Raw genomic sequence first — 72,089 nt, 5'->3', positions numbered from 1 at the left:
ATTGTAGCACATTTTGCCTATTAATTCTGCGAGCTGCAAAGTGGCCAGAACTCTTCCGAGCACCTTACAATTTGCTTGCTACTCGCATGACCGACCAGTCAGTTGTCATAATGAAATTTTGCAACATTGCAGTCGAAGGTGTGGAAACTAGAGCAATGCGTCTCTCATATGCCAGTTACCTGTTCAAGGCCCGCAGCTATAATCATCTGAACGAAAGCCATAAACTCATTTGGGTATTGGGAATCAAAATGGCACGTGATTCCGAGCACTGTTGCAACATTTTGCTGCAACTGCAAATGGAAACTTGCCTTCGAAACAGCTGATGGATGGATGGGGACTGGGTCTTCTAAAAGCTGCACACACTAAAAGTTTTCAGTTGGACTTGGCTGGATTTGAAGAATCCGTCTTTAACCTTCAAGTCCGTCAAGGATCTGTTGATTATCTAGTCAGTCTGTTTTAATTCGACTTTTCTGACTAAAATCATAGATTTGAAAGATTGATTTATTTATGCTGAAGAAGAACTTATGCTGCAAAAGAATTTATTCTGAAGAAGAATTTATTCTGATTGATAAGTCGAAAATCAATATATTGATTGTTATCAGGCATTTTGGACGATTTGCTATTAATTGATAGTTTGATGCTAGGAAAATATTTTACCTAACTGATTGATTTTTTAATTACTTAATAAACATTTTATTGATGTAGATTAATTAATAGATTGATTTAGTTTTTACTGACTCATGATTGAAGATGAATGGATTCAATCAATACTTTGTAAAACGATTGATTGTTGTATGTCAAGTACTTCTTTTTAAAAAATTGATTAATTTTAATACTGTTTGTTTTGTGTATCTACCGGTGACACATTATTTTATAAGTTGATTGGCTTATAATTTATAATTGATTGGTTGATTAGTGATTGATTTGCTGAATGATAAACTGCCTAAGGAATATCTGGCCGATTGTTTTGTTTATTGTTTTTCTGACTGAACAACTATTTTTATCTATGATTAAGAATTGTTTTTTGTTTAAAATGTAGTTTTAATTGAATGATTGATTTTTGATTTGCATGACCGATTTGAAGACTGATTTAAATATTTTCGATCTACAGTTTTTTTTGACTGATATGTTCAGTGTCATGCGATTGAATGAAATATGATTATCATTAATTATATTAAATTCATAATTATGAAAGTACGTAGAAATTATTAAGAGCAACTCACCTTCTCATCAAACAAAAATATCTGCTACATTTCTATGTAGTGCTTTTGAGCTGAATTCATGGATAAATGCTAAATCAAACTTTAGTTGATGCACTTATGAGGCACGCCGGTTCGTTTCGAACTTTCACATCTCGTTGCCTTACGACCAAACTTTCTCAAGTGCCATCTGCAACAATTTAGCCCGAAGCCTGTTTAGTGGGTTAACAGCGCGACCCAACTAAAGCTCAAATGTTTGCGAGTACAATTGCGACACATCTCACTTGTCGTTTCGGGCCAATTTTCAAATGCCTGTAGAGGCTTAACATGTGTGGCGTACAGCGCAACTCGTTGCCATGACACTGCGAATAAATTGCGAAAATTTGCCAACGCAAAATTTGCACGCAAAATAAACAAAAATACATGTTGCCAGGAGTTTTGTGGCAGGTTGGCAGTGTGCAACAAACCAAAAATGCCGCGCATACGACCTCCATTTCGTCAGTTGCCAAGTGTGTGTGTTTTTAGTTATGGACTGCAAATGTGTGTGCGTGTGTGTGTGTGTGTGCGTGTGTTTGACTACAAAGTGAATGACTGACTGACTGACAGATTGGTTGACAAAAATGTTGTCTACGGCAAGCGAAAAGTTCAAAAATATTTATGGTAATTAAAATTGATTCGAAAAGTTTAGATTGTCTCTGTGGCTTGGCTCTTGCATTTGAAGCACGGATTTTGGAGTATATGGCGGCAGTATATGAATTTTCCATGTGTGTTATCTGTCTGCTTGCCACTTCGTTCACCCACACTTGATGGTGGCTGAGCAGGCGGTTCGACGGCATTGTGAATTACTCGACATATGACAAAACTTTCTAATTAAAGTTTTTGTGGGGCAATAAACCCAAACCTGAAAAGTGCAACACACCACTTACAAACACACATACACACACGCTCACAGTAACAGAAAGTTGTCAAGTTTTCACGTGTGTGTGTGTGTATGTTGCTTGTTTGTTTTACGTGTAAAGTTTTGCAGCGGCTTTTTAGGCGCATTGCGCCACGTGGCGTATGCGTAATGTTTGCCAAAACGCCTATGCGGGCCATTCGTCTCACAAGCTCGAAGTTACATTTTAATTAGCTGGCCAATTAGCAATTTATTGTGGCATTGCGGTCAATCAAATGACAACAAGTGAAACCAAATTAAGCTCACATTTCCCATTCAATTTGCTGGGATATTTTTTTTTTTATATTTTACTTGAAAGCTGCCCTTATTTTTTATTATTTTTCGTACATCATTCAATCAATTTGGCTCGGAACACGTAATTTCATGGCTGCACGCGCACAGTTGTTACAAATTTCATTCACTTATTTATACAAACTTAATTCAATTTTTTCGTTTGCAATTTGCCAACGTGACAAGCGTGTCACCTCCCTATAAAAAACAGTCATCCCAACAACCATTTATCGATACCTGTGACGTAAACACTGCCAACGTCCTCGACTAAATGGGCCCAGGTCCTTGAGCGTTAAAGCAAAAGAGAAACAGCAACACAAGTAACAAAACAAAAACAAATGCGGCAGGCCAATTGTAAATTCTACGAATTGAAACGATATATTAAATGTGGAACAAGAGGAGGAAATATTTGAATGCATTCCACAATAATTGAATGTTAAACAAACTCAATACAGCAAAAAGTGCGTAATTATTTTCGTCAAATTTCTTTAAAAGCAGATCACATTAAAATATATTATTAAGGTGCCGTTGAGTGTAGAACGAGCTTCAAAGAATGGGACTTATGGAGAACAAAAACATTATTTAATTAGAATTATTCAGAATACTTAAATGCCTCTTGAATATTAAAGAAACACAATTCAAAAATTTTAAAGTTTAAGGCCCAACTTGTTAATTTTACTACGTAAGTTGTAAGGTGGGAGTTAAAGTGGCGTGAAACTTATTGTATATTTCATACTTTTCTAGTCGAAAATAACGTCCCATCTTAATGAGAGTGTGCCATAAGTTTTTTATAATAATTTAACTGAAGATAATTTATCTCTTCGAAAATATTTCATTTTATATGCCAAAATAAGCTTAAAGACCCTTTTCTATGCGATACTATAGTTTAAAGCTGTATTTTTAGTAGTTTAATTCCCTTTTATATTAAAAAAATAAATTAAACTCTTAATAAAACAGTAATTGTAGAAATCTTAAAAAATAAAATAAAAAGAAACGGAAAACGGCGTAAAGTTTTGCTCACAATCGTTTTATTGAAGCAGCTAGCAGTATTTCCATAAATTAAATTGCATGGAAAAAAATGAAAATTTGGCACACAAAAAAATAAATAAAATAAATTATCTAATTTTACTTTAATTGTAAGCGTCGAATAACGTTAAAAAAAACTTCAAACAATTCTGCTATCTACATTTTTGAAGCAAAATATCGTAACACAAAGCTATGCAAACTTTTAGCAGGCCAAGCTACAGTTACTCTCCACAAATTAAAGGATTGTTATGTTAAAGAAATAAAAACTCTGCAGATTACTCCCAATTAGAAACGAACTTTGAAACCTCAAGTCTAATTGAATTAAAGTGTCTTCTCGACTTGCAAATGCAAGTTCTAACTTAACTTTCGTTTTGCAAAGAAGAAAACAAGAAAAAACGAAGCGAAACGAGAACAACAAGAACGTGTACTCGTACTGCAAACAACTTTCATAATTCATTTCTGCCTGAGTGTAACAATTTTTGCACTTTATGACTTTGGAGTGCGCCGCCCGGCGAGTTTCCTTGCAAATCCTGCAACATTTCGCACGACGGGGCGTCCTTTTGTGCTTCCAGTGCCAAGCGCAAAAGCCGAAACTTAAAGTTCTGCAATTTTAGCAACCTTCCTTACTCTTCCCCAACTTTTTTGCTTTTGTTTTTTGTGTGCTAATTACAAGGCTACAATTCTGGCAGGCAACATGGGGATGCGGGCCGGGCAGGTGGCGAGCAGTAAACTTGATGGACGGCGCACCGTGCACGCCACTTGGCAGTGGCAACGCACACAAAAACAAACTTGTGGCCAAGAACAACAAACAGAGGAAGCAGCAGCAGCGGCAACTACAACTACATAAAGAAGACAAGAAGACGATGATAACCATAACGAGTGAAGTAAAAAGCCAACATCGTGCCGGCGGCAGCTAAAAGGCGAGCGACCAGCAACTGGCAACTGGCAACCGGCAACTGGCAACGTGCAACGCTCTGGCAAGGCCAAAGGCAAGACCAGGAAGTTGTAAAAGGGCGGGCAATGCCAAAACAAAACCAGCGGCAAGTTCGTGAGTAAACAGATTGGCAGGCAAAGCAACCTCGCTGCCTGGAAGTGCAACTTCAACAGCAACAATAACAAAACGCCAAGTGTTGTCAACCAAGCACGCTCTGTTATGTTTTACCTGCTAAGAGGTGAAGTGTAAGCCAAAAATATAAGAAAAGGCCAAAAAAAAAAAAAAACAAAAAAATGAAGTAGAGAGCCAACGGCAACACTATTAAATAAAATAAAATGTTGCCCAAAGGCGTCAGTTGGGCCAGCGAGGAGTGAGGAGTGCGCAAGGCAAACAGGATGAGCGGTAACTACTGATGGTTGATAACACTGGCAAACAAAACAGCAGGGTCTTAAAAATTACCACAACGTCAGCTAACATTTGTTCAACAACTTCCGGTCTACTCTAAAATATTGCATGATAGATTCTATAGGTTGCACAATTGTGGATAAAGAACTTAATGAACAGTTGCCGCCTAATAAATTGAATTGTTGAAAGATAAATTTGTAAAAAGCGAAAGTCTCGCTTTAAATTGATTAGTAGTAGAGAAATATACTTAATATATAATTAAAAATTATTTTCAAAATTGTTAAATAATTGCATTTATTACTTTGACATCCATCAAGTATACCCATCAGCTCAGTTTTAAAAATGCAGGTCAGCTTCCGTTTCCGAATTTGTTTAATCCGCAAATCGAAAGCAATTTGTTTTTTTTTTTATTTTTCGAAATAAAATCCATTAGTTTTTATGTTCGAAGACTTTTTTGATTTGAATCTGATTTAATGATTACTAATGATGTTTTGTGTTAATATCAATTACCTGATGCGGCATTTAAGATATGGGTTTTCTTGTTATTTCCTTTCAACTTCTTGATTAGCAATTAACAATCATTTGCGTACAATATACAAATATTATGTATTGCAAACTACGTCATTTATATATAATTACTTTATCAAATATTGATTTAACAATTTTTAAATTAAATGTACATACTCTTAAATAGGATAGCAACTAGGAACCTACAGCAACGTGGTTGAATCCTTTTTCAACCAATCGTACCGTTGTCAGCAGCAGCAGTGAAGTCAGTTTTTTAAACCATCTATGATCTTTTCTAAACTGTTGTACTTATATTATTCTTGCTCTATTTTTACCAAAAACCCTATAATAAATGCATCTTATAAGCATTTCCATTAATTTCTTTGATATTTCTAAATCTATTGTAAGGACTGCTGATTGTCTACTTCTTTTTTTTCCAAACTCAGCTTGAAGCATTTCCATTCACATCTGTGAAACTTATAATTCAGTTAAAGGAATTGCTGATTGTCTACTTCTTTCTTCTTTCCAAACACAGCTTGAAACTATTTTTCCATCATCACTGAAATAGAGCGTATTTACTAGAAAACCATGCAGGTTAGTGTTAATTTTTTTCCTGTTCGGGGTACTCCTTTGTTGCCTTGCCTGTGCTTGACCTTAAATCGAGGTTAAGCGCCAATCAGATGCGCATTAGCCAAACAACTTTTATCGCCGATACAAGAACAATAAAAATGACAAAATATAGTATAATGGGCGGTAACTGAAAGCAAACGTTGAACTTGCTAGACATCGAATATAATGTATATATTATAATATATTTATACACAGACATATACTAACACACACCCCACCAGAGCATACCATATGTTTGTTTGTATTTAACTGCCTGTGGTTCAGTCGTTTCATGCCAGTTTAAAATTTCAATTTCAGACTTTCGAGGTGACGCCCCAAACCGCCCCGAAACGCCCATCATTCGACTGCAGCATATAAACATTGTTTATATCACGCATTGACACGCGTTTCGATGCCGTTCTGACAAAGCCTTTTTTTTACCAACACTCAGGACGCAGGACGCACAACCGTGGCAGCAACAACAAATTTTTCGATTTATATGCCAACAACAATGGCCACAATAAAGACAATGGAACGAACAGAGCCACCAAAACGGCCAGAAGGAGGAGAGTGGGCGATGATGCTGCTGCTGTCGTTGGCATTGTTGGGAACGCACACACATACACACACGCACACACTAACACATACAAACAGAAATTTATATGTATATGAATACATATCAATAAAGTAAACAAATGGAGACGGGCATAAAGTACAATCGAGCACAATAACAACCAACAATGCCACATAGAACAGGACACAGGCAAACAGAAAACAATAAATAAAAATAAAAATCTATTTGCTTCGCCAGCGAAAGTCTTGAATTTGTTGGCCTCCTGCAGGTGTCTGGGCATAAATAATTTGCTTTCGATAAATTTCGGGCATTCGAATTTCCCATGAATGTTCAATGACCAAATAATTGTGCAAAACGACCAAATAGAAAGGAAATAGAAACTCATATAAAATCTAGAATGCTACACAACTCGTGCAAACAAAAGTGGTGGCATTTGCAACATTCTGGCAAATATCTGAGGCAGGATTTACTCGAGAAATTCATAAACATATTTGCATATCTAAGTACAGAAGTAAAATAAGAGCAGTGAATTATTTAAACAAATAAAAAGAGCCCGAAAATTGTTTACTATCATAGGTAGAGGCTTTCGAATGGTTAGAAATGTTAGCAAAATACTCAAAAGCACTTGAGCTTGAAGGGATTCATCAGAAGTAAGTGGTAATCGACCAAAATCTGGAAATCAGAATGTACTTTATTCGACTCAAATGCCTATTCAGCTTCTTCTTTTCAGCAGCCTGTCGCTCCCTGATTGTGGTTGAGTTTTGTTTAGTCAAAACTAAATTCTTTATCATACTATAGATTTTGTTCATTTATCAATTTCCTAACATAAGAAGGCACTTGGTGTCATCTTTTTTCAGCAGTTAATTATCAGTCCTAGACTACAGCAGCACGCATTTTAATCTTGTTATTTAGTAAACTTCTTGACTGGATGACAGCCTACATGCCTTTGTTAGTTTTAAGTTCAAATTTTAATGAGCTGCTTATGTCTTTTCTGTATTTTGAAAAGTATTTCACACCTCGCCATTTGCTAGAATATACGGATATTAAATATTCACTTTTTACATAACAACGTCTCCTTTATTTAGGTGTAAAATATTTATGGCAACAACTAATTCACAGTTGCCCCAATTAGGCAAGACTCAAGCACTTCCCAATGTATTCAATATTTCATCTAAAGATAATAGAAGCAGAGTATTCCTTTAAGTGATTTAAAATATGAATATATAAATCATTGTAAAAATAAATTATAATTGCCTTCTGGGACAATTTTATTTGAATAATTGAGCATTTTTCAGGCCATCAGCTATTAATAACACAGAAGACCTGTGCAAAATTTGCATAAAGTACAGACCTACTTATTATGCAACTTCTTATTCATGATCTGTGTGTTTTAAATGGTAATACAAGTATGCGTGTTGTCTTATCAAAATACCACAAGCATCTTAACAATGTGCTGCTGCCGAGCAATTAATCTCATTTCAAACTGTACAAATCCGGTTCAGCTCTATGCCAATAGCGAGCTAAATTTGTTATTTAGTTAAATTTATGGCTTTGTGCTCGACTTGATGACTGCAGACAAATTTCTGCGCCTGCGGTCGATGGTGCTAAAAATTAACGCTCGGCTAATTTACATAGAAAACAGATGCATCAAAAAGACTTGGCCAACAAAATGCCACAGATTAATTTACTGTCTATATGTACGAGTATGTGTTTGCGTCGACCCAACACAATTAGTCAATTGTCATAAGCTTTTAAGGCCCTTAAGTGCCACTAATGCCTCACTAGGCATTCCATCATAAAATGTTTAACAATCTCTATGCAAATAAAAGCGCTCTCTTATTTTTGAACAAGAACCCGTTTGTTTTGGCTCAATAAAAACTATAAATTAAATATACACATTCAAATAAATTAGGCATTTTTGTAACGCCCAATTTGTTAAAAAGGTAAATTTTCTTGCATTATAAATATTTTTTAAATATATTTATGAGTCTGTTGTAGACTATTTCCTTCTTTTCTTTATTAAAGTTCCTGGTAATTAGTAGTTGGCGAAATAAGTATGTAATAGTACGTATAAGCTACTTGGGGGCACTTTAAGTTCCGATTAAGGAGGAGTAAAAAAATTAAAATATAAGCATTGGAAATTATATTTTATAGTTGTGTTTGAAAAGAACCCGTTTGCATGGGCAATAAAAAAATTAATAAATATATACATACACATATAAAATTTAATAAACGTTGGAATCTTGAAATACCTCCCGCAACCACGGCTGCTGGGCTTGGATATCAAGTATCAGGTAGTCAGGAAGTAAACAAAACAACAACACAAGCAACAAGAATCTGGTTGTCAGATTAAAGAGCAGCTTTCGAAAACAACCGGGTGTTAAGACGAAATGACAGACGAAATCAAAATAAAATAAAATGTCAACTGCAACAAATTACATCCGCTATAAGCAGATATGGGAAAGGGAAGAACTAAAACTACATCTTGTTTATACTATAACACACATAAATCAAAAGATACACTTACAAAAATTTAATACAAATACAATATGTTGAAAATATGTTAATCAAATCAATACCCAAGAAAACAAACAAACTGTTAGCTGAAATATATTATTTCTTCTTTGTTTTTTAATTTAATAATAAAGAATCTACACAATTTTTTAAAGTAGGTGAAAGAATTCGCGTATTTTAAACTAGTTTTGATTTCTTTCTTTCTGATTTATTTTTTATAGTGTTTAGGCAGCCGCTTGTATCGCCCATGAACCGGCAAGAGTTCAGAGCGTTGATACGACCCATCAGCTGGAAACTAAAACAAGTAGTCAGGTGGACTGGACGCTGCATTTGGCAGAACATAAAAACAAGAGTTGAAACAGAGCCCAGACCTGTGTTCCAGATCTCGAAGACAACCTAAACAGCCCCAACTTAGAGCTCACCGGCAAGCAACCTGTCTGAGGCAGAGAACCCACTCGTCTTAATCCGGTTATTAAACTTTACACTGTGCCGACCGCGGGTCTCTCTGAAAACTCAGGTGCTCACTGGCCACGTTTCGCATTCTTATGCTCTTTTAATTTGGTTCATTTTAGCTTGTTTTAGCGGCGTACCATCTGCTTTTGGCTATAAAAGCAAATCGCATGCGCAACTTCGCCTTTAGTCCAATCAAAATTTTCGAACGCGTTAATACAATTTTTGACGCAACATGTCGCTTCGTAAATTCGTAAGTGTTGAGTCGTAATGCAATATTTTAAGCTATTTGAGTGCATTGAGTGCCGGCCTTCAATCAAAATTTCCATGAATGCGATGTGTTTGAATCCAAATGACTGATTATGGTGATGCCTATAAATGACATTAATTAAATATTGAGATTAAGATGGGAGAAGATAATTGAATATTGGGGCAAACGATGAAATACAAAACAAATCAAAATTCCATGAGAAATACATATTTAATAGATTTCATTTGTTGGTGGATCTTAATTGAAAACAAGCGAAAATAAATTTAAAAGTTAATTAATGTGTGTCGAAGCTGTGCTTATATAACATAGATTAAAAATGCAAATATAAAAACAATATAAATTTAAAAATACCTGCGATATGCAAATATCTAAATCGTTTGCATTTACTGAGCAGAACATTGCATAACAAATGTTAAAAACAAAAATGAAAATAGTTTTAAAACATTTAAGCGAGCATAAAGTCAAAGTGAAGATTAGATATTCCGATTTGTTGCTAAGAGATCAAAAAAGTATACAATAACGAATTCACATTCTAAAATAACTTCAATATGACGTAGATCATGTCTATATGGTTATGCATCAAATTGTTTATGGCCAGACAATAGGATCTGTCACTAAGCAAACAAAATTGAATTAAACAATAATTTATGCCACTTGTGTTGAAGCAATATGACGCAAACGGAATCTGAAAATTTATGCGCTTCATATGCAAAACAGGGCCTTCTTTTTATCTGAAGTGTGAATCTAAGAATCATAACCATAAAACAACAATCCACTGAGCAGACAAACTCGAGTTCAATTAACTGCCAAAAGAAGTTATGCTTTAATTCAAGGTGTGAATAGTTCTATTAGAACTCAAGTGCTAATAGGTTTAATGAACTAACTGGCAATCATAATGAAGGCTTGTGGCACATGTAAGGTACTTTTTATGCTTAGGCTCAAGATAGCACTGTTTGTTTCCAATTCATGTTAATTATTAAAGCTATCGAACGTAATTTATAAAGATAATATTAAAAGATATCCAAAATTAAAATGAAGGCATTTTAATTGAAATACTGACAATCTTTTTAAAGAAACTTTAACGAAATATTGGTTGCCTTTTTTATTTTACATCAATTTTGAATATAGTCTACATGCTATTGAACAGATTTGCAACTCTGAAGGGTATTTCAATTTAGAAAAGCCAGCTGCAATCTTATTGTAGTTTTGCCAAAAATATGACAGTTTCACGAAACATGTGCGCTTCATTTAAGGAAATGCCAACTGACCTTCTGCGTATAAAAAATCACCATCTATAATCTATTTAAATTTTATTCTATGAGAAAGTTGATTCTTTAGCTCATAATACAAGGTTACTACAAGCTCCAGTTTACCCTTTCACGCAGACATTCTCACTTAGTCAAGGCTAAGACGCGACTAGCGCGTTGAAAGATCGTTAAGGCGCCCACTCTATGGCAATAATTAAGACATTTTGACAGGCATAAACTATACACAAAACAAGCTACTATAGGTTGCCAAAAATTAAAACCAAACATAGACAAAGACCTAAAATTGTGTGCAAAGCGTAAAGCTTAAACATTTTGGACTAATTTTTTAATAGCATACACACACTCGAAAATTGGTGTGAGAAGGCTTCCGAAAATATCAAAGTCACGAAAATCACATTCGACGCTACATAACTCATAATGATGGTATTGCCAAACTGACCTAACTAACTATTTTACAGTTATTAATCGCAGCTGTTGCTCTGCTCAGCCACAAAATGCGCCCATGCTCGGCCGATGTGTCGGAACTAAGTGGCTTGCCAGCAGACCCAAAAGATCTATTGGTGCCGTTCAATGATTTATTGCCACCGCTATTCGAAGAGGCGAGCACTACCACAACAGCAGCTGCTGTAGCAGCAGCAGCAACAACTACAACAACGTCGACATCAACAACAACGACAACGACTACAGCTAAGCCAGAAACGACGACAGCTTCGCTTTTCACCAAGCCCACAAAAAAGTCCTACTATCATCAACAAATGCAGCACATCAAGGAGCTGCATCTAATCGATGATGACGTAAAAGTGACGCACGACCAGACGAAGCCCAACGTGAATAAACAAGAGATACAGTTGTTATCGTTGGAACTATTGCCTCCATTAGAAGAGGTGGCCAGCAATGATGTGCCAAAGACTGAGGCTGCAGACACATCCGCTCAACATGTTGCCAGCACAGTGAGCATAACACAAGATGCTGCTAAGCCGGCGCTAGCTACCACGCAGCATGTATCCAGCTTCGTCAACTTACAACAAGCCGGCAAGCCAGCTGTAACAACCACGCAGCATGTATCCAGCTTCGTCAGCTCACAACAAGCCGGCAAGCCAGCAGTAGCAGCCACGCAACATGTATCCAGCTTCGTCAGCAACCAACGCGTTGCTAAGCCACTGAAAGTAAGAGCTACGCCACTTCCGCTTGTTCGCCAGAGCAACATCCTCGCGTCATCATCATCATCATCATCAGCTTATAGTCATGCGGCAGCAACATCATCTTCACATTTCAACGCGCCCCTCTCCGCTGCCCTCATCGAGCAATACGCCACGTATTTCCAGCACAGCACGCCGAGGCCGAGACGCGGTCCACTGCCAACACTGACGCCTTTTCCCCGCCACCTCAAGTAGCTAATTAATTAAATTTAATTGTAAGACAAAACAGCAGACACAAAAACACAAACACAATGCAAATTTTCAAATAAATTAAAACAGCACAACAACAACTGCAACAATGAACAAGCTTGCGAATGTGTGAAGACATTGAGATCTTTATAACCAGCAATTTTTTGATGCAGACAATGTACTATGTAGGAAAAGCTGCTCTTTTGTTAAATATTTAACTTTGGCTAAACAATAATTTAATAAAATAATATCATTTAGATAAACACAACAAACATTTGAATGCTCTCTCTCTCTCTCTCTCTCTTTAAAAAATGTAATGGTAAATGGTAAGCAATTGTATATTCGTATTAAATGTACTGTTGGGAAATGTTGTAGGATTGGAAAACATCTAAATGTATATAAAGAGTTAACGCTACTTGTGCTTGAAGTTATAAAAATTACTTTATACATGTATATTTCTGTTTCATAGCGGATTGAACACTCTATGACTATATGTATATTAAAAAGAACAATCCATCCAAGTAATCCGCTTCTAGGTTTAAAATAACCTTCATCGATTGGTTGCGTCTCTTCTCTATAGATTATCAATTATTTATATACTTGTAGTTTGCGTGTGTTACTAAGTACCGATATTAGATAGTTGATAAAAATATCATTAAAGCCACTTGGCAATGTAATTCAAAGTAAATCTGACTTGCAATTCGATACACTACATTTTAGAATAGAAAATTGATTTCATTGCACTTTTTATAAAGGATTCGATACTGCATTAATAGAAATTCAAATGAATGCAGGATTGCATATAGGAATGGTTCCAAAACTGAAACCGACAATTCCAATCCAACAGCGCTTTCCATTACTTATATTTACGTTACCAAACTCTTACAATTGCTTATTATTTACTTGTAAAGTTTCTAACATCTTAAGCGCACAAACTTGATGTCGTAACACACAAATATAAATGTATTATACTTTTTTTTTTTATTAAATACTTCAAAAATATGCTATATATTATTTGTAATCGAATTAAAATGCATTATCTTAATACTATTTTGTGGCCAATATTAATGATTCTTATACTGATACGATTTGGTGCTTAGATCATAAAGTGTTTTAAAGAAAAATACTATACCGATTTGATATCGTACTTAGACCATAAAGTACAACAAATAGAACTTGTCGTTTTTACTGCAGTCGAAACTACTTCTATGTTATTTCTACTCCGATACCACTTCAGTTTCAACTAAAGGCTTCAATGTATGTGAGAATTAAAATCAGCATTTCCTCCTTATCAATTTATTTTACATTTTTCGAATTTTCCTCTTTCTCCCCATTTATGTAAGCATCATCAAAAATGTGTGATAACCGGTTGAGTTAGAGTAGGAGAACGAGCGGAATTTGTCATGCAGTGGTGTTTAATTAATTGCCGGCGTCGCCAACTGACACTGGAAGCCGTTGGCAGCTTCAAATATCTCGACCTCAGGCAATCTGTTTATGCGACGCCCGCCCCTCCTATTCGACCATTCTCCGCCGTTTGTTCAACCTGTTAGACGCCAATTATTGCCGGCTGTGTTTGCCGTTGATGATGTTGCTGACATTAGATCTCAGGCACTATTGGGCGCGCAATTGAATCGCGTTGCAGCCAGAATCGTCGCCTTCCTATAATCAAATCAGTGCCAGACAGATTAGCCACATTTATGGGCTGCTTACACATATACGAGTACGTGTATTTCTGTGCAATAGTTTGGGCAGCCATTTGTCATTGTGTGTGTATGTCTGTGTCTGTGTTGTCTATTTAAACGCGTTAATTATACAGCTGATTGACATTAATGCGAAGCCAAGCGACGTTGAATTCGTTGCGACTGATTTAAGCCATTTAGCCTCAGGCGCGGTCGCAGTTCATCTGCCACCACGGTCAGTAGCCAATGAATTGGGAGGTCAGTCAAAAGTTTGCCGGCAAACATTTTTCATTGATTAATGATATTAACATCAATTTAATAAGCCAGAATATGCATTTAATTAATGTTTCATTCACATCGCTTATCCCCCTTTATTGTAAACGCCAACAACAACAACAACAAATGAATGAAAGTCAAATGTATTGGGTTTTGATAAAATTAAAATTAAAAGCCTTTATGAGTTGCCTATCTTGTGATGTTAAAATAATTAATTACACGGCTTAAATGGTTCAGTTGACATTATTTGTGGCCTCTCTCCTCTCTCTCCGTATTGGGATTATAGAGTGCGATAATGCTACGCTACTGAATGTAATGAATACAGTAGAGTTTCTGAGAACCGCCTATGGCCGTATGAAACAAAATGAAATCAAAACTTTTTTGTATTTCAAGTTCTCGTGGAACCACAAGAGTTTTAAACAGAAATTATATGTTCAGTCATGTGATAAAAGGTCGAAAAATTCCTTACCGATTGAGCTCAATTTTTAAAGCATTGTAAACATTGTACAAGTATTGCTTAACTCATCGTTGTACCGAGGAGAACACTGTCCTTACTAACCCATGGCGGAACATGTGTTATAAAGTGATGCAGCTCCCCGATTAAACATATTCACTATTTCATCCAGTCCATATTTTCGATTGAAATGTATTACTGTACTGCCATAATTCATTACTCATCTCCATCTGCGTATGTTTTATGTGATTTCGTCGTGAATTAGCTGTGCCGTTCGCCATAGGTTATGTTTTGTACATTTGTTTCAAACATTATTATGAACATGTTTATGTAAAAACGATTAGAGAGCTCACTGGAAGCCAGCAAAAATGTATACAAATAGACCAACAAGAACATCACTTAAAGCAAAAATTCAAGCATATGTACATTAAATAAAATTATCATCAGTGAAAAAAGCTTGAAATATTTGGCAAAATGAACATATTTCTAATAATAACAAACACAACGTAAATTTACTCAAATCACTTTGGTAATTGCGGCTTAAAAATACTTGTAACAGCAATGAATGAAAAGCGCTGATGTATGAGGTAAATAATAATTCAATCAGCTTATTTGCTTGTTCAGTTTTTACAATTCTTTGGTTTATTTAATTTGTTGATTCCTTTGTTTAATACATAAATAAATAGTCTTGTGTACCATTCCTATTGTATAACCTAAAAAGAACAAGCAGCGGAAGCGCTAAACTTTAAGCACATTAACAAAAAATTAACTAAAGGAATGTTACATAAAAATATAATACATATACTTGTAATAATAATAATGATTCATCTAAATGTTAGTATACAATTAGTTCGATACAATTAAAAAATTAAATTAATATTAGCGTAATAATTAAAAACCAATCTAATAGTACCTTTAGGATACGATAAGGTTTATAAATAAAACAATAAAAATAAGAGAGAACGTTATAGTCGAGCAAGCCCCACCGTGAAATACCCTGTACCCAGACACATTTCCAGCACTGCATTATATGCGTTGCTAGCAAATCAAAAATAAAAATAAAAAAAAAAATACCAGCTTTTAGTTCTTAAGATCCTTGCGTTTATCCAGTCATGTCTAGATTAATTTATCTCGTCATGCTGATTAATAATATATAAACTTTATGGGGTCGGAGATGCTTCCTTCTGGCTGTTACATACTTTGCACAAACCTAATATACCCATTTTACCATACAGGTACAGGGTATAAAAAGAAAATCGTTATAGGAACTCATATATTGTTGACTAAATATTTTTGTAACTTCTTTGACGTTCACATTTTGTGTTGCTGAAACGAAATGCGTGTCTGAACTTGGCTTTAAGAGCAGCTGCGAAATAAATATTATAGTTTAATAAATAAAAATATCATTCTCAGGCATTTGCAAATGTTCAACTGAAAGCTTTATTTATTTGATAAGCATAAAATGATAAAATTCAGATGCGAATTTGAAATTCAACATTTTCAAATGCACAGAAACACATAAATCGTAAATATTTCAGCTGTTGTTACTGCAATTATAGTTGCATATTTGTTGTTGTTGTTGTTGGGCGACATGCAACTAAACAGAAAATTGAAAAATTAATATATTTACTGGAAAAAAGTATTTTATTTTATTTGCAAATGCATACACCAACACACACAAATAAGCAAAGTGTGCACGCAAAAAATAAAATCACAGCTTGATTTCATTTCAGATACAGATATGTGGAAAACTTGCTGCTGTTCAGTTATTGTAACTTTTCAATTAAAACCCTGACAGCAAGTCACAGCAATGCAAAAATAATTCATGCGCAAAATTCTCATACACATTTGAATTTGATTAGAAAATGTGTGCAAATGCTGGTTGAAAACTTTTTAAGCATGACATTTGATAGTTGATGACAGTTTTGTAACTGCCGTTGGAAACCGATGCTGGCAAAACTGCTGCAAAATCACTTAATTCCCGATTTAATGCCGCACTAATGTGCATCAGCTAATTAGAATAAGCACCGAAAAATAAGTTAATTCAAATAAATATAAAAGTAGACTGCAAAACAGCTTAAATTGCAATGCAAAAATGTCAAAAACGATGCGCTCATTAAAAAGTTTTTCGTCTGACTCCGATGCGAGGAAGGCCATTAGATGTCGATGTCAGATGCCGTGCGCTCGCCAATGGCAGTGGCAATGATATTCGGCCACGCACCACTCATCCCTTCGCGTTTATTGTGGTGCTGTGGTGCCGCGTGTGGATTTTGAGGCTGCATTAAAAATCGCTTTTAACAAATGGTGCCATAAGCTCTTAGTCAAACTTTTAATGTGCAAACACACACTCTCCTCCACATACACATAAAACACACACATACGCGTCTGTTTGTCACGCTTGTGTGCGTATGTGAGAGATTTATGTAGTAACGCGTGGCCAACGCGGCGTATGAGTGCTACAAAGTATATTCAACTTTTGCACGCAGCTTAAAGTGCTACACACACACACACAGTCACACATACTCGTACATACCTAGGCATATAAAAATGTCTAGACTTCTTCACATTACTAACAGAATTCTGTCTGGCTATTAGAACAAAATGAAAAATAGTCCAATTAAATGCGCCAAACTAAATGAAAAGAAATAACGAGTTCAAAGCACGTTCGATTACTCACCGGCAGGACTCTTGAACTGCTTTGTTTGTTTCTCATTACTACTGGATAATAACAATACTTAATACATTATCTTATTTATTGCTCAAGAGACTGGAATAATCGAAAATTAATTCATAATCGAATTCAAATATTGTCAAAGATTATATTTTAGTGCATTTATTTCTACCTGTTAACGTAAAACTATTTACTCAATTCAATCTGCTTTGTAATTAGTTTTACAAAAAATGTCAGCTGCTATAGTGACAAAAAATTAAATGTCTTGCACGGAAACTCGAAAATGCTCCTGGCATAGAGCACGATTCAATAATAATAACCAAAAAATAAATAAAAACTAACATTTATCAATGACATCAGATATTTTACCGTGAGTATCAAAAATAAGCAATGACTTCTGCCGAAACGTTTCCAACCTATTAAAACATTTCAACATTTATTTATAAATGTATGTCAAGAAAATGAAACAGTGCAGCATTGATAGAATCTCAATTATATAAAAAAACCAATTGAAATCATTAAAATTAGTGAAAATATTTAAATAATAGCCTGCGCCTGAAAGTATGCATTGGGTTCCTTATTGGGTTCAGCAAGAATGTCTCTGAAACATACAACAAATTTGAATATCCTGGAGAGCGAAAAGATGAGTATTTGACCAAATCGTTATAAGAATTTAGACCAATGTTTAAACCATTAATTTAATTATAAATTGATCCGGAGAATCCAAATGGATATCTATTATATATAGCTTATTATTCAAAACTGGAGACAGAACAGTTTGTCTTTGTTCAGTTAATTAACACTTGCAGCAGAGCTTCCAAGGAAATTGTGTTAGGCCCTGTTTAGTTTTTGTTTTTTAGCAGTGTAGTAACATCAACGTCCATGCAAACAGCAATTGAAATAATTGGAAATACAGCCATGTATCATTTTAATTCCAAGTCGAAGCACAAAAATAATACCCGTCTGATTTTACAACTGATGGATTAATTGTTTAATCAACGAACATATGTATGTACGTTTGTTGGTCGATGCTCAACCGTCATCCATAGAAGTTTCGCTGGATGTTGGAGGTGGAGATAAATGTCCGACTTCCGGCAATCATAAACTTTGATTACAAATTGCTGTCCTCCGCCCTTACCGCAGAGGTGACAGACAAATTCAACAAACGTCAAAAGAGATTGTCAACAAAAAACGGATACACAAGCACAGCATATAGAGAGACCTTTTAAGCCAAAAACTGAGCTGTGCTGTTCTGCAGAAATGAGTTAAATAAACACGAAAGCTCTGACAGAAAAACGAGTACAACGTTTCAATTGAGACCCAGAAATGTTTGACATTAAAATATATAATTTATTATGGTAGCCAGCCGTGTAAATTTTGTAAGCTCCGAGGGGATTCAGGATATCGCTGTTTGAAAACTGGAACCTGACAACGTAAACCTTCCCCCTCCATTCGGCCCTTTTGAAATTATTAATAATGTATTTTGGTACATTTCAAGGACGACCACACGTTTTGGCAATTTCCTGGCAACAAAAACTGGTAAAATACTTCAAAATGTAATAAATTTTCTAGACGCCGGTACTGTGGGAATCTGGAAAAGGTGGCAATGATTCAAATGGACAGAAATGTTCGCCGGTCTGTGTCTGTGTCAGTGTCAAAGGTCGACGGATCAAATGTGAGCATCGCCTGACAAACTTTTCCCGTCCCTCCCACTGCCCAGTCGCTAGGGAGCGATGGCAAAGGGGCGGCTCTTCAAATCAATGACAAAAATTACACACGAATGGTTTTGTCGGGGGGTATTAAGTGATTTGCCAACGCAAAGTAAGAGTAAAAGCATTGCGGGATGGCGATGCTTCACTTTCCCACACCTAATGCATAAAATTTTATGAAAACTTGGGTGCAAATTAATTTGCGTGCAAACAACTTTGTCCAACTCCCCCTTATTTCCTCTTATATATAGTAAGTATATATATATGTGTGTGTTTGCCTTGGGTAAATCTTTAAGTGCGTTTGGCCTGGACTGGCACTCTGACCGCCTGTCGGTTAGTTTGCGTTGAGTTTTGGGCTCAAAAGCAATTTATTTTATGTAAGTTGTGACCTTAGACTGCAATTTCAATTCAGTTTTCGTATAATTTTCATTAAAAACTTTCGTCTTTGCCGTTTATATTTTATAAAGCAATTAAATGGAAATTGTTTTAAGTGGCTCGCAAAGCAATGAGCAACGAGCCAAATAACTTAACTGACGGCAAATGGTCTCGAATATTCAAAGAAAAGTAACTGCAAATAGTAAACATTTGTAAACATGGCTATATTTGTATATTTTTGCACTACAAATAAATGCCACTTACATTAACTCTTTGGCTTAATGTTGTCAATTAAAGCCTTTAGGTGTAAAAGAAAAATGTACAGATCAAACAATTCTTTTTATTACTATTTTAATTATATAAAATAATTGTTACTTCTTAAAAGATTGTTATTACTTTTAAATCACATAAGCATATGAACAAACTTAAATTATTATTTAAATTAAATAAACTGGTGCTCAAATTGATATTTAAATTGTAATTGAATAGAATGCTGTTTTGTAAAAGTTAAATGCAAAAACAAATTGTCATCCTTCCCCTCGACTTCAACTTTCAACCCAAAAGTTGTCAAAGTCACCGAAACTTTGACTTTTGCCGCTTCTAAAATGTTGCGTTTTATTTGCCGTCTGAGGCAAAAGTGAAAAGTATTTAACAAAATCAACAAAGAGTAAGACGACAGTGACAACGACAGCGACTACGAAAACATTGAAGTCTAGGAATGCAAATTCTGTGCCCTGGTAATGGCGTTTAATATCCCATTGAAGTGTGCCAGCAAATGAAATCAAAGGTCTTTGTATAAATTATTTTCCGCGTCGCAGACAAAAAAAGGAAGTATAATGCGAAGCGGGTGGCGGGCTAAATTAAAGACCCCGCGTTTTTGAATGCCCTGCCTTGGTTTGGAGAACAAAAAATGAACACAAAAAATCAGTGGGGGGGGGGGGGGGGGGGGAGGTGGTGGTAGCGTTGCTTGAACGCGTGCGTCTGATGCCCGGGCCGATGTCCATGGGCTGAGCTGAAAAAGACCATTAACAAAGTAAACAGCTGCAAGAGCGTCAAGTTTACTTGGAAATTTGTGGACGGGGCTCAAAATATTCAGTCAAGTTAGCAATAAAAAACCAGCTAAAGACCCAGCAAAGGCAGAAGAAAATTTGCTTTGTTTTGACACCTTATTGTTAGGCCGGCTGTAGTTGGGGTTGGGGCTGTTTGTGGTGACGGGTAACGTTGGCAAAACGCTACATTTTTAAATGTTCAAGTCAATGCCTGTATGAAGAATTAATTTTCTGTAGCTGAATGTGAATGACGCTTAAACTGTCAAACATTGAAAATATCCACTTCACTACCTTAAATAATTTTTAGATTATTTTAAATTCATAAATATTTAAATAAAATATCGTGTTTATAAACTTAGGCTGTACTACCGATTCACCTTATCCAGCTCCTTAAATGTTTGACAATTCACCCATTTTTGAAATATTAAAATAATTAATAATAATAAATTCCTTCTTTTCATCCTCTTTCGCAGAACAAGAATGTTTGTTTTGATATTCTTCTATCTACAATAGATTTAATTATTTATTGATGTGGATTTTCTTGGCCATTTCTGGCGTTGTCACCTTAATTGAGCGACTACTGCATTGATCACCTCTCTGTCACCCAATAGTTTACTGTTGTAAGTAAAAGAACAGATTCTCTCAGAAAAGCAAGTGCTCAGAAACCCTCCAAAGCCCGAATATGTGAATGTGCAGCCTTGGGAATATGTGAATGCGTATTTTAATAAAAAGAATTCAGAAAAACCTAAAATAATATTTATTCACACTAATATTAATCATTAAAAAAATGACTTTCTATTTTCTTTTTAGAATTATAACATTATTATTGCATTTTTTACACTTCCAAGATAACACAAGTTCTATAAGATAACACAAATAGCATTAAGAATTAAATTTTTAGTATATTGCTTTTGAAAATTAAATTTGAAAAATTGTGTTGTTTTTTAATAAAATCTTAAGATAGTTACCTAAAAATGAATTTTGATCAATACATTAGGTTCAACATCGGTGCCAAAAATTAAATTTTGGCAAGTAGGGAAAAGGAAAAGAAACTAAAACTGCTGCTACAAAAGTTATGCTCCTAATGTGCCACAGACAAAAATACATAAGTAAGCATTTGGCCATTTTTATTTTCACACATTATGCGCCGTTTCTTACGCGACACAAACACACACACACACACACATACACACAAAAAAACCCTCACACTCAGGCACACACGCACACACACTCGCGTCGTATGTAAAAGAAAAGCGCATCGTGGCAATTTATCATTTTTGCCCTATTGAAGTTTCAGTGTGCGCTGCGTTGCCGTCGACGTCAGCGTCAGCGTCTCCGCCAGCGTCATCGTCGCGGCCACATAAAGCAACGACAGTCGCAAGCAGAAGGATAGGAGAAGCAGCGGGTTGCCCCTTGCCGGCGAAGACACAAAACAGCAGGGTTGCCAAACCCAAAGAAAGCGCACAAAAAACTGGAGACGTGCAAGTAGTTCAAAAACTTTGGCCTAAAAGCAATGCCAACAGCAACAACAACCACAATACCAACAACAATGCCAGTGAGGAGAAAATGCAAAATTCGCTTTCACCGAACCGCAAATACACAGCATACTCTCTGCTCTATAATATTCCTCTCCACCTAATTACTAAGCTATATAAGCTATACCTGAGATTAAGAGTTCAATGAAATTTTGCTATATTTTGAATATTTGGAATGAATGTAACATCATGAAAGGAATACAAGTGCTCGAAACACTTGATTGAAGCAACGTACGATTTATAAAATTACGTAATAATGTGGATTATAATTTGGCTGTTTAAAGAAAAAAAGCCGCTAGCTATAACTTCTTAGATTAAACATTGAGAAATATATTCAATTTATTCCCTTTCCCTTATTTCTAAGTTTATTCTTGTAAACATAAAAATCCATTAATCTTGTATGTATGTATGTATACCAATAGTGAATATTTATAATTCTAAACGATTTACAAGAAATACTATGTCTCTGAGCACAAAATCTATAAAAAAAACTTATAGCTTCATAACTAGAACAAGTATTTAACGGATTTAATTACCTAATTATTTTTTACATACCTCCTCAGCTTGCGCATAATGCTCTTTTGTGAAGTGTAAATGGAAATGGTCGATGGGTTGCGGACCGTTGAGGCCAACATTGGCTGCCATTTTGTGAGTTCTGCTGCCGAGCGTATGACATTATTTATGGTTTGTTATTTGGCAAAAAGTATGCAAGGAAATATGCTGCGACTCTTTCATAATTTTTGTTTTTTTTTTTCCAGCTAGCCGCTTTTTGCAATGTCTGCTTACGGGCACAGAGAAAAAGAGACTCCAAAAAAATAAAACTGAAACAAAAGTTTTGCGCGACGCACACAAAAAGAGCGCAAATTATGGCCAAACCTTAAATGTAAAATTAAAGCACAGGCCAAGGACGCCTCAACAAGGACAGGCGTCTTAATTAAAAATAAAATGCGCAAATCGACAGCATACCCCAAAATGTTGACAAATGGCCGCGACATGCGGCCATGTACGCATAAATTAAGGGCACTCATTAAATATTCGTATATGCGCCAAGAAAAAAAAATGGGAAAAGAGGTGGGGTGGGAATAAAAAAGGTGAGGAGAGTGGAAGACAATGTGCTGCTTAATGACCATAAATCGATATAAATTACATAAAATGACAAAGCAATGTCTATAGCTCGAGGTTCAAGCTTCACGTCCATTCCACACACCACAAAATGGACGCACTTGCTGGCTATGGGGCTGAAGTTGAGTTTCCTCTGCCACTAACGTGACGTTAATGACACCTGCGAGACAATTTCAATAACCGATATGTGCCATTTTCAGCTTGTGGTTACACCAGCCACAGACTGAAGGTGCCATACTGGTCTGCGGCAGCATTAAGCAATCGATTATGGTGGAAGTTTTTATTTATGCACTTTCAACTGCACGCTTGCGTTGCTTGCAACTCTGCTGTGCAGCAATCAATTAATATCACGTATACGCACTGTTTACAGCAATGTGAATAACAACCGATTAAGAAGGCACATAAATATTCTATGGAGAATATGCCACACATATGTTAGCTTCAGAAATCGAAGTACATTCTTAAAAACTCTCTTGAAAACTTCATCACATTCTGTAATTGTACACAAATATATGTAATTTAATTCATAAGGAAAATGACAAAAAAAAATGTTTGTAAAACAGTGTGATGCCTTTCAAAAAAATATGCAAATACTCTTGCTTGCTTATACAAATAAATAAATAAACAATATTCACAAAAATAAGTTGGTAAGCTTTCTTATCGTATAAAAACTTTTAAAACTCCACAAAATAATCAAAATAATAATCAAAAATTAACAGAATCAATTTCAACAAACAAACAACGAAAAAAACCCTTTGCATGAAAAACCTTTTTATGAACATATCTTCAAATTTGAAAACATTAACATTTCCTTTAGCTTACAACCGTCATCTCCAATAATAACCAAAATCTTTTGGAGAATCTAAGTAAAGCACTTTACCAAAATAATTCAAACATTCTAATAAGGACATATTGAATAAGTATTTAACAGATAAAAATATTAACAGCATAAATCCTCTATCTAAATAATTGTTACAAACTAATTAATTAATAATTAATGTTGTTACTTTGAGTACTTCTTGCAATGCCTTGGCATACTAGGGATAAATATTCCTATTCGAGAAACTTCAATTGCTCATTTAAAAGCAACTTTCTTCGAGTACACACATTAATTGTGATTTTTGTTGTTCCCCGGAACCAAGACAATGATTAATTGCATCCAAATTGAAAGCAGCTGTTGACTTTGCCCGAAAAGAGCAATTGAAATTCAGACACAGCCCAAAACTGAGCTCAGAAAACAGCAACACAGCAGAGACAAATGCACAAAAATGCTATCAAATGCATAAAGTGCCGCCACATGGCTTTGTTTGTCTGTGCGAATGCATAGTCGTATATTTGTGAGCGCGTGTGCGTGTGCGTGTGTGTCTCGAAATATTGCATGGCAGCTCTATGGTAATTAGCAAATGCAAATAACATTAAAAGCCTTGCTCTTTGTGGAATTTAATGTGCCAAGAATTGTGCCAAATTGCAAAAGAGAATCGACAAACATTCGCAACGCACTATGTATGCCAGAAATGAGACCACAATTCATTTTTGTGTATGCATCGTCTAATGTGCCATATGAAACGAATATGGCCAAAATAATTGCCACTAGATGAAAGCCCTCCAATGCCTATTTGGTTCTTATGTCTGAGCTGTAAGCAATTAACCTTGCTCATGAATTCCATTGCTCCGGCATTTGTTGAAGTATTTGACTTCTCATACCTCAACGAATGTCTTCTCATGGGAATTTGTGTGCAAGGGACAGTGAAGAGATTTCTGAGAGCGGTATTTTGCTTTCAAACTTAAATAGGGCCAGCGCAGGAAAAATCAATATGTCTTTAATCGATATGCAGACAGAAAGTCTAGGGAAATAAATATACTTGTATGGATTACGGCTTATTTCAAACTCCGGTCTTTTTATTTATATTCTACATATATAAAATGTACGCTTTCTTTAAGTTATCCAATCTTTTAATGAAATGGCAATTTATTAACTTCATTTAAATTCTTGATTGAAATCATTGTTCTCAGATGTTTAAATCGTTGTTACAAAAAGTGCTTGAAACCCATTTAATTCTTTAATTTTTTCGGATACCAAGGTCGTATTTAACTTATTCTTAACATAAACTTAAAAATCTCAAATATAAGCTATTTTCTTCGACCTAGTACGCGAGACACATGCGAGAATGGATTAAAATATTGGCAGTAATAAATAAATAAAACCATCTTATCATCTGCCAGCTACTAACTAAATTCTTAAGCTAACCATTTCAATCATCGCCAATGCTACGCTTGCTCTTTCCACCTTATGTTCATGCAATCCAACCGCAAAATCCTTTTGTTTGCCACATATGCTTGTCAGCTTGCGTGTCTGCACACAGTGTTGCATTGTTTCAGCCCGGTATGTCCATACAGCTATCTACACATACACTTACATGCATGCATGCATGTCTGTGTACTCACAGTCTTTGCGATAATGATGTTTATTTAATGCATTTCAGGTGCAAGGTGCTTCTTGCTATTTGACGTCTATGCGCGCTATTGTGCCTCACATTTTCTTGCTGTGCAGTCGTGTATGTTGCACCAACTTCGCCCACTCATCGCCACACCACCCACGCACTTCCATGCCACACTGACTAACGCTCCACAGTGGAAAAAATAACCCATCAATAGACCTCTGCAATTTAAATTTAAAATAATTGGCTAGAGTATTAATATCTTTGTTAGCTAAATGTTCGAAGGAGCTTATTTACTATAAATATTCCAGGTGTACATATTCACAATTAATACTCAAATTTGTTTTTGTTTTTTAGAGAGAATTAAGTGTGTGATTTTGAATCATTACAGATTTCGAACAAATTTGACATTATTTTCCATTTTTAATAAAGTAAAATACTTCCGGGAATGAAGAAAATTTTTAAGCGCACATATTAAATTGACTTACGTTTCATAAATTAAGAAGTTTCGAAAAATTGTATTAATTTCAGAATATGAAAGAGCCATGATTTATTGTTATTAAGTGTATTCATTAAAGTGCAGCATTATATATCTTTTTAAAAATGATTTAAAATAATTTCAACCAACTTCAATGAATAAAATTTAATGTTTACATAAAACACAAAGAAAACACCATCAGCAAAGTACATTGGGAGAATTGAATTGTGTTTGGTAGGATAAAATTATATAAATTATCTCAATTTACTAGTTTGAAAAATATTATAGCCTCATATAATTATGTTAAGCTGCATAATGCTTCTATGGCCTGCATATGAATAACCAGGTAACCTCATTTGTAATAGCTTCTCTTCTAATTGATTTTTGATTTATTATTTGTCAGTAAATATATTAGTTCTTATATACATAAAATGTTTTAGCTTAATAACAAAATTCCGTAATTCAGAATTTCCAAATAACATTGAAAATCATTTCACATGGGCTTATGGTCTGTTCCTTACTGAATGTTCTATGCTTTATAAATTTTAGTGCACACAAATGCCTTGAATATTAAAGGATCTGGTCAATCGTAATTTTTTTGGCACAAAAACTTCTTCTAGATGAGTTACTTCTAATGTTCAATACGTAAGAATTTGAAAAAATTCAAAAGAACATTACGTTTCAATGCCATCTAAACCAAAATCAACATTTCATTCCCTCATTATTTATAAATTGCACTCCAAGCCGTTCATCCAAATAATTTATAAAATTTCGCCCATTGTGCGCTCTAGCCATACGCTAATGCCACACACATTCAGCCATGTTTGGGTTATTGCAGCAGCGAGTGACGCTGCTCATTATGCCAAGCATAGCGTCATTTGACACAAAGTCCCTTCAACCCAGACTTCGCCCTCTTGTAGTTGCGACGTGCAAGCGATAAGGGCGCCCACACTGCGTATACGTAATATTAAATGCAATGAGTGAGAGAGAGCGAGAAAAAATGCAGCTCACGTTTTTCGTCCGCGTTTATCGCACAGCCCCATAAATAATGCGCATAATCACATTTAAATAAGTAATTTAATTTGTGATTTTCACATATCGTTAAGTTCTTAAGCTTTGTGCTCGTTGCTGGTTGCTGTTTGCTGACCCCAAAGTCGTCCTGCAGTTACTTTGATTATTTTAACTTTCCATTAATTACAACATTATCCCATGTGAATGCAGCGTTTCTTTATACGTATCGCTTCCATTTGCTGTTGTTCTTCTTCTAGTGATTACATGTGCATTTACATGCATGTGTATTGGCGTGTGTGTATGTGTGTGTGCTTGTGTGTTTGTATGTGTTTTTATTGAATGTCGGTTAACCCCAAGCAGCATTGCATTTTACTGAATTGCCAAACAGGGCAGAGGGGAAAGCATGTGGTGGCTGTGAACGGCATGCTTGTAAAGTGGTTCACTTGGCATGGCATGCATTACGTCCTGTGTGTGGTTTCTCAGAAAGCGGTCTGTGTGGGTGTGTGCGTTTGTGCTCATCGGTTTGGCGGAACAAAGCTATGTATGTTGTTCTTGCACACGTCATTAAAGTTAACTCGCAATCGCTTTACCACCATATTCCAAAGAGCCTTTGATGTTCACACTATGATTGTCATTATAATTCAATAGATGATTAAATCCGAAGCTGCTTTTAACAGTAAGTGAATATGTCAGCCAAATAAATTAAAGCAATATATAATAAATAGGTCAACCTGTGCATAAATTTTAAATAAAATACCATAGATATATTATCCCATAAGTTCGTTATTCTTATAACTAAACTTAGAATGCTAGGTGTCCAACGCAATTACTAATCTAGTAAGCTGTGTTTTCCCCATCGTTGCCAAAAGGGCCATTATAGGTTCGAAAGAACTAAAATGTATTTATAAGTCTACTTATGTTGTTTTGAGAAACTCACACTCAATCTCTCAATTATTTCTTATATAAATCATAAAAATCCAGCTTAAAGTCAAATATTGTCCATTTGTAGATCGTTTTATTTTTAAAGATTAATTTTAAAAGCATAATTTAATTTAATTTAAAATATACAACGAAAGTATTGAATTGTTGGTAAGTCTTAAAAAATTCAAATCTACTAATTAGGTGTATCCTTTTAATAAGAAAACTCATTTCATACTGATGCAGTTTTCCCAGTAAATCAAATAAATGCCATGCAGTAACAAAGTATGCAATATTGATTTATTTATTTTCTCATTCAACTGAACATTGTAGAAACAAAAGATACTTAACATTTAATTGTAGTGCTTTTCATCTCTATAAAATCCGTATCCTTTTTAAGATTCTGAAATAAGTTATGCGCCTGCAATTACTTTGCCATTTTTGGCGCAAACTTTTCACAATTGCGGAACGCAAATTCCACGAACCGCATTTGGGTAGTTAACAAACGTTTGCCAACCACAGCATGCCAGCGTCATCATCCTGACCACCCAGAAACCGACAAGCCCGCCCACCACTCCGCATAGCTCAGCCTTTTCCTCCACCGTTGCGATGATGCGCCTTTGTTTACCATATCAGTTTGCAATGGCAAGCAACTTTTGTGTATACTTTGCATTTTTATTGCACAACATCCGGTAACAAGCACTTTTGCAACACGCAGCAACCACAGTAGCAGCAGCAGCAGCAGCAACAGTCGCCGCTGTCAGACAGTCCTGAAGTCCTATCGTCCTTCGAGCCGTGGCAATTACAAATAGTTAAACTGCTTGACTTAAAATGCATCAACAACATTGTGGGGCGGCTCTCGCCGATGCCGTCCTTTGCGGTTTACAGATTAAAGCGCGTACATCCGTGGCGACAAGCCGGATGCTGATGCTCATGCTGATGCTGATGATGCCCGTCGCGCATGCGCTTCCCCGCAACAACAACAGCAGCTGCAACAACAACAATAATGGCAGCGCCTGCAACGGAGAACCGGGCCGGTCAATGGCGTCCGGTGTCATTGCGTTTCCGTTTGAGTTGGCAATTCATGAAATTTTTGTTACACTCATTTTTATGCCCTACACTCAAGAGAAAAGGAGCGCATATAAGTGTCATACAAAAGTAAATGGAAAAGATTCATTTCAAAGAAGAATTCCAATACAACATAAATGCATACGTAAATAAATAAATTGGATGCCCCCCTAAATATCATATTTTTATATCGATTTTTCTTCTAAAAACATCATTTTCATAATCATTTTTTTTATTGGCTAGCAATCACACAAGGTTTTTAGAGCACATCATTCATAGGCTTTGACAAAAATATAAAAATATTTCTCGGCCCGTTTAAGTACAAAGTTTCATTAAATTAAACGAATCATAAAACATAGCTCAATAAATCTCTTTTAATGTACAGGTTGGGCTTTATTGTATTTTTCGAAAATAGAAAACGTAACTTCCACTGTGTGGTAAAAGTTATATAAAGTTGTAAAAGTTACAAAGTTATAAAAGGAAATTTTTTTCTACTGGTGTTCTTTGAAATTTGAATGCCTTTTCCCGCCATTATTGTTAGATAAAGCCCTGTTAAGTAAGCTCCATGACAATTGCAGCTAAAGGTTGTTAAATTTATATAAAAATCGGCAGTGAACACAAAGCTCTTGCCCGGAACAGATTTTTTGAAACTTTTCCAAGTAGAGGACTTCACTCTTTAAGAATATTAATTAAGACTAAGAGAAAATCTAATAGTTTTCCACAAGCAATTTTCAATCACATGATGATAATCTTATCGGAACGCCAAATTTATGCAAGGGATCAACGAGTCAGTAGTGCTGGCAATATTTGGCAAACTTGCTTCTGCGGCTGCTGTTTCTGACTTGGGCTCCCATTTACTTATGCATCGCGGCGTGCTTTATACTTTTGTGCGGCGACTGCAACGTTAAATTGATTTATAATTTTCAGGCCTTGCATTTTAACTTTTTCCTGTTGCTTTCAGCCCAGACTGCTATCCTGTTTGTTTGCATTTGTTGTGTTTTTTTTTTTTTTTTTTGGGAGGGAGGGGCTAGAGTCATGCTGCTGTTCTTTCATCACCACTGTGCCAAATATATTCGAATTTTTAACGTTCTCACTGCCACCACTTTGGGCCGACTTTATCCAAAAATGCATGCTTTATTGCATACATGTATGCATTTCCAGCAACTTTTATATAGACTACGTGCATGAATTGGTAATGGCAACAACTTTCATGCAAATATGAGCAAACACCCTGCGAGTATGGGGCGGAGGGATAGAGGTTCGATTACGGCGCCTCGTTTTATTTTATGGGCACGCATTTTAATTAAAAGTCAAAGGTTCAGTAATTGATATTGCAATCAATTTATGTGCTCTGCGAATTATTTACGAGTACATTGCTAGTTTTTCAGCGACTTTTCAGTATTTACCAGCAGATTGCACCCAGAGATGAAATTGCATTCTTACTGAATCATCTAAAAATGAGACTTTCTTAGCATATAAATCGAATAAGTATTTATTTATATTAAACCCAATGGTCAATTATGCTAAGTCCTTTCAAGTTGGTATGATTTCCAAAAATCCATTGATTCGTTATTGCTGCCATATATAAAACCTGCCTATTTGTGTAGTTTCTCTCCTGTAAGGTATTGCCTATGCTATTAAAAGCCTCTGAAACGCAACCTTTTGATTTATAAGTACAATTTTATGATCGTAGCTAAACAAAATGTAGTTTCATAATTAGCTACAGAAGTAAATGAACACACAGAAAGTAAAGCAAAGCAAATGAAATTCGTCATTAAAATTATCTGACAACGTAAATCACTGTGGAAAATGCCAAAGTTAGTGATACAGACAGAGCTATGGTCGTTAAAGCCTCAATAGAAATGTTGCGAAGGGCCAAATGGAGCTGCAAATGAAATCTGCCATCAAGAAATCAACGAGAATGTTGGGATATCCATAGAACATAATGTGCTAAGAACAGCCATTTACGACAAGTCACAAATAATCAAAATAATGCACAGAGAGAGAAGCGATCAAAATGCTCATCGGGCAGGACTAGGGTGCCCTTAGAGCGTCAAAGCAAGTAAATGACAATAATGACATAATAAAAAGCACTGTTTAAATATACAAGGACACAGAAATACACACACACACACACACACTAACCGACATGACTGAGCTGAGCAGCACGACAATAAAATGAACGTTAATAATGATAAGATAAAAGCATTGGAGACAGCGAAGTACTGCGGAGAGTCCTGGGGAGCGGGCAAATGTTAAAACAATAACCAGCTAAATGTGCGCGAAATGCGCGTTACTTGGCGGGACAGGAGTGTGCTCCTTGGCAGGACAGGAACGCGCTCGAAAGCTTTGAATTTGTCGCGCTAAGCTGTGACCAAGACAGCCCCTTTCCCGACTTTCCCGGACTGTCCAACGATGAAGACACAAAGCGCGATGTCATTCAAATGCGCTGCACACTGGGTCACCAAGGTATATTTTTTTTGATCAAACTTTAAGTATTTTAGCACTAAAATTTAACCAGCTTCAGGGAGTTGCCAGATCACCTAATTGGTCACTCCATTTATAGTCTAATATCAATTGTTATTTTTGCTGGCTAAGCCATACTCTGATTTATATATTTATTTATTTACGAACTTACTTATTTAGTTTTATGTGAGCCGAACACTGAAAAATGTTCTACAAAAATTTTATAAGTTTATAAAAGTATAATAGTATAAAAATACATTCCTCTATCCGGCATATTGAAAGATCTATTTGGATACATGTGTGTTGGATTAGTTCGAATTAAGCAATATTGATGAAGCGATTAAAAGATCACTGAGAAAGAAGAAAAGTAAGAAGTAGAGTGATATAGAAAAGGCACTAGTCGCATAAATCGGACCAGCATGGAACTACTTTCAATTCAAATACAGGGAAAACTCTTTTAATCATTTACGATTCCAACATTAATGGTTGTTTCGATGTAATGATTTATTAAACTCTAGAATCTGTACATTAACGATTTGTTAGCGAAATATTGTTAGTTAAATTATTTCAAACATATCACTTTAGTATTTTTTTTTTAAATCCAAACAGTTCAAGATATACTTTGTAGATTTTTAACTGCTTAGTTAGCTTTTAAACATAAAGGGGTTCGAATCTTCATACTTTAAATGTAATATACGTTGCAAGAATATCCACAATATAACTAATTAATGTTTAATTTAATATATGATGTCTATAATATATGGTTTGAATTTATTTCGTGGCTAGGAACTAATTTTTTGTGTAGAGTTTAATGCCTTTTTTCCACAGTACTTTGATTTTGAAAGTGAGTTGCCAACGCGTGTGTCAAATGACATTAAAATTGTTGTTATTCCCATCGCTGTTTGTTGTTGTTGTGGCTGTTGTTCTTGTTGTTGTAGATGGTGTAACACTTATTTGCGCAGAATAGCTAAGGACATGCGTTAAGAGCGCTTGCTTCTGTCTCTCTATATAAACATACACACATTCATATAAGTATAAGTACATGTATACGATTATTTGTGTGCTATTGTGGCTGAGTTGTGGCTCTAGTGTCGAACAATGCGCCTGGCTTAAATAAATTAAGTGTAATAATGCTGTCGCTGATAATAATGACGATTGTGCTTGACGAAAACAACATAAATATGACCAGGCCGGCCATTGTGTGTGTTTGACTGCCAATAAAGCAGATAATTGTGGACGGACTTTAATGATTGATGAATATCTCAAAGGCAACGGCATATTATAATTGCAAATTAATTAAATCAATATATCTTAAATGCATTAATTAAAAAATCGTGGATGTCTTCCATTGCGGAATAATTGATACTTAATAACAACAATTCTTTTCATACAAGTATACTTGTAAATTGCGAATAGCAACCAGTGGCCTTATTTCACATTCTGAACTGCTTCTAGAGTTAATATATAATAAATAAATTTCTGTTTTTAGGCTAGCAATCACATATTTCATATGGATATACATACTGAACAGTGCTTAGCTTAACTTCATTGGGCGATTCGTTGGATTCGTTTCATTCTGTAGTTGAATGAATGAATAAAAAATCCTTTTAATCCAAATATAACAACTGATAGTTGCATTGCATTTTATTATAAAATTGTAATATGTTTTAAAGACATTACAATACAACGCATAGTGCCACAAAAAATCAATCCATCCGCCAAAACAAATAAATGAAAAATACTTTTTATTTTTATATTATTTTTCTTGAGCTTTGACCTTGAGAGAGTATGCACCAATTAATATTAAAAAACTAATAAATAATAAATTGTTCACAATCTGATATTAATTATTTATTCGATCATATGTGTCTTTATGTAGGCTATATATTTGACTTTTATTGTATATTGATTATTGCTTTACTGATGTATTATCGCAATTTTGTAAATTTATTTGTAGATGACAGTAGACAGTTGCAACTATTATAGTTGTATGTTTGGCAAGAGATTTATGGTTTTAATCTTTCTTTTTACATACAGATTTTTAATGACAAATATACATATAGGTATGCATAATTGCGGGTTTCTCCATTTTCTGTTAAACAATCAACAACAACAATAAGAAGAAACAAGAAGAAACAAGTAACAACAGAAAAGTATATTTTAAATACCCTAACAAATCGAAAAGTTTTATTTTTGGCAAATGCGCCCAGAACTCATACAAGCGCAAACACTCCCACAAATTCTCACACACGTACACATGCAAACGCACACACACACGCACATGTTATAAAAGGACTTAACTTACACTTGAATGATTTTATTTCGGTTGTTGCTCAGTTTTGTTCGCTGCCTGCTGCAAAACTTTGTGTGTAATACCTGCTCTCATTTTTTTTTGTTCCGTACTTTTCTTTCCAACGGATTTAAAGTTTATGGCCCAGGTGTTTGTTTTGGATTAGTGTGAACGAAAAGCGGTAAAATTTGCTCACATTTCGTACGGATGGGTTAAATCTATAGCAGTGTATACGTGTGCGAGCAGAGTACGAAGTGAGTTGAGGGCAGTGAGTGAACATAAACTCTGGCCAATGCCAGACACCACACGACTAAAGCCACAATTTCCATTTTCCGGCTTTTCAACATGCCAACCACAACAAACAGCCTACACTCACCCACATATACAAAACACATCTGGAGGCCCACACACATATATGTATATAAAGGCACACATGGACGGGCAAACTCAAAATGTTGACACAAATGCATCACAAACATTAAAATTGTTTTTAAATTGATGTTGAAATATCAGGCAAGGCGTCAAGGTGTCACTTCAACACAACTCAACTCAACATTAAAACCATAACATAAACAATTTGTTGCCTCTTGTTAGATAAGTGTGTCCTTCAAAAGCATAATGCAAAATCAATACACATGTACTTAATGCTATTTGAGTGTGCAAAGCAAAGCAATTATTTGAAATTTAATGAACAACTTGCATTTAAATAGGACATTGAATCAGAATATTTATTTAATAGCCAGTTTGTGATCAGTATGTTATGAAAAATGTATCTACAAGACCTAGTTGGTTATGGGTATGGGAAAGAAAAATTATGAAGTCAAATGGGATGGGAATTTATACACGAGATTTGTATATATTAGATTTATTCATACTAGTCCATTAAGAACTTTTGTGCACATACATGGACCTAGTTTTTAAAAAAACGGTTTAATGCTCGTTAAAAACTGCCTCGCTTACGATATCTTCCTCCTACCTCCGATCGCCTTTCTTCTCTTTCTCTCCCTCTTATATGTTATTTAAGACGTCATCAAGTATGTAAAAAGAGAAAATAGACATTACGAACAGTCAAGAAGTAAAAAATCCATAATTTCGAGTGCTCTTTCTTTTTTGCTCAACAATTTACACATACTTGTATAATATATTCACTTCTACTGTATCATATCATATTAAGGATTACGCAAATGTTTTGCGCATTGAATATAATCTATATGCACATATTATTACCTACCCTGCTATAAATATATTGTGCATTGCCAATTAATACAATAAATCAGCTGTATGTAATAAACGTAAAAGAAAGCGAGAACTAAAAAAAGGCAATGTGCAATTTATGAGATTATGGAGCTCTGCGATATAATTATGAAAATTGCATTAATCCTTAAACTCAAACCATTCCAGTATGGGAATCGTTCACATCACATTGACATTTTAATCATTTCATTGACAGTTTTTTGTGTGTAAATATTAAAACTGCATATACCAGCCCCTTATTAATAATATTTTATGTTCATTTAAATACATGATTAACTTTAAATCAATACCAGCAGGTCTGTTTCATTATTACCCAAGCATTAATTAACAATGACATTGTGCGAAGTGTGTGTGGGTGTAAGAATTTTAATTTTTTTAATCAACCTGTACTGTTATATAATAATAGTCATCCAAAAAACGAGGATTTAAAATGGTTATAAATATGATAAGCTCTAAATGAAAGCCAAGCTATATCAAAACAAAGTTCATTCTTGAAAAAAAAAATCATATTAAGATAACTGAATTCAATTCAATTTATTAATTATATATTTTTTCTATAACCTTTTGCTATATAGTGTGTTTACATAACAATTAAAAGACATAGCTGGCTGAATGGCGAATAGAAGTTTTCCATTGAGTAGGTGGCGTTTGTGAGAATTTATTTTAATTTAATTCGAAATTTATGATTTCCTAGGAACTGTCGAAACACCGCTGTTGAGAGTATAATTTGCAAATCATTCGATTAAGACGTCCCTTATTCATCCCACATGTCTAGCAAGCAGCTGTTTTGCAAAATTATTCGAAAAATTATTGAAAAGCAAACTACACCTACACTGGACTCCAATTTACGCGCCGCCTTTGAATATTTGTCTACAATACTACAAGGGTCTGATCCTTTTAAAGCTGCTTTTCCTAGAGATGAATATAAATTCAAAGCAACCGTAGAAAAAGAGCAGCCAACAAATTGTTTCTTACAAGTACTGTTTTTCCTGTTCCTTTGAATGGGTTTTCAATTATTTTTTGGCACATTAATAGAAAAAAATAATGCTCTGCAAATTTCCACTGCAATTAAGCTAATTACCCGGCGTCTGTCATCAGGAAAATCCTTTTGCTAATTTAATTCGCACTTTTTCGTCACTCACAGCATTTAAATATTTAATGACGTTTACTGAGCTCGAATTTGAAAAGTTGAAGCAAACGAGCACAGAAATGAGCAAGCCAATTTCTTGCCTTTTTTAATTTTATTCTATATTGACAGCAACGACAACAAGGACGACAATGAAGAAGAAAAATGCACAGAAATTAATGCATAAAAATGCTTTTATTGACAGCTTTTGTGCAACTCTGTTCCATTTGTTTGTATATATATGTGTGTGTGTGTGTGTGTTCATTCTTTATGCAACAACTTGGGGACCGACTGCATTTGGCGTTGCAAAAAAAAATCCTTTTTAATTTCATTGAGCGTTGCAAGAAGTCAGTCAGTCAGGCAGCAATTTGATGCTTGCTCTGCCCGCTTATAATCGATTTAATTATTTTTACAAGGCACCAGGCGAACTTTTTAATTACATTTCGTAGCAAAAATACTTCACAACTTGACAGCAGTGCCTAAAACAAATACACCAACTACATAATATCAAAATGCAATTTATGCATGCTGGGCTCCATGATGACGTTGTCGTAGTCGTTGCAGCTTTAGCTCGAGAGCTAAGTTTGAGCAACACTTAAACTTTAATTGTCGAAAGTTGTGGCCATCCGTGTGAGTTGCTGCCTCTCTTGATAAATTAAATGGCATTTCAAATTTTTGCGAGTGAGGTAAGTCTGCGTTTGGGGTATTCGGTGAGTAAAGGATTACTTATTCTCCTACAACAAAATTGACCAACAGGCAAACGTAAGCCCAGCTGTATTCAATTTAAAGTTCAGGCACGGACTACAAATGCATTTTTCTGAGAGCCGCAGACGTTGAAATAAATAACTTTCTAGAATATATCGAAAATATATTCAAACATTTTTACTAACACAAAAATAATCCACATAAGGAATATATAACATGTTATATTTTAAAAATAGTCAAAAATACACTTTTTAAGGGGTTATACAATTAATATATATTATTAATATATAATATTATAGACCAACGTGGGGATTTTCTTTTTTGAACTAACTCGATTTGCCGGTGCTCGTGAAAATAACTGCACAGAACCTTTGTATTCATTCGAATGCTTTAGTTCATATTTAATTTATGTAATCTAGTTTATCCGCAGAATATTTATCTTTAGCTGCAAGCCACTATGATGTAAGAGCTTCATGGTGCAAGCATTTCTAGTTTAATAAATTATATTTTAATACAAAATTATTCTTTTTCCCATGCGTCTATTAAAACTTAAGCATAAACAAAACTTGAGAGTTGTTGACAATTTAAATATGTATCAAACTAAACGTCGACATAACCGTCTATAATATTTCAGCTAAAACTTTTAAACCTAACGTTAAAAGAGCTCTTACCATGTACTTATAATTTAGTATAAGGTAGATATTTTTTAAGCCGAACTCTATAAATTGTATACCTTAAATATAAGCAAAAATATCGAACCCTGGCATAGCCCTCTCTAAGTTCACAGTTTTAATTAGTGTATAAGACATTTAAATTAACCAATCTGTAGACTCGTTTCAATTCACTTGACGAGATATATATGCTATAGTTCCAACTATGACGATATACAAGCCATTTGGTACCTAAATTTCAAACTAGCTGTCATTGTCTGGATACGAGAGAGTAGTGAAAGAAAGTTTGTTGAACTTGCCTCTCGCATTGGTCCAAGAGCTTTCAACATATTGCAGCCAAAGTGAATAATGAGACGGAAATATTTTAATGGCACACCCAAGCACACATTCCCACATACACCCTTCCCTCCTCCTCGCTCCCAATTATGCAGATGTAGCTTCATTTGTTTGGGCAGCATGCTGACGGCTATTTGGTCGCAGGCATGGCGAGCTGTCGACATGTGTGTACGAATATATGCTCGGGGATTGCCCGAAACTCGACCCCAAGAGAGAAATATTGTTTTAGTTTATCATGACAGCACTTTTGCAAGTTTAAACTGCTCATACATTAATTAAAAACTTAATAAAAACAATGCATGTAAAATGGCAGCAAACTAAAACTGAATATGTGCGTGTGTGTGTGCGCTAAAGTTTTTAGTGCACACGGGGCGTATGAGTAATGTAGCAGCATGTTGGCAAATTAGGCGCCTTTTTTTTGCTTACTTTGGATTATTTAAATACGTCGAAAGAGCGCGAAGCAAGGGAAACAGTGTAAATTGCTAATTGCGAGTTGTTGACACAATTTTCCGCGAAAAGGAGAAAAGCAACATTAATTTTTAGCTTGGCCTTCGTCAGCTGAACTAAACGTGAAATGCTGACCAAGCTGGGAAAATGAAAGCACGGAGCATACCTTTAACGTTTCAAGCCAACAGCAAAAATAAATGCACATACATATATGTATGTGTATGTTTATAAAACACCCAAATTCTGTTGAAGGTGCTTTAAGGAAATGAGTGCAACTAGCGGAAGTAAACGCAAATGGAAAAGTAAATGGAGGCTCACAGACCAAAGACAACAAGTAAATGCTTGGTAGTAAAATATTTAAATCTCTGAGGCCAACTAACGCATTTGCATATGGTGGCAGGATACAATAACAGTTTTGTGCAAAGTGTCAAATGATTATTGCGAATGTGGCTACAAATGTGGCTGTGACAGACGCATAAACAAAACCGCTGGATATTGTTTCCCCAAGATTCCCTGGCTTCCGGCAACCCTGCAAACATTTTAAGCACTAGAAATTTCAGACTTGGCATGTGTTCGAGTACTTTATGAACGAAAACAAAAGAGATTGCTTTTATTAATATATTAAATTTTTCTTAGGAATTGTTTGATTGGGTTGCAAAATTGGAACTCGAAAAGGCAATCATTTGCTACATTTCCTTTAATTTTTTTAAATAGGACATACCAACATATCAACATAATTTTAAAACTCCTGAGCTACGTCTGTAAAAAATGATCTTAGAAATGTTTGCTGGGCTTCACAAACGCATTCAATTCTTTTGCAACATTTTCATTTGTTGCCAGCACATATTAAACATATTTTGATGAATTACTTGCTACCATTTTGTGCCTTATACTTATACACACAAATCTATACATACGTACTATATATAGACTTATGCATTTGTTTGCTTGCTTGTAGCCCTTGTTATTTTTTCATTTCCTCGTACAACGAGTGCGTGTTGAGTTGAAAAGGGTTGTGTGTGTTCTTCCTTGTTGCCGCTGTTGAAAATATATATTTTCTTGATTTATTGAAAACTCAATGCGCATACGTATTATGTGTGTATGTGCGTGCATTGTTGTTCCTAAATCCATGCATAAGATGACAGACATGAGTTATGAGCTCAGCCTTACAATAGCGGTGGATGAATTTGTGTCTTAACAGTTTCCTTAGAATCCACACTTTAAAGAGTAAACATCTGGTAACTGAGGAAACTAAAAAGTATATTTACAGTTTTAAGTTATATTTATATCAGTACACCCGAAAGGGCACAGTAGAGTAGACATTCAGCTGACAATTATATCTCAGCGATTAGAAAATAAATCACACCAGCTGATAGAAATGAAGTATGACAACTTCGTTTTTTGGTTTGCCATCATAAATCAATAATTGGGGTATACTACGTTACGTAATATTTAAGTCTTTAATCCGTGAATATACATTTGTATTTTCACATAAATTTTGTTAATCGATTAGACTTTTTATTTGACTTTTAAATCGTATATAATTTACCTTTAATAGCAAAAGGCTTTGTTTCTTATTTCTTAGCCATTCAATTTTCTAGGTACCGCTGGAAAAAAGTCCATAACGTTTCTTGCTCAATTATAGCATTCATGATATTAATTTGTCCATCATGACAGTCACTTGCCATTTGCTATGAAAAATTTGTCATGTCAGCCCAAATGGGTCAAAGATACGATCTGTGGCATGCACTCTGGAGCTTCTTCTGGTTTTATATTGTGAGCGCCGCAACGTTGATTGGCCAATTCCTGCACTTGACTTTTGCATGCCCACACACACAGGAACACACACAGGAACACACACACACACATGCATACATACACACTAACAATGTCTGTCTCAGGACTGAAGTTTTCCCGTATGAAATTTGGTGCGCATCCTGTGGCAACGAGCCGAAATGCCCGTGGCTGTCATGCCGCTGGCTGCCTGTTTGAGTGCATGTACATATGTACATATGTGTGTGTATGTGTGTGCTTGTGTGTGCACGTCAAGCGTTTAACTTCCGCTCGCACAGACAGTGAGCAGCCCAGTAACAGCCATACATGTCGGTACGTGCCGTCATCCTGCCGCCCGCTGCACCTCATCTTCAAATGCATTTAACATGCGACGAGCAGACACGCCCACATCTGTTGGCGTCGGCTACATTTTTATTTCAAATTGGTCATTTCCGATCATTTTTGCAATTTTCATTTGTTGCTCCACTGCGCCCAGTCGGCCAGCATTGGCACAGTGGCACAAAAGAATCAATTAATAATTTGCATTATTATTGTTTTCTTTATTTATTGTTTGCTTAGAATAGCAAAGCATAAATAGCACAAAGCAATAAAAACTTTATAGTTCGATTAGACTACTAATCATTATATTTAGCCACAACAATGTGTAAGAAGTCCGTAAGCGAGGCTAGATGGTGAAGAATATTATGTTATAAGTTCAGGTACGGATCTCTTTAGGAATTTGATTAAAGTGTATAACCTTTTTTAATGGCAAGCAAAAAGATTAGATTTTATAATACTCTCACATAATTTGTTCAAGTAGTTTGCACCACTGTGCTTCGCTATTCTTCCCTTCCTCGTTACTATCCCTCGACTACAGCTGTCGCCGAAGTCTGTGGCGTTTGCATTGGAACTGACATGTGCTTCATCATGCACTTGACTTAAAAACTTGTTTCCGTTTGACATTTCTGAATATATCTCATATTCATGTATAGAGGGCGGATACTTTATCCTCCTGCGTCTCCCCCCAATTCCCCCTAACCACTAGCCGACAAATCTCTGCTCATCCCTATTCCCGCTCTGCTGCATTAAAAACAAAAGCCATTTTCCGGTATTTTGAATTTTGCTTAGCTTTTGTTTTAACGAGCCCAAGACTTGAAACTAACGATGCATACTTACCCATACACATATGTACGAGTATATATATACACACATCTATATAATGTATATCCACACATATGTGCGTTTGTTTCGCTGAAAAAATACAAAAAAAAAAAAAGAGAAGCCAAAACACATTTGCGCTGTTTAATTTGCATTTTTATCGATTTGGAAAGTATCAGAAAACAGCTTAGCTTTGTCTTTTGTGGCGCCACTGCCAGAGCTTCAACTTTCAGCCACCAGCTTTGGCTTTTCGCATATGCGTTTTAGCCATAAAATTCCCATAAAAATGTCAACGCATAAGCAAGCAGGGAAGCTGCAGCTTGGCCTAAGTCATACTTTAAAAGTGTTCGCTCCTTTCTCTCAATACTTGGCACAACGTCTTAAGACGCAATCAATTTTATTAGTCAAATAAATGTTAGTGTATGTGTATGTGTGCGTAAGGGCGAGGGTGTGTGTGTCTTAATGCATTTCAAAACAGCCAGGGCTGTCATCTTTATTATCTTCACACACGCACACACGGTCGACAAAGTGCATAAAATAAAGGAGCGGCACCTTTGCAGACTGCTTTCGATTACCAAAAGATTTTCAAAATGTATAAATGATTTTTCACACTCTTGAAAAACGCTTTTAGCATCTTCATAAGAGCTCTGAGCAATAAACACACACGTGCTTTAATATTGTATAAAATAAAGGCTCATTTTTGCTTATACAAGAGATTCATAAACAAAATATGGATTTTCAACACTTAAAGACTTTTCCTCAATATTCAATTCCCCGCAATACTAAAAAGTAATGCAAAGAACAATAAGTTGATGAGACTTCACTTATCATTTTAAATGAATGAAACTTAATTTAACATAAACAGTATAAAGAAAAAAAAATTTAAATAGAAGGAATTCAAACTTTAATTAAATTAATATTTATGTTCACACCATATAGGTCATGAATGAAAAGTTTTGTTCGGATTTATTCATTACGATAACTTTAAAGAAACACAATTCAAAATACTTATTCAATATGAAAAAAACTGACAATGATAATTTCGAAATCCGAAGCTTCCTTCTCCCTGTTATATTTTTTGCACGAACCTATAAACATGCTTACTACGTTTCACTTTCTTTTTAAATAACAACTCAATCAATTTTTTTTAACAATTTGTTAATCGTTAATTTAGGAGCACTCAAGAAATAGCAAGATATTTCAACAACTCATATTTTTTTGTGTTTTCTTGGATGAGGCATTGATGATTTGCTCATCAATATTAAGAAGAATAACATGCAAGTAATGCTCTCAAATCCAAATAAAAAGCACCCATTCAATGATTACAAACTGAATTGAACAACAGAAAAAAGATGGAGTCATAAACTTGTGCTCATCAGACAAGAGCGTTAACAAGACGCCGATATTGTGCATAAAGGTAGAAACTATATATTGCCCATAACAAAAGATGTAATGGACTAAAAGAGCTAAGTCTTTTGTGAAATAGTCTTTGAAAAATAAACATTACGTATACGCAATGTGGCTAAGGGCAACTAAACAGCTTTCAATAAATAAGCACAAGCAAATACCAAGAGAATAAAATAAAATAAAACAAAGGACCAGATAATGCTGGCCAATATGCAGTACATAATATGAGAAGCAAACAAGTAGCTCTGCAGTTAGCACTACAGACAGTAGTCTCCTCAAAAGCGCTATGTCTTTCTAAGCATTCACATATGTATATACATATTTCATCCTATTGTGTATGTCTGTTTGTGCATATGCCGAGAGCTTAAGCAAAGCCACTTCCGGCTAAAATACATTTAAAGCAATTAGCAATTGTGTTTGCGCTACAAATGGCAGCATAAAGACGGTCTAAGGAAATGGTCGTAGGGGCATGCAGCCAAGGCAGCAACAAGCATGGCGCATTGCCACAAGAATATTTACAATTACCCCAACATTGCAGCGAAATAATTTGAATTGCAGCTGCACAGCTTAGGATTTATTCCTAGGAAGGCTATCACAATACAGCAAATTGGTTTCTAATCACTTTTGAAATTGTTAATTAATAGATAGGAGATAGATTTTGTACAAATCTGTGCGGCAAATACTTCCTAATTATTATTTATTTCTTCAAGAATGTTCCAACTATAGTACATTTTGAAATATTCGTTTTTAAATCAAATCTGATGTGAACAAGTGGGCATATATATTAATAGAATATATAGTAGCATGCTAATTATTTACAATTACTGACAAAACACGAGAACGTCGCCAACTGTAAGATTGCCAAAAAGGGGTATAATTTGATGGAAATAAATGTAAAGGTAGCTATAAAAGCAGCAAGTCGGCTAACCAGAAATGTTGAAACAACATCAGTGGTGCTGTTTATTTACATTTATGGCTGAGCCACATCGCTAAATGGCCAAAAAAGCTCGAGAGTCTACACCACAACAGAAACAATGTGCCTGAAAGGAAGCAGGCAACCTTAACGATGCAGAGGGCAACAAAGACAGAAATGCCAAACGAAGGCAATTATAATAAGCAAAAGGAATATGGAAAGGCAGTTGGTGAAAGGAAAACATACACACACACACACACTCAAGGACGGCTTGTAACTCTGGGCTGTGTGTCTGTTGCAAAGTTGGCAACACTTTTGTGTACTTTTACACACTTTAACAACAACGAAAACAAGAACAACAAGAGCATTGTCATTGCCATGTCCGTTTCATATTGTCCCTGCAACGAAGTTTTTGGGATGCATGCAACAAAGCGCAGACAAACATGTAGCGGTAGCAAAAATACAAAGGGGCGCACGCAAATATGTACAAAGTGCATTGCGACACACACACAGACATACAAACAGATACCAGAAGCAGCTACCAAAGATGGGTGCGTGATAAGATAATAGATCACGCCAAGCACGAGATAAGACCGAAGAGATGCGGAATTGTAAAAAGCACGAAGCTACAGGAAATGCTTAGTTTATTTATTTATTTTCTTCTAGTTGCTTTTAAGGATAATAATAATAATATAATGTATATTGCCCGCGAAGTGAATTTACAAACTGTACCCTTAAATACTATCTCATCATTACAAGGAAAAACTTTTTTAATATTAAGTTCTTGTGAACATTCATCAGGAAAGGTCTTCCCCTGCTGACCTTTATTGTTAAAAAAATACAATTTATTTAAATAAAATTTTTATTTAAATAAAAGCTACACTTTCCTCATAATTTTCCAGTTCTTAGTAATATTATTTTTGCTTTAAAAGTATCTTCATTATTTAAAGCTAAATCTTGTATAATTCATTATCTTCTAAATATTTATTCTTCAGCCTACTTTCAGCCTACTTTGCTTGCATTCAACGACCGGTCACGCACCCATTTGTGGCTTAAATAGAAACCAACGTATCACTGCAGTCCTAATACTCTTTCAAACATTTTTACTATTCGTTTCCAACTAACAAAAATTTATGCAATTTATTTGTATTACATTTCCTATTAATATATATTTTTATTTGAAATCATCTTCATTACCTCTTATCAGAAACTGCAGCGAATTGCGAATTCGATGCATGTGTTGTTTTCACAAATCTCTGCCACCAGCATCAATGCACCACAAACGCCAACTCTTAGCAAAATATACCTATTTTGTAGTGTATAATTACATGGATTTGCAGTGACTACAACAATGATATCAATGAGCGCACAGCATTTATAGTAGGACTTGTTCGGCTTCTTTCAAAGTTGCATCGCACTAGACACTGCCATTACCATTTCCACTCTCAATGTCCGCCCCTTTCTTGCTGCATATCCTGTCGGCGCTTTATTTTGGCTTAGTCGCCAGTTTGTTGCTATTCAAGTTTAATTAACCTAAAAGTGCTCTTGCATTATTTAATTTTGTCATGCTTGTTGTAATGGTTTTTGGTATTTTTGTTACTTTTGCAATGCACAGACACTAATTTAGTTGAAAGCAAAATTACATTTGTAGTGAGAATGTCGCTCGTGTTAAAATATTTGTCTTCATTCCATTGCTGACTTCCCTTCTTCGCAGTTGTTTTAGTAGTGAGTGTTACTATTTTTCTTGGGGATAGCTGATGTTAGAAATGACAGATGCGGAAGGTAAAAATTTGTATTAATAAACAAACAGGTTAAATAATTAGCGTTTAAATATACAAATTCATTAACATTTTTTGATCAGAGTCAACTTTAAAAGGAACAAATTTTTTAACTAGATAGACCTTATTGCACTTCCTTCATGACAATTCCTGTGATTTTCAGTTCTGGAATCGTGAAATTTCTCTTGATAAGCTAGAAAGCTTAACTAATTTTTTTACTATTTGGAAATATGAAGGAGCGCACGAATATACTGAAGAATTTCAGGGAGCTAGTGTTGAGATATCTTACGGCTGCAGATTCGTTTGCCGAAGGAGAATCCGATTGCTATATTTCTGCAGCCACCAGTTCCTATTCAGTAGCTCGACAGACTTTGAACACAGATGCTGATGCTCTCGTCCTCAAAGATGACAATGGTGACGACGATCTAGGTATAGATGATAAAATACATAATGCACCCAGTACATATGATCTACATGCTTTCGCTGATGGTGAAGATGCAGATGAAGCGAAATATTCATGCTCAATTTCTTCATTAGGTTGCTTTGAATATCAACATTATATTTTCCTCCTTTTCATTGTACTTCTGCTATAATGAATAACTATTTTTTAGTAAATTGAAACCATTGGGAAATATTTTAAGCTCCAAAAATGTCAAAAATAATGATAATAGCACTACACCTAACGCAACCAATTCTTATTTTTTATATGTATTTATTTAATTATAACTCTGGCAGCTGTCAAAAACGCGGATTGGAGCACAATGAAATGAGCACAGTGCTGCTATTTTCTGACATCAAATACCAACAATTGGATGCATTGCAATAATATCTTATTTGCTTCACACACTCTTGCATGGGTATTGTGATGCTTCCAAATTACATTTGCCTTAAAAGGAAATGAAATAAGCTGCACTACCATTGGCATAAAGTCGAAAGGCAGCCATATTGCAGTTTGGCATTGCCGATGATAATGATGGAGATGCACAGAAGCTTTTCAGTTGTATGCTATTTTCATGCTACTTTGCTGCTCAATCATAAAAAGAAGAATTTGATTTGCATACGGCACTCGGAGTGTGCGCTGCAATGAAATCAATCCTCATATGGGCACTTGAAGGACGATTGAAAAGCAAGGAGAAGAGTTCATAAAACTACGCACACAATCTTTAACTTTGCTTCCTCGAAGGACGCATCACAATGTGACAAGAAGGCAATGCACATAGCAATTTGTCAGAAACATAAATGGAGAATCAGTTTTTGTGAGCTCTCTTGAATAAATCGATTGCAAGAGATATTTCGCAATAATATTTTAAATACTATGAATTTATAACCAAGCGCATAATTAGCAATTAATAAAATCAATTCACACCTTCACTGTGCGTGAAGGCAAAAAAAAAATGCCAACAACAGCAAACAATTTTTTGTAAGCACGAAAATATAATTACAGAATCCGAATTGGATTGGTTGCAATATCAATAACGTTTTTTTTTTTTTTTTTGGCGAAAAACCAAAAATAAATGTTGCATGCCCTAGAAGTTATTTGAAAAATTCCACATAAAAGAGACATTTGATAAAAAGATTATTTAACAGAAAAAAATCAAACTTGTTGAAAAACTAGGTTATGGACAAAAATGTGTTATAACAAGAGAGAACGCTACAGTCGAGCAAGCCCGACAGTGTAATACCCTGTACCCAGGTAAACTTCCGTCACTGAGTTATATGCGCCCATAGCAGCAGCAAAAAGAGGAAGAAGAAGAGCGAACTTGTTGCTGCAGTTTAGGGGGGTTGTACTGGCGAGAATTTGTTTCGCTAATAACTTTTCTTAGAATTGACCGAATTGAATATACAACAGTAGACAATTATGTATAAATTATGTGTGCAAAGTTTGGTTTAGGTAGCATTTGAAATGTGGACGCTATTGACGAAATTCTGTAGCGGGGGAAGGGGGGGGGAATTAAAAAAAAAAAAATAAACTCGTCCTTACTCGGACCTAGGAGAATCTGGATGCCAACTTTGGTTATTCTAGCTTTTATAGTTTGAGAGATCCTCGCGTTCATCCAGACGGACGGACAGACGGACGGACAGACGGACAGACGGACGGACATGTCTAGATCGATTTCTCTCGTCATGCTGATCAAGAATATATATACTTTATGGGGTCGGAGATGCTTCCTTCTGTATGTTACATACTTTGCACAAACCTAATATACCCTGTTTACCCTACGGGTACAGGGTATAAAAATGTTGGGACTTTAAAGTGGCTCTTACCATTTGTGAATTTGAAGGCAACATATTTTGCATCCCCATTTCACCCTCAGTTGTGTAATGTTATATATATAGTATGTATTGAAAATGCATTTGTGTGTGGGCATGGTAATAGATAACTAGACCTAAACTAAATCGGAAACACCATCATGAAACAGAATTCCTAAGCAATGCACACTACGATTTATATATTCCGAGTCAACGAATTAGTCCACCTTCACAAAGTCAATGAAGGAAAATTATTTGTGTTTGGCTGTTTGCATCAAGAAAAAAAATGATTCTTGCTAAGTTTAAAATCCTAGTTAATAACAAAAAAGCTTGTAATATTAATCTGGTTTTGAATAAAATACACGTACATATCGGTACTAAGATATCCCAACACATTTCAGCACCGTCAAAAAAATCTAAACACATCCACTGAATGACAACTACTTTATGACATTTATAATGAAATCTTGTCGGAGCTACGCACAATGTGATCAAAATTCGACCTCCAAGCAATGCTGTCTAGTGTGGCCTAAATGAAAGTGTTGCCTACTAAAGAGCTGTACCCTCGTTCATATGATTTAATTTTTTACTCGGAAACACAAAACCAATGGCACAAAAAATATTAATAAATATCTTACGAAGCGTAATAAAGATTCATAAAAGACTTCAAATGCACGATGGTTGCAGCAGCAGTCGCATTAGCAATAAGCGCAAATGGCCATAAAGATAAACGCACACGCAGACACACACACACACACAGATACTCACATATATACACACCTAGAAACATATGATGCACCACTGGATGCAATCTAGAAACGATTCTAAACAAAAGAAATCCGCTTTCATAATTTCCCCATGGAATGCATTTTCTTTTTATTGCCACTAAGCGACCGACGTTGAAATAACAATGCAAACATACTCTGTTAAGCACACACACACACACACACACACACACACTATTACACACTGATGGCATGTGCCGCCAGTCGACGCGGCTCAATTACAATTGCAATTGTTTGGCTGAATGCGTTCTGTTTTCGCGCCGCCCGCCGCCTGCCGCCCACCACTCGCAATCGGAACCATCACCGTACGAAGGATTGGTTTTTATGAGACCCCACCACCCCCCACCCAGAATGATGTTCGTGCGGTTTTCCCAACCACTTTTCCATTTTCACCCATTGCCTTTGCCGCTTTTTTAAGTAAGTAAAATTGCATTCTTGTGCCACTTTTCCTTACGCTCAACTTTAATCAATGTGCGAGGCTTGTGCAGTTATGGGTTAAGTGCGCGCTTGCCTCTGTCTGTGTACGCATAAAGTGTTTATTGTTCAGTTTCTGCTTATTAACAAAGTCGCAATTGGTGCGGGAGATGTGGCATTTCAATATCAGCAACTTATTGTAGTATAAGAAGAATTAAAAATCAAGTTATCTAATTCTTGAAAATAATACATTCAGGGAGCTATACCAGTTTTCTCAGCTTCTAAAAAAAACCGAGTTCTTGATAAGTAGTTCATAAGGCAGCTATAATATTTATTTTATTTATTTATTTATTTATTTATGTATGTCAACAAATATTGACTGTCGACATATGTCGAATTATATTAAAAATATAAAAAGCATCTTATAAGAGAAATCTAATCAAATTACAAGAATATCTAATTTAGTTGTAATATTTTTATACATTCGCTAATACCTAGTTCAGCTTTAATACACATTTCTTGCAAAAACCAACAACATCTATAAAGATCAAAATAAAGTTTTAAAATCAAATAAAAATCACATTTTAAACAGTTCATGGCCACAGTTTTTAGTGGTTTTCGTGCTCAGGGGAAGAATTCGCCTACAGAAACATAATTTCGTTTACTTTATTAAATAGTACCTGCAGCGTATTATAAAACTGTATTCCATTTATGAATAAAATTCAATAAAATTGCATTTCACTATGTTATTGATCATATTTTTATTTCATATTTCAAATTTATTCAAAAAAAAAAAAAAAAGAAAACTTTGCATTTAAAGCTTGGGGCGTAAAATCTATTTAAATTAGTTAAACCATTTTGAAATGCATACTCACACACAGTCACTCGCTCACACACACATATGCATACTATACGTTCATGAATGGCCGTCGGGAAGGTCTTGTCATGTGCTCGGCGCTTAATATTTATTAATGGCGAAAAATGATGGGTAAAAAGGAAGAGAAAAGAAGCCAAGCAAACCAAATTGAATGCATCAACGAACCAGTTAATAATAAATTGCTGCTTCAATGAGCACAACAACACGTAAAGGGGCAGCAGCAACAACAAAAGATAAATCACAACAACAAAAATAGATAAATACATATACATATACTCGTATATATCGATGGGAAAACTATGCAGGGACTTGGCTCGTGGTTTTGTTTCTTTTTCCTTTTCAATGCGCAAACATCAAACGCTTCATAAACGCGCAGCCAAACAAAAAACTTATGACTCCCATGGGAGACACTTGAATGACTACAACAGCAACAACAACAACAACCCAAGAAAAACAACAACTGGAAGCAAAACAAAAACAAAACGTAGCTGCGGCTCAACCGAACACTAAACAGTTTGTTGAAGCGCAAAGAAAACGCAGATGGAAAATAAACGAGCGGCAGCCAGCAAGTCAATGCACACACACACACAAGCACATGCACACAGCCAGCGATGGAAAAAAAGGAAAACTATTTCTTTGCGCAGCGTTGTGGAAAATTAAAAACGCCTGGCGCCTAAATGAGCGGCTTAGTTTAAGCGAAGAAGTCGCCCGCCCAGCTCAACCATCCTGGAGTTTCCTTTGCCCAATAAGTTCCCTCTTATTAATAACGAAGATGTCTGGAAAGAGTTATTAAACTAAATATAGTTATATACTTTTAAGAGTAGTGCTGCTCCAGCAGGTTCCCATTTTATCAAATTTGAACCTAAATTAATGCTTAAATCATAGGCACATTATTTTACAAAGATTTTGTGAAAAAAAAAGTGTCTTAGAAGTTCTACTTTGCTGAGTCCCTCTCAAGTGGGATAGAAAATCAAAATTTTAAATTTCTTTGAACTAGTTCAACTATAAGCAACAACAGCTTATTAATCCTGTAAGTGAGTATTAAGTCATCGTCAAGCGCATATTGAATTTTCTCTCTCTAATGAGTTGCGCTAATGAAGAAATTGTGCCACATTTTCTTAACAATTTTCCCCGTTCCGTTATGTGACGAGTTTTTGCATTACACACACACACACACACACACACACACACACTTACCCATACACATAGATATATTTCGCTTTATTGATTTATTAGAGGCTTGTTGGCTTAGTCTCTCGTCTGGCAGGCAGATAAGCGCATATTGCAGATTGCAATGCGTTGTTAGTTTGCTGTGTTTTTGCATTTGCATAAATTGCTGAAAAGCAACATTGATTGACAATGTGGCGTATGTGTGATATATTTTTAGATATGCTACTGCGGCTGTATGCGCATGTGTGGGTGTGTGTTTGATTTGTATTTAGCTTTTGCGCATTGAAATGTAAATGTATGCAGCTGTATTTTAAATGGCATTTGAAAATTAGATGCGTAATTGTTTCGCTTTAATGCAAATATTTTAATGTGTTAGTAGATCAAAAAAAAAAATTGTAATACATTTTCAATTGGATATTTTATGTACAAATTGGGGAAATTCGAATATCCTGGGAGAGCTTCAGCCATCACACAATTTAATAGTTTAGAAAATCAACAACAATTTACACCTAGCTACATTGCGAATACTTTTAAATAGGGATTGAGGAGTCGAGAGTGTACGACAAACTATTATGGATTATGCCAGATATGTAATAAAATGTAAAATATGATTTTGCTTAAAATTTAATTCAATAGTTCATCTCACGTCATTAAAAAAAACTTGTATCTTTTTGTTACTATTTATTTTTATCTAATAAATATCTAAGTAAAGGTTTCTAAAAGTACACTTCTATGCCGTTGAGTGTTAGTTCTGTAATGTATAACTATTTCTCCTTAGATTTCCAATATTCTCACATAATTTCCAATAATTTTATACCCATCTCAGCACTGTTGAGTCTCTTTAATCTGTCCTTTGATTGTGCAGACTTGGTAGGTTAAAGCATTTAATATATCAACATTCATGATGTTAGATATATTCCGACATTTGATTTACAGACTATGGAATATTAAAATGAAGGCCACGTATGTATACACACACCCTACCCAACAAATGGCAAACAAATGATTTGTATGCCAAGCCCCTAACCAATTCGAATTGCAATTGTTTACCATTTACCATTACACATAATTGCTGCTTGATAAGCATTGTTGTGCAAATTTATTGAATAGCTTCCAAATCCAAATGGGTGAATACACTCTAGCATTGAATAGATTATGGAAGCATGTATGTATATATACAAGCTCTATAGCTATTGGCAACTATACAAATGGATACCAAATGGATAATGTAGAATGCAGACGTCAGTTTCATTTCTCTAGCTGGCCAGCAAACTTCGTTTGCACTTGATTGCGCATAATTCAATAAATGGCATCCCAAAACTTTTGACCAAGGTCCCGAAAGAGCGCAAACAAAGCCGCGATAGCAACTTCTCTGACAGTACCCAGACGTGTAGACCCAACACTGGTCAGGCTCTTCTGCACTTTGACGTTTGTCCAGCCTAATCTCCACCGCCTTTCCCGCTCTCTTCCATCTTGAACAGACACACATTGTTTTCTTTTGGCTAGACGCGAGTCAACTTTGTTGACATGTTTTGTCAGACGTTTAGACTGTCTGGTAGCCGAGCAGAGTAAACCTGTCGTGATTAAAACTGCCAACTGGCAGTATTTAAGCAACTCTTGAAATGTTGTTGGAAAAAAATGTATCGCCCACATGTAAGGCAAAGGCAACAGTTCGTTGGCCAATTTGGAATACTCGTAGACATGTGTACCCTTTCACTTAATCATAGCACAAAATTGAAGAGTATATGAATATTCTGATATATTTTAATGTCAGAAAAATTTACATAGAACATTTTTTGGTCTAATTTATAATTTAAGACCGAAAACCTAAATTACAATATTTTGTATTCCTACAACTTTCTTATCACATGTTTTAACGAGTTTGAATTCAGTTTTCTTTGAAGAGTTTTAATATTAAAAATTTATAAGTACAATCCAAAGTGTTAACTATTACTCCAAGTTGTATATAGAACTAGTTTAAGAATATGTTTTTCAAAAAATCTCGATTACATTACGTAGAGAAACTTCGCTCAATAAATTCAGTTTTCTTATCTTATCTGACTAATAATTACGGATAATATAATTTTCAATATTGAAAAAAAATAGAAATGCGTAAAGCTCTCAGAAACAACGTACGCTACTTCAAATCTTATTAAAAAATTTGAGTGACAATTTAAGGCATATTCAACAAAATATGATACTTCATTTACATTGAACAAATCAAGAAATATTGTTTATGCTGTTTATTTTGTAAAAATGTTTGACAATAAATAAAATAAAATTGATTATATTCGAAAAAGTATTATTATTTATTTATTAATTATGGATGTTTAAAGAAATGACAACTGTGTAAGGTTTAGCTTTTCTAATGGACACTACTCAAAAGTGTACTAAGGGCCTTTACTATTTGCCAAAAACAGAAACAAAACGCATAGGATTTTTAGATTGCGCAGGTTTTTCCAATAACAGCTCTTCCTCTCTCGCTCCCTTTGTGTAAGACTAATAGTCAACTCATCGTCGATTCCGATTCCACGAACTTTCTGCGTTTTGGGCACATACAATTAAAGTACTTAAGCGAAAGCCTCGTTCGTGAATATGTGTGTGTCTGTGTGTGTTGACGGACTTCCCGTACTTCCCCCGTTACTACCCCAAGTGCATTCAGCGACCCTTGTTTGCGGTGCTGTTTGGTACACATGTGTCTCTGTGTCTGCCTGCCTGTCACTTTTTTATTCCTACTTCTTCATCCTATTTTCTTTCTTTTTCTTGTTGTCGTCTGTGTAAGTGTGGGTGTATGTGTTTGTGCATGAGTTGTGTCTGTGTTTATTTTCACATTTTGCGCGCTGTCTTGGCCGTGTGTGTTTGCGCCATGCCAAAATTGTCTAGCTTTGATTTATGCCACACATACATGCATCGCATACAGCTGAGGGACATGTCTGACTGTCTGACGTTTCGCCAATTCTTGAGTAATCTTTTCCTTTTTTGCTCCAAAAAATTAGATCTGCTGCTGTGCCTTATGCGAGGCAGAAGGCAAGCAGTGGAGAAAAAAATTGAAAGATGCAAAACAGAATTAAACTCGTGTTTGTTGTCGACTGGGAATTAAAAACGTGTTTTTTTCGTTACCCCCACTCATAAGTTAATCTGGCCATGTGTGTGTGGGTGTACGTAGGTTGTAGATTCTTTTCATGCAAATTGAGTTTCAATGAGCAGCAGTTTGATAGTCAAATAATCGTTGTTAAGCTACTACGTAAGCCGATTTGTAAGCATGTACGATATTGCCGGGCTGGTTACGATTTTTCAAAAATGTTGCCTACTTTTATGCGAGTGTCACGAAGAAGCAATGTTTCTGCCTTCCTTATAATCCAACACGACTGCTTCCAATACATAAGATAGACTTTGTAAATTTTCTACTTCCACTTTTGATTTCCCTCTCTGGAAGTTCGACTATCGACTATCAATTCTACTTGAGGCTGACTTAAGCAGTTTTGCGAGCACACAACATCGCCAAAATGTCTGACATAATTATAATAATATACATATAATAATATAACTACACTATATATCATATTCGAGACGATAATTTGTATATTTTAATGATTTTACGATGCATTACAACAGCAACATGTAAAGTTTTATTTTCACTTTACAGCACATTTTAAACTTTACAGCGAAAAATTGAATTACAAATGCAAAAGCCAAAGTACTAACAACTTCTTCCGCAAATTTAATGCGACCATATGATGCTTTAGATACAATTTCGAAACTACAAATTGCCGTCGTTTATGACACAACACGCATACGCCATGTGCGCTTTAAATAATTAAAAGGCGCTGCACATTAAGGAGCATCATAAAACGCATTAACAAAATGTGCAGAAGCGCCATTATGCGAACGTATGTGCGTGTGTGCGCGCATGGCAACAAATCATGGCAATAACAACAACAATAACAACACCAATTTAAAGTTTGGCTCAAACAATTTGCGCGCTATCAAGTTTATGATCCAAGCCAAATGAAAAACATCAAAAAAAAAAACACAAAAAAACCAGCTGTGAAGAAAACAAAACAAAATTCAAGCCCAACACGAAATGTAGTGAAGCGAATACGAGAACAACAACTTAATTATTGCCATGTGCTCGACAACAACAACAACAGCAACAGCAAGCACAATGGCTGCTGGCAACAACAATTAAATTACAACAACAATGGCAAACGAACACGTGTTAACTGCACCAAATGTGCAATAACTCCGAACATAACTAGGCAAGAGCACATATACTTGCACTTGTATATGTATGTGTATGTGTATTGTTGCTGTACTACAATGCGATTCATATTTATAAGATATCGGCATTTATTCATTTTCCTAATGAGCTATACAAGTCAACAAGCTTAAAGAAATTCACGTGAAAAACTGGGTAAAAAAATATGAAAAATGCATACAATCGATGAATAGATATTTCATAAAACCATTACTTACTTCGACTAAGAGGAAGGAATTTTAATTGGGCCAGCAGAAGTAAAAAGCATTGCGAGTCTCCATGATTTTATTTAATTTAGTTTGTTGAATAACAATAAATGATATTGTAAAAAAAAAGAAAAAGAAAAAAGAAAAATTCATAATAAAAAAGAGAATGCTCCATTTAAAAAATAGATTACTTCAAATTAGTTAATTTATTTGTATTAAACGCTTATGGACTGCCACCTGCTGGAAAAAATATGTTGCTTATATGGCCCTTGGGGTCCTGAGTGCGTTTCTTGCAGAGTGAGTGATTAGACGGGTTGGTTTCAATAAGCATTTAGTTTGTGTCAATATTTACGTTGAGTTTTGGCTTCAGTTAGTACTGTTGGAATGTTAGGTAGTACAGCAGTTCGTAGGGTTTGGGAATGGACCCTTTAAATTATATCTGCATTGCTGACACATGTATATTCCCATTTCTTTAACCAGTAATAATACAAATAAAAAATGTGCTTAAAAAGGATGCAATTCAATTCTGAAATTGCCATAAAAACATATCCATTACGAAAATCAATTATTTCATATACCATGAAGAAACCCTTTATCCGGTCAAACAATAATTAATTAACTTTAAACCTAAAAAAAATTATTTGCACTACTTCTATAAATAAATGTTCTGAGCTAAAAACTATAGCTTGATTTGTTTACTTTTTTAACACTAATAAACAATTAAATAAACAATTAAAAAAAATTAAACTTAAGAAAAAGCTAACTAAATATATGAAAGTTTAGTCTAATTTCTAAAAAACCTCAAAACGTTGTTTTATAAATATGAAACGCTGTGTAGTAACATTATCTGGCTCCCTGATTTCAGTGCTTCACGACTTCATTACCAACAAAGGGGGCAACTTCGTGCCAGAGTGCAAATAAGAGGGGGCAAGCGTTCTCTGCAATTAGCGTGCGCCACAATCTCGACAGTAGACTAAAAAGCATGCAACAGACAGCCAGATAGAAAAATAGTCGAACAGCAAGACAGACAAAAAGACAGACAGACACAGAAACACGTTTCATGTTCTAGAAAATGAATTGGCAAGCTGCTTTAGAATGCAGGAGCGAGTGTGCGGATGTAAGAGTATGTGTGTTTTGTATACAAGTATGTGTGTACTTATATCCGCCTGTCTGTGTGCATTCAATAAGATGGCGTAGCTATTGATTTGTTCATTTGAGCAAGTGAACTATTTAATTATTAAGAAAAATAAACAATAACAACAAACATGCTTTTAATATTTATATAAATTAGTTGGTAGTTAGTTGGTTAGTCAGGGATAATAAAAGATATATACAAGGGCAGCGTTTACCAAAGGGGGTGGCCAAAAAATTAAAATTTTGATGAAATAATTTATGTATATTATCAATTAAAAAACTTCAACAAATCCAGCTAAGTTCCATTTTAAGTCGGAATAATGCGTCATAATAATGAACGTGGGGTCGTGGAAAAATTTTGTGTTCATTTGTAATTGATGATCTTAGTTTACTTAAAAAATATTAATGTTTATAATGTATTTCTAGGCCATGTCAATTATTTAAACGCCGAGCAAACTTCCGACAAAAGTGAAAATCTTAATTTAATTGAAAACAAAGTAAAGAAATTAGTCACATTTTTCTGAAAACGGGCCTAATCTGAGCTAAAATTGATAGTCAGCCTTTTCTTACGGAAGAGCAATTTTCTGTTACTAAAATTATTGCCAAGACAGTTCTAGAATGTGCAGCCTCCGAATAGCAGCTTGTAACTCAATGAGTATAGCATTGGCTACTGAGATGATCAGGCATTGATGCACCATTGGAAGAAACTTAACATAACTTAAATTAACTTTAGTCCAAACACAAAATATATTTGCTAAAAAATAAAAAAAATTTAAGAAGAATTGCAACAGTTTTTGTGTGGCGGCAGCTTTTTCAATTTTTTTAAACACATTCCACTTAATGGTGCTTCCCCTTTTTGTTTCTGGATTAGTTCACATCCACGCCCATGTGAAGACTGGCATGAAGCCACAGTTGGTTGTGGCTGTTGCACGTACCAGTGCAGCAGTAGATGCAGCATCTTCTTCTCCTCCAACTCACATACGAGTCCACACATGGCATTAACTTTTTCGTTATATTAATTGCCAACATTTGAACTTTTATTCAATTTACGAGCGACGGCAGCTGAGGCAGCAAGCAGCAATTGCCACAGCAGCTGCAATCAGCGCACATGCAACATGGCAACATGGCGTGGCATCTGCTGCAAAAACAGAGCCTGTGTGCATGTGTGTGTGTGCGCGCGCGCATATTTCTAAGGAGGCAAGCAGCAATGCCTTTAAATTTTCTGGCTCTTTGTCTATGGCTTGACTGCAGCCCTCATTCCGCCCAGCAACGACTTCAAGTCAAGTCAAGTAGCTTCTCAAATATGTACACACATAAAACAAAGCCGCGCAACTGAGCAGCTGAGCAACTGAGAAACTGAGCAGCCGACATGGCGTATTAGCAATGTATGCCACACTAAGGTCGTTGGTGTGCTATAAATACGTGTCATGTCTGTCCAAATGTACGACTGTTGCTGTGCATGTGTGAGTGCAATTTATGTAGCACCACACATGCGGGTTATTTCAGGCGTATTATTTTAATTTTGCAACGCGAAGGTTAATTGCCATTAAACTTAAAATGTTTTATGTGGGTTGGCAACACTTAGCAGTACGCCTATCTAATACCCTTCACCCCCCACCGCCTCGACCAGCAACATTCGGAGTGCTCTGAACGCCTGTACAAGCAAAGTCACTTACTCATAACTAGTTTTTATTATGAGTCTGGGAATTGCCAAGATTTTATGCGCATTTTGGGTGCCATAAAACAAACTGCGAGCATGTAAATGAGTTGGGGATGAAGGAATCAAACATTTATTTAAGCTGTTTATGTTTTTCTTAAGATGCATATGTTAATCCTTCTTGAGCATTTCTTACATGCACACACACACAAACTCTCTCTCTCTCTGTCTCTGTTCAGGGCATAGTTACTAGAGTGAAATGCGTTCATTGCAAAACCTTATTCATGAACTCATTTTAGAAAATTATAATTCAATTAAATGCAACCTCGATTGTGTGCTAGAGCCTTTATAAAATATTGAAATATAATTGTAAAATGTTATTTTTAAATTCACGTAACCCGAAGGCACAACATTTGTTAAAGAAATATGTAAATTGTAAATATGTAAATCCTAAATTTTTTTAAAAGCATTATAAGAATAAGATTAATAACTTAAGCTATCTATAGTCTTCCATCAAATTCAAATATCGTACAGAAATTCTTTATAGGACGCTTTCTCATTTCTCGTTCTGCAAGCGAATTTTCAGAAGTATTTCTACCATATTCTGCTAGCCGTGTCCTTTTGTGGCTGCACCCCTCATATGCAAAGTATTCGCAACAATTTCTCATTCTTTTTTATGTTTTCTTTCTGCTTTTATTTGCAGAAAATAAAAATAATCAAATAAAATTGCGAAATTATGCATAAAGAGGGCAAAAATTATTAGCAGCAATGCAAAAGTGCAACCAAACTGTAGCCGCCAACGCCAGGACCAAGAAATGCGGCCAAACTACATTGTGTGCCTTTATGTCCTGCACGCCTCCCATCATAATTCTTTTGTGGAGTTTCCACCAACTGCATGCGTAATTAAAATGCTGCACAAAAGTGTGCACAAAAAAATATGTGTACATATATATAAGTAAGGGGAGCAAGGACAGTAATATACAAAAATTATGGCTTGGCATTCTGCATGCCAAATGCGGAATATTCGCTAATAAAAATATCCAAGCAAAAAACTGTATATACGAGTATGATTCCATATCGAGTGCGTCCATTCTTGAATTCTATGAGAAAAGGGGCACGTAAATGCAACGACAAGGCCAAGGACAAAAAAGGAAAAAACTAACTCAATTAATAACTTTTTACTTTAAAAGGACAATTTCAATGATTAAATCCCTTAAATCCATTTGGTACTCTCTATGTGTTCAAAATACTTGCCAAGCATTATTTGGATTATATTTTATCTAATTTAGTAAGCAGCCTTTAATTGTTTCTATTTAAGTATGGTTTGGTTGAACATACCAAATTTTCTATGAAAATTTATTTAAACAGCAAACCGTATGATCATAAGCAATTGAATTTAGTTTAAAGCTTCTATTAAAATTTGAATAAAAATGTAGACCACCAACAAAATTTGCATTTATGTTTTTAGATTCGGTAACAGAAATAAGCAATAGGTCACAAATAAACGAAGTGTTCAAGGAAGCAATTTTCGCACATTTTTTAATATCGCACTTTTCTAAAATAATATCTCTGGGAAAACCCAAAGATAAGTGCGTAAAACACGAACAGGATGTTAAAAAGGAGGTCTATCTTAACGAAAGCAGAATGCAAGGAACTTGAGGGCGGCAAGAACTACCTGCTTCCAAACAAAAGAACACGCTATACTTATTAAATACAACTACTAGCAGACCGGTCTCTAGAATATCCAAATAATCCTCTTTATAATTTTTGCTAAGCTCGCTTTAACAAGCTAACTGGGATTACGAGAAATTTTGGGCTATTAGAGTAGAAAGAACAGTTGTCTCCAGTACTGTACTGGGCAGTTAATTAGCATTAAAGAAGGCTTTTATATAATTATTATACCATCTTCTTTCTTTTCATCTACTATTTAGTATGACGGTATATATAAAAGCATTGAAAATAACATAAAGTTCGCTTAAACCTCTTAAACCAATATTTGTATGCGCGAAACATTTTTAAAATGTTTTTCTAGTTGTATTTTTTTCGGGCAATAACATTTCAACACCAAACAAAATTTGTTGATTGCAGTATCAATTTACATTTCTTTTGTGTATGTTTGATATTGTCAGCTATTTGTGGTCGTGCTATAAACCAAAAATAAATAAATAGTATATATATAAAAAATGCAAAAAACAAAACCGCAGTCAGGCGTATAACAAAATAAACGGCGATCCAAACGGGCGAGTTTGACAATAAATTTGCAATTAACTTGGAACTAATTTAATTTCATATGTGAATGGGCAAATATTAAAAGAGAATGAAAATTATTTGTCTGCACCGACGCTTTATATACTTCACTAAGCACTCCAGAAAAAGGTTTGGTTCTTGCATTCCGAAATAGAAATATAAGAAGTATATGTAAGTGTATATATTTATTTACAGCATTCCTTGTTACCGGATTTCAAATCCTAGTTCAACATGAATGCTTGATTAAATTTAACCCGAGCTGTAAATTTCTTTGTCTTTTAAATACAAGCATGCCAATCCTTAAACAGTACACTTTTTGACCTCACTTGAGTTATTTAAGTTTCTGAAACCGAAAAAGCCACAGGATACCAAAATCAGGCGAACATGGTGGCCCAGAGATGACTTTTGTTCAGTCACAATCAGACAGAAATGTGAATTGGTGTTCCCAAAACATCAACCAAATTGTCTCACTCAAATTTGAGCAGATTATATATTATGCAGTAGACAAACAAGATTTAACGCATCTTATATCTATATTTTTTCATGCCTCCTAGATGCATGGATCCTTTTTATATTTGAGGGTATAAGTACTTATGCAGCTTTGCGCAAAAATACATTTCAAATAACTAATCAACGTGTGTTCTTTTGTTTGTTGTAGTTGCTATTTAAATGCAACAATGCGAATGAATTCTGTTTCATTTTGTAAATAATTCAATAAAGCATCTCTGCATGTGTGCCCGAAATATCAAGCTCCTAACTAAGCATCGTTGTTGGCATTCACACGCATTGCGACTTTTCCAATTGACACGTTAATTAATTTAATTACAAATTTTGTGGGGCAAGTGTCATTTTTATAGCATCCATTACATGCTTATATTAGAAAATTTGTTGAGGTGGAAAGCCATGGTCGATTAAATTAAATTCATTTGCATTGTTGAGCCTTAATGTACCAATTAAACATATATTAATAAACAAATACGATTATATGTTCGAATTCAACAACATTATTGATAATGAAGCCCAAGCGATGAACGAAATTCAAGTATATAATCATGTATAACAATATTTAGAGACTGCGATATAACAATGAATTGCTTAAAAAGTATGAATTGTCTTTAAAATTAAATGTCATTTAATAATCAAACTGTGCCGAATTTGTGTCTTAAAATTCGCGTGCTTCTTTTTGAATATCATATAGAAGTTTTTGTATTTTGTATAATTAAAGGAACTCTTTAAATGCAAATTAAATGCCAACAAGTGGTCTGTAATATATTTATTTGTAATATTAATTCATACATATATATATATGTATGTATATGTGTTTTCCAGTTTGCTGCACACGCGCTTTCGCAATTCAAATGTAAAAAGCTCTCTCAGAGAGCCGGAGTAAAAAAGTGTGGTACTTACAGCTGGTTGATCCACGTCCAACAGATCTTTCGTGAGAGGCGGCTGCCAGCTGCAAACAAAAGCAACATTACGCGAGAGAGGCCGCGATGGCAACGCAAATTGCTGTAATTTTTATCTTTCAATTTGTTGATGGGTTTTTGCTTTTCTGCTACATTTTACATATTTTGCTTCTGCGCATATTATCTAAATTTTTTTTTCGCTCGCACTATATTAAAAATAAACTAAAAACAGAAAAAAAACAAGTAAAAAAGCTAAAGTCGGGTGTCCCGACTTTGAAATACTCTGTACATATGTTTATAATTATAAAAAATAAAAAAAATTAAGAAAATAAAAAAAAAATTTGATCGATTTTACCTCTCTCGGTATTCGAACTCACGTAAAGGGTGTATAATTGCACATTTACATAGCAATTGCGTCTCTGTGAGTGTATGTATGCCTATGCGCATCTATTCGTGTCTGTGTAAGCATTTTCGCAGTCAACCAAACAGCAACATCAACAACAGCCGCGGGCAGCGCTTGAGCAGCGCTGCAGCAGCGCTGCATCAGCAAAAATATTTATGGCTATAACTTCTTGTTAAATCGGTCTATCATAATGAAATTTGGCATACGGACACATAATAACTAACTGGGGGTATTTCCAAAATTTTAGTTCGAAATTCCAAGAATTACGGGAGTTACGATTTGCGGGGTAGAGGGGGGAGGGAGGGGAATTCCAAAATATACATTTTCTTCGTATTCACATAAGGCATCTGGGACTAAAATTTGGTGTTCCTAGGTCTTATAGTCTCCGAGATATAGGCGATTATACGAATGGAAAATCGGGAAAACCCCCATAGGGGGGAAGTGGGGGGGAAAATCAAAAAAATAAAACAAACTCGTATAGAATACACACATAACGCATCTTCGTGCAAAATTTGGTGTCTCTATCTCTTATAGTCTCTGAGATCCAGGTGTTCATACGGACGGACAGACGGACAGACGGACAGACGGACAGACGGACAGACAGACAGACAGGGCTAGATCGACTCGTCTCGTCATGCTGATCAAGAATATATATACTTTGTGGGGTCTGCCACGCCTCCTTCTGCCTGTTACATTTTTCAGCTCCCGCAAACCTAATATACTCTTGTACATTTCATGTACAGAGTATAAAAAGAAAAATAATTTCACTTACAAAAAAAATAATGTAACATATCGATGTAACAAAGAAGAAAATTTTACAGTAAATTAATGCGAATAAGCCAGTTTTGAGGTTAGGGGTGGCAAAGACAAATTTTGCCGCTCACCTCCGCTTTCCTCCACTTTCTTCACAAAGATCGACCTTCACCGTCCGACGAGAACCAACTAGCCGTTATAGTCGCCAGAGGTCAGGGACCTCACTGATAGGTAAAATGCAAATCAGCTGGCTTTCCGATCAATAAAAGACCGACACGCGGCGACTGACGAATTCAAAGCACGGCGGTGAACTGCCGCCCAAGGCAGCAATAGGATTTCGCCAGTGTGGAGCTTTTCGGGGGACTTCGCTTAGCCGGCACTTGTGGTGCCAATTCGAAGTATAAGAGAACACCCTAGTAAAGCAAAATATAAATATATAAGCTGATAAAACCTTACCCTAGCTGGAACAGATATGTAGGTTATTTGTATTTAAGTGGTCCTCTGTAGCACGATAAGAGCTAAGTAGAAAACTAAATTCGACACCAGTTTATTTCCCAGTTTGGGTGAGCATTGAGAAGCGATTTCGAACCTTTGAGTAATCGTTTGTAAATCATTTTTTCCAGTATTTGTCTCTTTGTTTATTTAATATTTCTTACTAGTTTTATACTATAATCTTTATTTTGCATATTTTTTCGTTAAACTTTTTTAGTTTGATTAGAAGCAATTGATTTATGAAAATATTATAAAACGATTAGATCGAAAGAGCTGTGCCAATTTTTATTGAAACATGATTATGGATAGTTCATATCAGAGATTCATTTATAAACAAAAAGCTATCATACTAAGAGTGATTGGAAATATAAAAAAGCTATATGTAGTTTTTAATTAGCTTTCTCTGCGTGCGGATAGGACAAGTCCAAATACTGATTCGTCTTCATGATCACATCCATGTCTACAAAATAAGGCTATTTTATACCATTGTATACATTTGGCGTTTAGCGCTTCTAGCCTAAAAGGTTCAAGTTTTGGGTAGATCTTGAATTGTTTTGGCACAAGCCAAGCTCGCTGGCTACCGCACTTCTAATATTATTGCCAGACCAAAATGTGAAAACATTCACTACAGTCGTGCCCTTTGCAACTTTGTTGCGCCTCCACCAACACAAAGAAAACCCCAAAACAGCTTGCAATAAACTATAGAGTAGTAGTGGGAGAATGAGAGGAAAAAGAAAGGCTCAACTAAACACAAACATGCAACGTGTGTTTGCTGAGGCACCTAAACAAACATTGAACACTTTTAGGCATGCGCTTTTTCGAGTGTATGCGTACAAGTAGGTGTGCATGTTTATTCTTGTCTGTTGACACATGCAAAGCGTGCAATAATGCGAAGCTGGCACAAGCCACAAACTAGAGGTGAACATGCAAAAGTATTTTCATTTACTGAATTTAAATTTTCCACTGACTTAAGCAGAAAAGGGAGGATTGCTAAACAATCCACTCGTACGGGAGCTTTGAAAGGGATGCCCAGGTAAAAATAACAAACAGTCTTTGTAAACATTGTATAACATTGTAACAAGGGGGCTGGCAACAAGTTTTTTATTGCTTACCAAATGAGAGCGTGCTTCCCCCAAACTTGCCACAAACTAAACAAGCTTTGATTTCGCTTTGCTATTTTAACACCTGCGTGACAGGAGCATGGGGCGTTTTTGCAGATTCAAAAGAATCCAAAATCGTTTGGTTTAAAAACCTTATCAGGCATAAGAATAGAAAAAATCATGCCCAGCTTCCTAAAGTTGAAAAGTTGCACATTAATTTGGTGAAGTTTCGGTCACTTCGAAAGCTACTCCAATCTGCTATTGATTGGGTTTCAAATGCAAATTCTGTGTATACTTTTTCTAATGCATTTAACACTTTTTCTTCAAAAGTTTGCCAAAAATATCACACTGTGCTATTGTGGAATGTTAAGCAATAAAAATTCACTTTTTTGCAGCTTTGTCGTGGGCCAGACGCAAATTTTCCCATGAATTGTGACTGCTTATCAAAAACGCAAACCGCACATTTCTATTTCTTTGCGCTACGTGATTTGCACAATTTTCCAATTTCCCAAGCGCAACTTCAAAACTACAAAGTTCGCTAGCCACGCTGACTGTCATTTCGATTTCGCCGCTATTTTATTTGCCCGTGCAAGTCAGTTTCCGCATACACTCAGAAAAAATGTCAACATTCCTTTCAAATAAAAAAAAAAAATTCCGAGTGAATTTTCTACGGTAAATTAACTTTTATATCAAATCGTCACCCACTACTTGTATTTAAAATATTGTTTGAACAGAATGCGGTTAGTAAAAGGAGTTTCAAATTTAGAATAAATAACAGAATGCATGTCCTCCATAATTACTTCTGGCGTAATTATATTATATTAATTAATTCTATTAATTATTATATTAATTATATCCTATACTTTTTAGAATGTAAAACTTTTGGCAGATCATTCTACCAAGAAGTGGACTGCCTGAAAAATCTTACCACTAAGGTTTAAGCGCTATTTATTGATTCTGCAAGGTGTTGCCGCAAACGCCACGTTGGAAATGGGAATATCGAGACTAAATTCGTTGAATTTGAAAGACAATATCTGTTAGATTTGGAAAGCTGACCAAAATATTGTCAGTGCCTCAACGTCCGTATATGTGTCTGGGCGTGTGTGAGTGTCGCTGATTTCACGTTCGTGGCTTTCGATGTGTTTGCTAGAGTTTTTATTTATATGTGCTTTTTACTTCCATTGTATTTTATTTATTTGGCCGTTGCTCGTTGTGGTTGCATTTCCCTTACGCGATATGCACTTCCCGTCTGCCGGCTCTGATACCTCAACTTTTGTATTTCCGCCAGCTTTCCTTAGCATTTCTTAAGCATTTTCTCGCTGGCTGGCTGGCTGACTGGCTGACTGGTTGCCTGGCATTGTGATTTCTATTTTGGAGCTGCCAAGGCGCCGCTGCCAGCCAATAAATATTTCTCTGGCTCACGCGAAATTCGTTGCATGCTTCAAGGCGGTTTTGGTTCTGCTTCTGGTTATGTGTGTGTGTGTGTGTTTATGTGTGTCATGTTTCGCCATTGTCTGCCACACCATTTAATGTGTTTACCAGATAATCGAAATCATTGCATTTTCTTGTTCTTTTAACTGTTGTTGGTTTTATTTTGTATGTACAAGTATTTGTTGCACATCTGTTCTGGGCATTAAAACATTGCACTCACAGGCACATGTTTTGCTAGAAGAAGAATTTGTTATACATTATCTGATTATTCGTTTCTCTCATAAAATGATAAGGACAATATATATGTATGTAGCTATCGTAATCCAACAGGACTATTATTTCCAACAGATTTAACCATTGAAAATTTCAACGCTTATAAATAAAGCTTTACTTTACAATTTGATATTATATTTCTTATTTCCATTTTTATACTCTGTACATGAAATGTACAAGAGTATATTAGGTTTGCGGGAGCTGAAAAATGTAACAGGCAGAAGGAGGCGTGGCAGACCCCACAAAGTATATATATTCTTGATCAGCATGACGAGACGAGTCGATCTAGCCCTGTCTGTCTGTCTGTCTGTCTGTCTGTCTGTCTGTCTGTCTGTCTGTCTGTCTGTCCGTCTGTCCGTCCGTATGAACACCTAGATCTCAGAGACTATAAGAGATAGAGACACCAAATTTTGCACGAAGATGCCTTATGTGTGTATTCTATACGAGTTTGTTTTATTTTTTTGATTTTCCCCCCACTTCCCCCCTATGGGGGTTTTCCCGATTTTCCATTCGTATAATCGCCTATATCTCGGAGACTATAAGACCTAGGAACACCAAATTTTAGTCCCAGATGCCTTATGTGAATACGCAGAAAATGTATATTTTGGAATTCCCCTCCCTCCCCCCTCTACCCCACAAATCGTAACTCCCGTAATTCTTGGAATTTCGAACTAAAATTTTGGAAATACCTCCAGTTGGTTATTATGTGTCCGTATGCTAAATTTCATTATGATAGACCGATTTAACAAGAAGTTATAGCCATAAATATATTTGCTGATGCAGCGCTGCTGCAGCGCTGCTCAAGCGCTGCCCGCGGCTGTTGTTGCTGTTTGGTGGACTGCGAAAATGCTTACACAGACACGAATAGATGCGCATAGGCATACATACACTCACACAGACGCAATTGCTATGTAAATGTGCAATTATACACCCTTTACGTGAGTTCGAATACCGAGAGAGGTAAAATCGATCAAATTTTTTTTTTTATTTTCTTAATTTTTTTATTTTCTATAATTATTGTAAACATATGTACAGAGTATTTCAAAGTCGGGACACCCGACTTTAGCTTTTTTACTTGTTTCCATTTTTATTTTATATAGGCCTTGAATTCCGCAATGGCGAAAAAATTTCTGGGTCTTTTCATCTCTATTTTATTTCATTTTTAATTTGTACTCTTCAGTAAGAGCGTATAAGAATATGGAGCATATTTCATAATTCATCCTATTAATGGTGCAAATTCGCCGGAAATTGCAACAACATTGTTAATGGTCCTGTACTATTTTATAGATAAAAGATTTTCACGGGTACATACACTTTCTAAATCGACGCTATGTATTAAAATGTTTCAGCAGAAACATTTTTTTTTTCTATACAACATCAAAGAACATCTATGTTGGATAAATATATTATGTTTGTACATATATACAATATATATAACACTAGCGTCTCCGGCTTGCGTTGCTACCCCACTTTTTATGGCGTCGATTAGGTCCTTGATTGAGTACCCACTGTCGTCCACTTTTCGTCGTCTGTAGAAAGGATGTCCATCGCTGTTGGTGTTTCTTGGATCAGCCGCAACTCCCATTCCCCGTTTCTGAGGCTCTAGACGTAGACACCCTTTCGCAAAGATCTTGCAAACGTTATTTTAATTTCAGCTGAATTTTTTTAATTCGATTTTACAATTTACGAATGAAACACTCTCAAACAGAGTACAAAGCGACTGTCAAGCACATTAAAATAAATAAAAAAAATATTAAGAAAAATATCAAACTGAAATATCTGCTTAAGTCCGAACCCTTTAAAAAACCACATGGGTGAAATTATTTAAGCAATTACAATACATACGTTGATCATTTGTACATCAAACTTTTGTATGAAAATCTCTTAAAGAAAGGGAATTTAAAATACAAAGCACAGTAAATTATGATGATTACTAATGTCGTTAAACGCATTAATTTAAACGTATATTTCCAAGGTATATCTACGGTTATAATCCTATTATGTATGCTCTCGTTGCCTACAAAAGCCGGAGAACGTGGAACAACCGTCAGTCGGTCTAAAATGGCAAACCACCTTTCTTTTCTTCACGTCCGCTTAATAATTCTATTGAGTTTCCTGGCAGGTTCTCACGCCGACCGGTTCACCAGTGACTTATTGCGGAGAGCTGTGCAGTTCTCTAGGAAAGATAACGTCATTGTATCTCCATTTTCTGTTCGAGAAGCCTTAGCTCAGGTCTATGTGGGAGTGAAGGGCAGCGCCGCTGATGAACTTCATAGTGAGCTACACTTGACTGGACATTCAAAGCGCGAATCAGTCGAAGAATTTCGCAGATTTCACCAAATATTGTCACCAGGTGGTGGAGCCACTTTGAAAATAGCGAATCGTATATTTGTGGCACACAGGTTTCCCGTGTTGCTAAAATACAACGAACTTGTGAGGAAAATATTTCGAACAGATGCCGAAAATATTAATTTTTTGAACAGCCAACTGGCCGCATCACGAATCAATAAATGGGTAGCAACACGAACCGAATACCTTATCGAGGAAATTGTTCAACCTGACAGTTTGGACGGTGACTTAAGATTATTGGTAATTAACGCCATTTATTTTCATGGAAAATGGGAAATACCGTTCCATCCTAAAAATACAGACAAAAGCGATTTCTTCATACCGGGTGAAGGTCCTGTTAAAGTCGATATGATGCATGGCCTAATAAATGTGCTCTATGGACGAACAGATGTTTTAGATGCTCATGCTGTGGAGCTTCCCTATATGAACTCCAATATTTCCATGCTGGTAATATTACCCAATAACCCCAATGGTCTACCAAAATTGGAGAGAAATCTGTATAAAGTTAACTTATTAACGCTTACATCTGAGTTTGAAAAGGAGAAAATACTTTTGGATTTGCCCAAATTTAAGATTGAATTTAAGCTAAATCTGAATCAACCTTTAAAAGGTATGGGAATCCAAGAAATATTTAGAGATCCTGATTTTAGTGACTTGACAAGTCCTGGAGAATGTTTTTTTGTATCTGAAGTGCTACAAAAAGCGGTAATTGAAGTGAATGAAGAGGGATCTACAGCAGCAGCAGCAACTAGTAGGAATAACATATATTTGTCTTTGAAAAATATCTAAAATTAAATCTATTGCAGTGGCCGGAATCTCTACGAAAAAGCGAAAGCCCACATTTAAGGTGGACCATCCATTCCTTTTCGCAATAAAAGATCAGCAAAGAGTTTACTTTGTAGGTCGAGTCAGGAGATTGGATTAGTATGGAATATTTCGCTGAAGGCTCAACCTAGAGCCAATTCATATTCTCTAGTAATTGTGAATATGCGAACTTTATAAAAATTTAATAATACAACCTTAATAAAATAGGCTGAAAATAATGGAGCAAGTGAAGCAAATAAGATCCAAATAAGTTTCTTGAAGAAGAAAACACATTTACGTTTAGAATTATAAAGTATTTTAGTTGTAGTGACAATTTTTTTATGCATTCTTCGCACTCTTTATTAGCCAGTTCGATATAACTAGGTCTATTGTCCTAGACAATATCCTTAAGGTAACCAGATGTACTTAAGGTTTTGGCTGAAAGGGGGGAAGTGGAACTAAAAGCAACATAATTAAATTAGCAAAGTGTTCTGCAAAGTATTTTTTTTTATTATTTTTAGATCGCCATGGAGAACTTATTTTGCATTTTAATACGGTTAAAGCGAAGCTAATATTTCATAACTAATAAACATACGAGTATACTATATTATATCATATTATTTTCTTTTCTATTCTATTGTATCACTATATTATCTTTTATTCTTTTCCATTTAATTTTATTCCAAATGAAAGTATTTCTTACCTATTAGTTGGAGGGTATAAGAAGATGGCACCTACTTCTTATTATATCATAAACAATGATGCAATATTGTCGGAAATTTCAACAACATTCTTAATGGGCAATACAGTTTAACGTGAAATTGTTTCTTTGGAACAAATTTATTTTTTAATACAACGTCGAAGAATATCCCCAAGGTGTATCTAAATACAGTTATAATCCTATTATGTATGCTGTCGTTGCCTATAAAAGCCGGAGTACGTGGAAAAACGTTCAGTCGGTTTAAAATGGCAAGCCATCGTTCTTTTCTTCACGTCCGCTTAATAATTCTACTAAGTTTCTTGGCAGGATTTCACGCCGACCGGTTCGCCAGTAGATTTCTGCAGAAAGCTTTGGAGTTCTCTAGGAAAGATAACGTCATTGTATCTCCATTTTCTGTTCGAGAAGCCTTAGCTCAGGTCTATGTGGGAGTGAAAGGCAGCGCCGCTGATGAACTTCATAGTGAGCTACACTTGACTGGACATTCAAAGCGCGAATCAGTCGAAGAATTTCGCAGATTTCGCCAAATATTGTCACCTGGTGGTGGAGCCACTTTGAAAATAGCGAATCGTATATTTGTGGCACACAGGTTTCCCGTGTTGCTAAAATACAAGGAACTTGTGAGGAAAATATTTCGAGCAGATGCCGAAAATATTAATTTTCTGAACAGCCAACTGGCCGCATCACGAATCAATAAATGGGTAGCAACACGAACCGAATACCTTATCGAGGAAATTGTTCAACCTGACGATTTGGGCGGTGACTTAAGATTAATGGTAATTAACGCCATTTATTTTCATGGTAAATGGGAAATACCGTTCCATCCTAAAAATACAGATAAAAGCGATTTTTTCATACCGGGAGAAGGTCCTGTTAAAGTCGATATGATGCATGGCCTAATAAATGTGCTCTATGGACGAACAGATGTTTTAGATGCTCATGCTGTGGAGCTTCCCTATATGAACTCCAATATTTCCATGCTGGTAATATTACCCAATAACCCCAATGGTCTACCAAAATTGGAGAGAAGTCTGCATAAAGTTAACTTATTAACGCTTACATCTGGATTTTTAAAAAAGAAAACTTATTTGAGTTTGCCCAAATTTAAGATTGAATTTAAGCTATATCTGAATCGACCTTTAAAAAGTATGGGAATCAAAGAAATATTTGGAGATCCCGATTTTAGTGACTTGACAAGTCCTGGAGAACGTTTGTTTGTATCTGAAGTGCTACAAAAAGCGGTAATTGAAGTGAATGAAGAAGGATCTACAGCAGCAGCAGTAACTGGTAGGAATTGTAATTATATATCTTCGAAAAATATTTATGTTTAATTCTATTTTAGCGAGTGTGACAAAATCGGGACCACCAATGTTCAATGTGAATCGTCCATTCCTTTTCGCAATAAAAGATCAGCAAAGAGTTTACTTTGTAGGTCGAGTCAGGAGATTGGATTAGTATGGAATATTTCGCTGAAGGCTCAACCTAGAGCCAATTCATATTCTCTAGTAATTGTGAATATGCGAACTTTATAAATATTTAATAATACAACCTGAATAAAATAGGCTGAAAATAATGCAGCTAATTCCACGACCAGTGAAGCAAATAAGATCCAAAAAAAGTTTGTCGAAGAAGAAACTACATTTACGTATAACTAGTTTTCGGTGTGGTGACACTTTATTTATGGACTCTCCCCGCTCTTTATTATTCAGTTGGATACGACCTGGTCCGGGACGTCTTGTGCTAGACAATCCCCTTGAGGTAACAGGAGGTATTTTTGCTTTGACTCAGAAGTGAAGTGGAACTCATGGCAATAGAAATAAACTAACAAACAACATGTTTATTATTTTTAAATTACCGTGCGGAACTAATGTTACATTTCAATACG

At 35.4% G+C, this 72,089-nt stretch overlaps 3 protein-coding genes across 3 annotated transcripts; all 3 read left to right on the top strand.

The window, feature by feature from the left end:
* The first annotated feature begins 11,476 nt into the window (after nucleotides 1-11,476).
* On the top strand, nucleotides 11,477-12,376 carry LOC115623831 (cell wall protein DAN4). Its single transcript, XM_030518376.1, has 2 exons — nucleotides 11,477-12,148; nucleotides 12,287-12,376. The coding sequence occupies exons 1-2, from the start codon at nucleotides 11,477-11,479 to the stop codon at nucleotides 12,374-12,376; spliced, it is 762 nt and encodes a 253-aa protein (XP_030374236.1).
* A 33,331-nt stretch (nucleotides 12,377-45,707) lies between these two features.
* On the top strand, nucleotides 45,708-69,748 carry LOC115623829 (serine protease inhibitor 42Dd-like). Its single transcript, XM_030518374.1, has 3 exons — nucleotides 45,708-45,906; nucleotides 68,360-69,433; nucleotides 69,489-69,748. The coding sequence occupies exons 1-3, from the start codon at nucleotides 45,708-45,710 to the stop codon at nucleotides 69,605-69,607; spliced, it is 1,392 nt and encodes a 463-aa protein (XP_030374234.1). The 3' UTR covers nucleotides 69,608-69,748.
* A 704-nt stretch (nucleotides 69,749-70,452) lies between these two features.
* Nucleotides 70,453-71,810, top strand: LOC115623828 (serine protease inhibitor 42Dd-like). Its single transcript, XM_030518371.1, has 2 exons — nucleotides 70,453-71,491; nucleotides 71,547-71,810. The coding sequence occupies exons 1-2, from the start codon at nucleotides 70,453-70,455 to the stop codon at nucleotides 71,657-71,659; spliced, it is 1,152 nt and encodes a 383-aa protein (XP_030374231.1). The 3' UTR covers nucleotides 71,660-71,810.
* The last annotated feature ends 279 nt before the right edge of the window (nucleotides 71,811-72,089 follow it).

This window comes from Scaptodrosophila lebanonensis, unplaced genomic scaffold (assembly GCF_003285725.1).
Source record: "Scaptodrosophila lebanonensis strain 11010-0011.00,11010-0021.00 unplaced genomic scaffold, SlebRS2 tig00000053-arrow-pilon, whole genome shotgun sequence".
Taxonomy (NCBI): Eukaryota; Metazoa; Arthropoda; class Insecta; order Diptera; family Drosophilidae; genus Scaptodrosophila; species Scaptodrosophila lebanonensis.
The sequence above is the reverse complement of the archived record's forward strand: the minus strand, read 5'-3'. Positions and strand labels throughout refer to the sequence as shown.

Coding starts and splice junctions, on each gene's coding strand:
- LOC115623831 (XM_030518376.1), top strand. CDS start 11,477: ATGCGCCCATGCTCGGCCGATGTGTCGGAACTAAGTGGCTTGCCAGCA. Junction 12,149..12,286: donor GCGTTGCTAAGCCACTGAAA/GTAAGAGCTACG, acceptor GCCCTCATCGAG/CAATACGCCACGTATTTCCA.
- LOC115623829 (XM_030518374.1), top strand. CDS start 45,708: ATGAAGGAGCGCACGAATATACTGAAGAATTTCAGGGAGCTAGTGTTG. Junction 45,907..68,359: donor CAATGGTGACGACGATCTAG/GTATAGATGATA, acceptor TGCCTACAAAAG/CCGGAGAACGTGGAACAACC. Junction 69,434..69,488: donor TACAGCAGCAGCAGCAACTA/GTAGGAATAACA, acceptor AATCTATTGCAG/TGGCCGGAATCTCTACGAAA.
- LOC115623828 (XM_030518371.1), top strand. CDS start 70,453: ATGGCAAGCCATCGTTCTTTTCTTCACGTCCGCTTAATAATTCTACTA. Junction 71,492..71,546: donor TACAGCAGCAGCAGTAACTG/GTAGGAATTGTA, acceptor ATTCTATTTTAG/CGAGTGTGACAAAATCGGGA.